The 69,866-nt window shown below is 43.8% G+C and overlaps 4 protein-coding genes across 6 annotated transcripts; 3 read left to right on the forward strand and 1 right to left on the reverse strand.

The window, feature by feature from the left end:
- Positions 1-1,355: 1,355 nt before the first annotated feature.
- On the reverse strand, positions 1,356-11,331 carry GPR161 (G protein-coupled receptor 161). 3 transcript variants are annotated; one of them, XM_054163357.1, is made up of 8 exons: positions 11,154-11,331; positions 10,357-10,390; positions 10,153-10,249; positions 9,644-10,055; positions 8,382-9,106; positions 6,739-6,843; positions 3,488-3,619; positions 1,356-2,265 (listed from the first exon to the last, which is right to left on the reverse strand). In XM_054163357.1, the coding sequence occupies exons 4-8, from the start codon at positions 10,009-10,011 to the stop codon at positions 2,018-2,020; spliced, it is 1,578 nt and encodes a 525-aa protein (XP_054019332.1). In that variant the 5' UTR covers positions 10,012-10,055; positions 10,153-10,249; positions 10,357-10,390; positions 11,154-11,331; the 3' UTR covers positions 1,356-2,017. The 3 variants fall into 3 exon arrangements, with proteins under 3 accessions (XP_054019332.1, XP_054019331.1, XP_054019330.1); XM_054163356.1 differs by having other exon boundaries at positions 10,153-10,253; XM_054163355.1 differs by lacking the exons at positions 10,153-10,249; positions 10,357-10,390; positions 11,154-11,331 and having other exon boundaries at positions 9,644-10,070.
- Positions 11,332-13,542: 2,211 nt separating this feature from the next.
- Positions 13,543-23,685, forward strand: TIPRL (TOR signaling pathway regulator). The gene is made up of 7 exons (XM_054163362.1): positions 13,543-13,774; positions 16,521-16,700; positions 18,066-18,165; positions 19,452-19,583; positions 20,445-20,540; positions 21,230-21,292; positions 23,513-23,685. Exons 1-7 carry the CDS (start codon positions 13,674-13,676, stop codon positions 23,660-23,662), a joined length of 822 nt encoding a protein of 273 aa, XP_054019337.1. The 5' UTR covers positions 13,543-13,673; the 3' UTR covers positions 23,663-23,685.
- A 4,438-nt stretch (positions 23,686-28,123) lies between these two features.
- Positions 28,124-36,168, forward strand: SFT2D2 (SFT2 domain containing 2). Its single transcript, XM_054163363.1, has 8 exons — positions 28,124-28,275; positions 29,031-29,117; positions 29,774-29,859; positions 30,904-30,985; positions 33,563-33,598; positions 33,711-33,769; positions 34,368-34,397; positions 35,157-36,168. The coding sequence occupies exons 1-8, from the start codon at positions 28,213-28,215 to the stop codon at positions 35,194-35,196; spliced, it is 483 nt and encodes a 160-aa protein (XP_054019338.1). The 5' UTR covers positions 28,124-28,212; the 3' UTR covers positions 35,197-36,168.
- Positions 36,169-48,182: 12,014 nt separating this feature from the next.
- On the forward strand, positions 48,183-61,571 carry TBX19 (T-box transcription factor 19). The gene is given in 9 exon segments (XM_054163358.1): positions 48,183-48,276; positions 48,279-48,549; positions 54,757-55,021; positions 56,927-57,061; positions 57,856-57,917; positions 59,010-59,071; positions 59,841-60,029; positions 60,532-60,664; positions 61,309-61,571. Coding segments are annotated over 9 exon segments (1,446 nt in total). The 3' UTR covers positions 61,544-61,571.
- Positions 61,572-69,866: the final 8,295 nt, after the last annotated feature.

A 69,866-nucleotide genomic window follows, 5' to 3' on the forward strand; every position in this document is an offset into this window, starting at 1 on the left:
TAGTGGACTGAAGCTCCGCCTCAAAAGCAGTTTACTCCTCCACCTTTGAGTATGTCACGCACAGTCACAATTTAACAAGTGGACACAATTTTTGCTCAGATGGCAACATCCTGCCCCTGAATTCCAAACTTGGCAGCAAAAACTCATACAAACCACATCTGGGAAAACGTGGAGTCATGGGGGAGCAGGCACAGAATAAACAAATGCAAACCCTTGGTCCTCGAGTCCACTTGCCACTGACACTCACCCACAAGAAATTACCATACTCACTTATGTCTCCCTCTCTGAAACAAGCAGTAAGGCAGGGCTGTAACCCCCCCAAAGTAAGGAAGGGTCCAGCCTAGGCAGGCACAGAACGGTTCCTGAAGCTGGGCGTACTTGTACCATCTACCTCATCCTTCTTTTTGTAACAGACCTTTCCACCTTTGCAATTTGCTCCACTGCCAGCAGCTTGACTTGCCCAGCTCCCCTTCTTTGGCAAGCAGGGCTGATCAACCCTCTCACAAAGGCCTAACAAGGCAATGCCTGTACAGTGCTTAAGAACATGCAAAGTGCAATGTAAGTGCCAAATGTTCTTATTTCAGAGATTAAGGAATTAATACTCCAAGAAATATACACTCTGAGGTAACTATAGCTTAAACACTACATTCCCTCATGAATAAAAACCCCCAAACTCACAGAACTTTTCTCTCTAGAAAAAATGAGCTCTTGAATATAAAGTGGTAATACCTTATTTGTATTTTGTCAAGCTTACCATAGCCATAGAGTGCCCTTTTAGTAAAAACAAAGCTGTGAAGTTCTTAGAGAAACCAAGAACTCTGCACTGATGATTTCCTCAAATACCATCTCTGTGATTATTTCCAGCACAGATCAGCTTCCACTCATTAGATCTAGAGAAGTGGCAGCTCGTAACAGAAGCAATGCACAGTCCATTAACAGATCTAGCATTGTGATAGCTGAACAGCCAGAAATATCAGCAGAACCACAATCTGCATGAGCTCTCTGAAAAGTTCAAGTTTTGCCCTCAGTGAAGGCAGGCACTGGAATAGGTTGCCCAGGGAGGTGGTGGGGTTGCATCTCTGGAAGTGTTCAGGAAATGTGTGGACATGGCACTTGGGGACATGCTATAATGGCCATGGTGGTCTGAGGTTGATGGTTTGGACTTGACGATTTTACATGTCTCTTCCAACCAAAACAATGGTATGATTCTAAGTCCATGCTCCTCATTTGGGAGTCTATGACAGTAAGGCTGTATGGAGTATTCAAAGCAGGAGCTCCTATGAGAGCACTCCAACTATAATCTGATTATCCCAGTGGTCAGAAAAGAATCATAATAATGATTAAACGCTGCACGTACTGTGGCCTTCCAGTGTCTTAAGGGGGCCTACAAAAAAGCTGGTGAGGAACTTTTTAGGGTGTCAGGTAATGATAGGACTAGGGGGAATGGAACAAAACTAGAAATGGGTAGATTCAGACTGGATGTTAGGAACAAGTTCTTCCCCATGAGGGTGGTGAGACACTGGCACAGGTTGCCCAGGGAGGTGGTGGAAGCCCTATCCTTGAAGGTTTTTAAGGCCAGGCTGGATGTGGCTCTGAGCAACCTGATCTAGTTATGAGGTGTCCCTGCCCATGGCAGGGGGGTTGGAACTAGATGATCCTTGAGGTCCCTTCCAACCCTAACAATTCTATGATTTCTCCTTTTTCATCCTGTATCAGCTTTGGCCAATAATGGATTCAAGATTCAACAGACTATTATCTAGTGGATGAAACCAAACTCTGCATTTCTAGGCACTATGTGACAGATTTAAGACATGGCACAAAAGAGTCAATAGCACCCCTAAACAGTAAACTAATACTGCTGTAAAACTCTTAAGTACCAGAATTCAGCTGGGTTTCAAGGGCTGAAGAAAACCACTGAAAACATCCCAACAAGACACCCTGGTTCTGCTGAAACACTAACAGCTGTAGCAGGGCCTGCTTAGTGGTTTCATTTTGTTTTCTTACTCCATCGCTCCTGTCAAATATTCCCTTCATCGATGCTCTGCAAGTGGAGTCTTTGGCTGGCATGGGGCCTGACACCCCGCCGTGTGTTCATAGTGCTTCCTGGCAGAGTCCTCACAGGGAACAGAGCTCCTGGTAAAGCATCTTCCCCAAACAAGCTGATTTTCACATCAGCTTCAATAGCTCTTGCTAAACTGGATGCATAACTGTCCAGAGATTTATGGACTTCAGCTTTCACATGAAGAACAGAATTCTTTGCAGCTTCTAAGACAAAACCACAAACAACACACAGAAAAGTGCAACATATCAGAAAATTAAGTTGATCAGCATGCCTGCACAAATGCTTGAAGGCTAATGTTGAGCCTTTTGTAAAGGTCTGATTATGCTTTCTGCAAGTAACTATCCTACAGTACCCAAGGCTCCTAAACTATTTGTGGTAGCCTTAGGCTACCTCTCTACTCACCAACACATTGTGCAACACAAGTATTTGTCCTTAATTCTTCAATGAAACTGATGAAATAATTTAAAGCCTCAAAAGATTCTGAAAACCCTGAGACATACCAGGGAGAACTGCTAAACCTGTGGCAAACTTTTGCACTAAGATATCCCTCTCTCACTAAAATGTATGAAAAGTAAGATGCTTGCCCTTACATAATAGGAAATGTCTGGTAATGTATTTGTCCAAGGACATAGTCAGCTCATGCTGGGATGAGGGCAAAGCGAATTTTGCCAAGATGTTTGAAGAGAAAATTCCACAGGAGGAGTCTTCTCATCATTTCAGAATCATAAAAATTGCTCAGGTTTTATTATCACTTGATTCTTAAGGGCATTCTGTTCATTTTTGTACTGTCCACAATCATTTGTTTAGTAAATTCCATTGTTACTATCAAGTTTTCTAGTCCACATCAGCTTAAATTATGTGTGGTGGGTTGAAATTCCGCCCCCCATATTTGACAGATGATCCAGCAACACTTTGCTGGCACCTAATCAAGTGAGTTGACCCAAAAAAAGACAAGTGCATCTATTTTCACCTATTTCTTCTGTGAAACCATAAAGTGAAAGTTAAATAAAGAAGTAAACCAAACTGAAATTCTATTCAGACCATTAAGAACTATAAATGGAAGAATTGCAAGTCTGAATGACAAAGTTGAGAGGAGGCAGCAAATGGGAAATTCTGGGATAAAGGAATCAAAGTGTGGGAGCGGGAAAACTTAAAACAGATCACAGCAGCCACCAGATCAGTGGTGTTGAAGACAGAATACTGCTGTAAATCATGAGGCGTACACAGGGAATCACAAGACTTTAACTCTTGTCCTTGTCTGTTGCTGCTTGAGATTGGAAGAAAGACCTGATCTGTTGTACCTGACATGAATGGTCAGGTCTGTCAAGGTGAACAGTGATCAGCTATGTTTCAAGGCAATTCTGAAGGTCCTGGGAGGCATTCTAAGCAGGCTATGTAATTGCTTCTGAGCATTTCCATACTTACCCCTAATCCCACCTTTAATTTGCTCTACTTCATCTTCAAATGTCACCGAACTCCTCCTTCGAGGAGGACAGATGCAATGTGGGGCATGAGTGCCATCTGAGCTATAATCTTCAAGCAGCATTGTATCTGTTCCTGAAACAAAGCAAGAGTTCTCAAGTAAAACAGAGCAGCACTGAGACAGAATATTTGAGTGATGGTAAAAACTTTTCAGTCTATAGTAGTTCCTCCAAAAGATGTTTGAACTCAGCTTTTGTGAATTAATTTCAGCTTGAATTAAACACTGCCCAGAAAAACAATGTGGTCAGAGTTTTCATTGAATTTTCTCATTAGCCATCTAAAACCTCAACCAGCTCTGAAATGCTCAGCTGCAGAGCTTATAATGTCAATGGGACAGCAGACAAAGCAGAAGCCTTACCTTCAGTAAATAAAGGGTGAAGTTGAGGGCAACTTCTCCCCTCTCCTGATGAATATAAGAGGTTAACAATAGCCACCTGACAGACAAAATGTCATGCTTGTAATCAAAATGGAGAATTTTTCTGTACCATTTAGTTTGTCTCCAATAATCTGTTTTGACTTTCTTGAAGGAGGAAAAATCCCTTGCTGGTTAGGAATGACTTATGTCTGATGAGTCTTTTTCTTCCAGTTTAGGAGTCTTTCATTTCACCTCCCTGTGTTTGCTTGGCACCTTTACAGTACGAAATAGATTTTACAAGCATGAGGAAATTCATCCTGATATCTCTTCACACAGAGGACAAGACTGCAGCATAGACCTCCTTTGCAATGCTGGTCTCTGTTGTGCAAGGCAGAAGCATTTTCAGGAGATACCAGAACAGTGATGAGCCAGCAGGCCTCAGGAAAGCTGCTGCTGGAAGATGCAGCATGCACACACTCAATACTGGTCTATTTACTCCTGCAACATGACAAAAAGTCTTCACAGATTTCATAACTCCCCTTAATAGTGGCTTCACATCCTTTCTTCCCAGATCTGTTTTTTGCAGCACCCATTTCACAGAAAGTAAAAGATACTCACCAAGGGTGTACCTCTAGACAACATACTCCTCTGCAGTCTAGTCTTTGCTGACAATTCATTGTGATATAGCAAAGAGATAAACTTTTTGGGGTGATACTTCTGTGTTATGTCATAGAGCTCCCTCCAGCACACACAAAAGAGAATGAGCTCCTGCCCCAGTACACAGTCCCAAATAAACTGCTGATTTTCTGTGTGTTCTGTGGCTCACCTGGGTCTGAGGCTTTCCATGGAGCAGAATTTTAGTGTGTTTTTCCAAATGAGGCTAGCAAAGACAGTATCATCTTATTCCTACAGGATAGAGCTTCTTCCTTAGAATAACTCATCTTAAGATATTATTTCTAGCATTTGGCACTCAGGTCTCTCATTTCATATTTCATGTACAGCTAGCAACACTCAGATGTTTTTCACTCCTACTATGTTATCTTTCATGTTTTTCACAACATGAAAATCCCAGATTCTGATTACCAGGGCATATAAAGATGCAACTGCATCTCCAGCCACAGGATCATGTACTGCATCAGGCAGCACTGAGTAGGGACCAAGACTTCTTTCTGCTCTCTAGCTCCTTGGAACAAAAGCATCCAGTGAAACAGCATTTCACAGTGGATCACCATATATCATTCCCAAGCTATGGACTGTACCCCCTCCATAACAGTTGCACTTCTAACAACATTCAGCGTGCATTGAGTTTGTTTACTTGTCTAAACTGATCAGCACCATTCCTCAAAAGATGGTTAAAACAACATCCTCCTAACTGAGTGAGGTTTACCAGGTTTACACAGGCTGGGGCATGATGAGATTGAGAACAGCCCCGCAGGAAAGGACTTAGGGGCGCTGGTGGATGAGAAGCCGAACATGAGCCAGCAACATGCACTTGCAGCCCAGAAGGGCTTGCATCAAAAGAAGTCTGGCCAGCAGGTCAGGTCAAGAGAGGTGATTCTGCCACTCTCCTCTGCTCTGGTGAGACCTCATCTGGAGTACTGTGTCCAGCTCTGGAGTCCTCAACACAGGAAGGACATGGACCTGCTGAAGCGGATCCAGAGGAAGGCCACAAAGATGATCAGAGGGCTGGAGCACCTCTCCTATGGAGACAGGCTGAGAGGGTTGGGGTTGTTCAGACTGGGGAAGAGAAGGCTCCAAGGAGACCTTACAGCAGCATTTCAGTATCTGAAGGGAGCCTGCAGGAAGGCTGGGGAGGGACTGTTTAGAAGGGCCTGTGGTTACAGGACAAGGGGCAATGGTTTTAAACTAGAGCAGGGTAAATTCAAGTTGGACATTAGAAAGAAGTTCTTCACAATGAGTGCAGGGAAATACTGGGACAGGTTGACTAGAGAGATGGTGGAGGACACATCGCTGGAGACATTCAAGGTCAACACTGATGGGGCCCAGAGCAACTTGGAACTAGTTGGGGGTGGCCCTGCTGACTGCAAGATGATTGAACAAGTCAACCTTTAAGGGTTGCTTCCAATCCAATGCATTCTGTGGTTCTATTCTCTACCATACACAGCTGCAGAATACCTCCAACAGGCATGAAACTACCAGCGTAAAACACCTACCAAAACAAATCCCAGTTCCACAGACTTCCTTTACAGAAGAAACAAGCCTCTAAACACCAAGCAAATGTCAGAACACCACCCTCTGGTGTTTCCAGAACAGAAATACTCTTTAAAATAGCTAGTGCAGTAAAGGAGTGGTAGCTGAACTCAGGGCCAGAAAAATCTAGCTGTAGTTCTGGACAGAAAAGAACTCTTTTTCCCTTTTCCAAACTATTTTCAGTTGAGAGACCTTAAGTATTGACACAGTCTTAAGTAGCTGAAATTATCCTCAGCATGTGTGTTTAGAGTGCAGGATGAACAAGACAAGGTCTCTTAAATAAAACAAGGGAGAAGCGCATTCTTCACAGCACTTGGTTGTTCTGTTCCTGAAAGGGAACAGAGAAAGTCCCTGAAGAATTGCAGTAACTGAAGAAGATGATCACAAAACCATCAAGTCCTGTTCCCAGGACACATTGTCCAGGCAGAGTCATCATTCCTTGGAGCAAACAGTGCTTTGCAAGTAAATATACTGAGAGCAAAGAAAGAAAAATAGCAACTGCAGCAATTTTGTTGTAACAGCTGGAACAGATGCTTCATGTCATCTGTGTGTAAATACAGACTATCCCAGAGAGTTTTGCCAAGTTCAAGTTCTGCCCAAGAAAAGACAGCAAGAGACTTCTACTTACCTGAATCCTGTGAGCAGCTGAATCCTGTGTCTCCTGTGCTGCTGCTGTTTCCTAATGGCCGCCCACCTGCCATGAGGGCCGTGAGATGAGGAGATAGTCCCAAATCTGCACGAGAGTTTTCTCATTACAGAGTGAAGGTTTAAGAGGTCTGCAATACTAAAAACCTCTTCCAGTAATACTCACACTTTTGTCTTATTTCTTATTCTACATATAAATCTGACTTTGCTGATGCAGAGTGCACAGCACCTGGACTTCCCACCTAAGAAATCCAGTCAGCAGCTTTCAGGTATCCTTGAAGTCTTTCCATATGGCAAGTTTCCTCTCTACCTACACTATCTTCCTCCCACTCTTTTTGCAATTGCATCTGTTTTATCAGCCACACAGGCTGAACATAGAGCGCATGCAGACAGATAGGGATATTTGCCAGACACCTTCTAGACAGAGAATAACATGGCAGGCACCAGCAGCTATGACTAGAAGGAAGCTCAAGTGCCAGGCAGCTCATGAGCAAGGCTGGGGCACCAAGGTGCCCAGCTTCTTTCAAATCCCCAAAATAAAAAGGGAAAGGATTCTAGTATTCTAGGTCTTGGGATCACATTCAAGATTTTGTTGTGGGTTTGTTTGGTTGGGTTATTTTGTTATCCCTCCCTACCAGCTTCCAGCTAATACATCTGATAAACTTGAAGCTGTCAGCTTCTTATCACTGGGAAAGATTAATTTCCTGACTTTTCCCTCCCACCTCAGATCCCAATGTATCCATAGCATCTCCTGAATACAGACTTGCCAAAGGGAGGAGAGCTGAGAGAGTTCCTGCAGCTTGTGATGTGGCTGCAACTGTAGAACTCTTTAATTTAGGTGGGAGTCTCTCCCAGTGATCCCAGGTCGTGGAAAAGATAACGGATGCCTTGCTGCTCTCTCCTTCCTTCTGCAGCTTGGACCTTCCTTCTCAATTAAACAATTTGAGTTCCTGCCTCTGCAAGAAATGTCCCAAAGGACCCCATGAAGATGTCCCATTTTTGAATCATGAGAAATCAGAATTTTGTTGCATTGCTACTTAAAAAGAAACCAAACCACCAACCAAACTCCTAGGCAAACTGAAGCGCTCAGCCTGCAACTTGGGAAGCCATCAAATAGTTTTATTCTTTTACAAAGTCTTACTTAGCCTGTAATATTTTTCTTTACAACCACTAAGCTTAAAATCTCAGTTTACAGAAATAATAGTGCAACTTCAGTGAAGCTCAAAGTGTTGCAGCATAAAGCCAGGAATCAAAGAGCAAGTGCTGCAAAGCATACTATTGGTAGGGCTCAAATCTGGGCAACTCAAAACAGTAGGCGGCTTATAAAAGGAAGCACCTGAGAAAGTCATGTGAGTTATAAAAATTATTTATCTTTTTCTATGTCTTCTCTGGCAGAGAAAATTTTACTAGAGTATGAGAAAGAGGTTAACTCCCACCAAAAAAAAGGGTTCTCCTTTCAAGCATGTGTGACAACCTGAACAAAAAACCAGATGAAACCTCCAGGAACATTCCACTTGGGTAAGTCAAAGCCACTGGAACAGTCAGAGCTCTGAAACATATCCAGCACACATTCAGCCTTGCTCTCACAGGTATGAAAGAAGTGTGTCGTGTGGCCATGTGTCTTACCTGTGATCCTGTTGGAAATGCTGAACAACCTCGACGTCCGATGCCGCTGCACAAAGGACTCACGGTAGTACCGATCCCCAAAGCACATTCCTAGTAGTTCCTTGCGCACCGTCTTGTTCCACAGTCCATAAATGAGTGGATGGCAAATGGCACTGGAAAAGGACAACCATGTAGCTAATGTCTCCAAGGCAGGGGAAATACTGTTTTTTCCCCAAAGGGCCTCTGATGTAATTACTACCATGTAAGGTCCCCAGGTAATCACGAAGGCACCGATGACAACTAAAATGGTTATGAAAGCCTTGCACTGGTTGGCTGAGTAGACAACCCCCTGGAAAGCATTCCTTCGGCTGCCAGAAGAGGATGTGGAGGTGCTGGAGTTCTTCCTCCCGTTCCTCTGGGAATCGTCCTCCACAATGACGACGCTGCCACAGTGGATTTTCCGGGCCTTAATCCTTGCCACACGGAATATGAATCCGTAGCAGATCATCATGACCACAAAAGGCAGCAACGCGCACCAGATCTGCCAGAAGGCAGTGTAGCCAACCTCTTTATGCCAGGCTGCCACACACATCCACTTGAATTGGTCAAACTCCAAAGATGACCAGCCAAAAAGAGGAGGAAGGCAGCCAATAAGGGAATGCAGCCACACATACACAAGAGCTACCACTGCTCTGTTGCCTGTTATCTTCATTGGGTAAACCATCGGGTACAGGACAGCATAGTACCTGGTGGAAAAGAAAAGAAAGAGTCAACAGGAGCACTGAAGACAGTAAAGAAAGAATGGATTCAAATGACATTGAAATCTAGTTCTCTCTTCTCCAAACCTTGAAGTGGGCTCAGGGACCTGTTCACAAAAATAATTACATGTAACAATATGTATCATTGCTGGCAGGATTATAAAAGTTGGCTCAAGACTCACATGCAGCTGTTAGATCTGTCCCTACATGTGTGCACGCTTAGGGTATCATCTGGAATTTCACACTATTTGTCTCTCGAGTAGGATGTTATTATACCATCAGTAGCTTCACAAAACTCTAGATGCACGTCTACATACTGCATTACTGATGGTATAATCCTTATCAACATTTCACAGAGGGTTGGAAAAAAGACACTACAATGGAACACAGCATTAACCACTGCAATGCTTCTCAACATTATGAGCAGCCAACCAGGCCCTCTATGGAAAAGTCAACTCTATGAGCAGCCAACAAGTCACTCTATGGAATGCCTCAGCAATAATTCATTAGAGAAGTCCTTCTTACCGGTCTATAGCTATGAGTCCAAGAGTGAGCATGCTGGCTGAGCTGATCAGCATGTACAGCAGGGCAGAGAAATTGCACCAAACAACTCCGAAGATCCATTCCCGCCTGATGGAGCTGGTGACAACAAAGGGTAGCACCAGTACAGACAGTAGAAAGTTTGAGAGGGTCAGGCTGAACACAAACTTGTTGCTCAGTGTGAGAAGGTAAGACTTCCGATAGAGGGTGACAACAATCACCAGGTTGCCCAAACAGATGAAGATAGCAATGACGATTATAGCGATGGACTCGGTGACTCTGACCACCCCGTCTTCCTGCGTGGTGAGGTTCCTCAGGCCCTTCACGTTGCTGAGGGAGGAATTGCTGCTCATGGTCAGAGCGTGCAGAACTGGAGCAGCCAAGACATGCCGAGCAGCTAGAAGCAGAACAACGCTCAGAAACATTCAGGCAAGATTTCTTCAAACTCCCTCCAAATACTTGAGGCCCTTTTGCCTGCATTAATTAAAATTTACCTGTAGGATGCAGGAAACCATTTTAGATGGGGAAGTGACTGCCTGTGGATACACCAAAGAGGTCAGTGACAGAGCCAGGCCTAGAACTGGGAAGAAACTGTCTAAAAGACAAAAAGAGGTGGAAGGGAGAAACAAGGAAGAAAATTAGCACATTTTACCTTGAAATTTTTCTAAGGCTTTTGCTTGTTTATAAGTCGTACTTACCAGCTGTGCATCTCACTCAGTCCTTTCACTTAGGCTGTAAAGAGACAAGAATGTCACTCACAGTCTTTGTTTCTCTCACTGGAAAAAAAAAAAAAGGTGTGGTTTTTTTTTAAGTTCTGCTTGTTTATCCTCACCATTACCTTGTGTTCTGCCTATGCAGCACTTGCTGGTTGTCTGAGGATGTCTGGCTGTTCATACCATGCTGAGTCTTTCTTGATAGTTGCTAAGTAACATTGGAAGACTCAGGAATCATTGCACATACTCTCTTAACATCACTCCTCCATGTTCACAATCACCTTAGCTACAGTGGTGATTCTACTTTACTGTCAATACCCAAAGACTGGGCAACTGGTTCAATGCACAAGAGGTTTGAAAGTTCCTTGCATTAAGCCTCAGTCCACCCTACAGAAATGTTCGAGCACCTTTAACCATTGACTTGTAGTGTTAGCATCTATCCCGATGGTTTAAGAACCATTTACTTTTGACTTCTCAGTTAGTATCCACCCCACAATCTGGTTTTGTGAAACCTCAGTATTTCTCTAAATTCCTTAGCAGCCTTTTCCCTGTTGTCTCTATGAAGCACTCCTATCTACTTCATTCAATCCTTTACCCATCTGCAGACCAACACACTGAAGGAAAAACACCACCAAAAAAGCAAATATGCAAAACAAAATGAGTCTACCAATTAATGTAAAGTTGACATTCTCGTTTCTTGGAAATCAGGGACTCGGGAAAAGTTATCTCAGGTAACTGTGGCTGTGCCCATCCAAAAATCCCCAACGGCCCCGAGTACTCACAGAAATGCCTTAGTCTGTGCATCTGCCGGGGCCTTGGGCAGCAATGTCGGGATGGAGAGCTGTGTTTTTTCCATTTTCATCTGCGCCTGCCTAAGAAGTGTAAAGACATTATTCGGCCTTGCTTTGTAACTTGCCTCCTTTCTAGCGAGGCTGCCGGCCGACTGTTCGCAAAAGTACTTCGCCTCCAGTTTTCCCCAAACACACCCGCCCCGCCGCCCTGAGCGCTGCCGGTGCTTCTGGGCTGCTCCACGTTTGGGGAGGGTGGTTACCCCACGATGGGCGCGGCTGCTCCCAACAGCAGCGACGGCGCGGGTCCATCTGATGTGCCCCGTCCCCTAATGGCCCCGCTGCAGACCGCGGGGAGGAGGAGGCCTCCGGGAGAGCTGTCCCGCCCGGGGCTGGGGGAGCATCCCCTCCCCGTCCGGCTAGGCGTGCCGGCACAAACGCATAAAGCCAGCCAGATAGAGATGCGCCTGACAGGGAGGGGGTCGCCATTTTGCCCCCACGCTCCCTCCGGCAATGAACAAAGGGCAGGGGCAGCGCCTCCCGCTCCCCAGGCATCCCTCACCCTTCCCGGTCCCATCAGCAGCGAGCGGGTCACGCCGCTGCTCCCACCTGTCCCCCGCCCTGCCGTGGCCGCCAGCGCACTCACCGCCTGCCGCCGCCGCTGCAAGAGGTTTCGGGTTACAGCACCCCGAACTCCCTACAGCCACCACCGTCGCCAGCACAGAGGCCCCGAGCCCTGGCCCGACCCTCGCCAGCCATGGCCATGCCCCCTCCCGCCAGCTCGGCCCGCCCCGCCCCGCCTGCTTTTCCCGCCGCGCCCCCTCCTCGGCCTCGCCACCCGCCATTTTCTCTGCGGGCGGGATCCCGCGACGCGAGGGGGGTTTCAGCACAGCCCGGTCCGGGCAGAGTGCTTCGCCATTCGGTCATCGAAGGGAGTCTCGCCGGGACCCGGCTGCAGCGGGACATTGTAGCTAGCCGGAGGACCAGCCCTGAAGCAGAGCCACCTCTCCCTTACAACCGCAGGGCTCCTCACAGCTCTGGTGAAAACGAAGGAATCCAGTTGAGGGGAATCCTGTGTTTTAAGGATCATGCAGGTGAAGTGATTTGCCTCAGCACACAGTGCAAGTCACATCACAGAGGGGCAGGTTCTAATTGCGCTTCTAAAATTATATTAGAAGTAACAGTTTTGGGAAGGATTCGTCCACGCTACCTGAAGCAAAGCACAAGTGGGCACAGTACAAAGAGTGAAGGACAGTAAGATGCCATGATTGCACATGCCCGACCTCCAGCTTCCCCATACCCTGACAAGGCACTTATGGGCAGAGGACTGCTCTTGAGCTTTGCTGCCTTTTTGGTGGCTAATTTGGAAGAGAGTTCTTTGTGACACAGGCATCACATTCCTGGGGCTAGCGTCTTCCCTGGTGCTGTGGCCTGTCCAACAAAAGGAGATAGACTCACATGCTGTGCCCCTGCACCAAAGGAAGTTCCCAGGGAGCTAGAGTGTCCTTTAGATGGCACAGAAAGGCACCACCAGTAACCATCAACGCTGGAACAGCGAATTACATGTAATTCTCAATCCGTTCTGCCCATAGTTTTTCCACAGGATTAAATGTACTGCGCTTACATTGTTTATGTAGACTAAGAAGTATTGAATAGCATTCAAGGGGATATCCAACCAGTGTATGAAATTCCACGTGTATAATACGTGAAATAGCGAAAACGTGTCTTTCCTATCGGAACTAATCACAGCCAGGTAGCACTTGGTGAATCGCCGACTCTGACAAAAGGTCCATCAGAGCTAAAGAGCTCCCTTAACTGCCGTTACCCATCTGTCAGCGGCACCGCCGCAGGCCTGCGCTGGTGCACAGACCTGCCGCTGAGCAAGCTCTGCGCCTGGCCGCCGTGGCACGACCGCAGCCGCCCTGTTGCTCTCGGGCTGGGTTCGGCAAACTACCTTCGGAAATACAGCTGGAAGCACAAGTGACAACCAGCAATACACAAGCTCTGCACTGGATGCTTCGGCCGCTGCAGGCCGGTTCCCCGTGAACAGAGACCCGGGTGAGTTCGCGGCTACTTCGCACCCGGCTGCCCGCAGCGGCGCCGCCGGGCAAAGCGGCCGGAGACAGTGCTCTCCCGCGGCGAGCGGGAAAACGCATGTACCTCCCACCCACGCTCTCACCACGCAGCACAGCAGCTCTAAAGCCGCAGAAAGACCTGGGCGCAGCTAACACCCAATCCTCCAAGGCGAGCAACGGCTACCACCCTGGCGGCTGCGCCTCCCGCCCTCACTGTCCACACCCAAGCCGCCACTTCCGGCCCCGCACAGCTCCCGGGTTGCGCGCGCAGGGGTGTCCCCCGGAAGCGGAAGTGTGCGGCGCTGCTGTTGCCGGCGGCGCTTTTGCTGCTGCTCGGGGTGTACCGGCTCCGGTGGTGTGCTGAAGCGGCGTGGGTTTTGCCGCCGCCCTTTCTGGTCACTCTTGTATTCTCGGCGGGGCCTTGCTCCTCGCCTCCGCTATGCACCCCGTTTTCCAGAGCAGCCGGCGCGACTTCACCTTCGGGCCGTGGAAGCTGAGCGCCGCCCGGACGCACATTATGAAATCGGCGCAGGCCGAGAGGTGGGGCGGGCTTGGGGCTGCCTGGGCTGTGTGGGGGTGTACGGCATGGTACTTCTGCTGCTCTCTGTCCCTCTTCGGTTAGAGTTAGGGCTGAGGCGCGGGGAGGAGCGTCGGCGGGGCTGGGACCTCACTCCTTGACAGCGAGGGGTTTGGGACCCCTTTTTGCTTTGCACAAGAAATAAATAACCTTTTGTGGGCGGGAAAGACGCTGTTTGGTCTGTTACCTTGAGGAGGGTTTTGCTCTCTCTTTCTTCGAGGTTGAGCTTGACTCTGGCTTGAATTTTTTCAGATTTTTTTTGTTCAACGATTGCTAACGGATTTGGAGATCTGTACCTTTGTGAGCTGAACCCTGTTAATTAGAAGCATGTTTTTCTTAATTACTTTGTAATTGCCATTTAAGGTTCTTTTAACTGTGCTTCACAGACTGTCGTAAGCTATTCTAAGGTAGTGGTTTTCATTAAAAATTTATTATTTGCTTTCTTCTGGTACTACTAAAACGCTCCTGTGTCAGCATCGAGTTCATAAGTCAGGTTTACAAATGCGGAGCTGAACAGTTGATCTGTGAGTGGCATCGCTGACCTTAGTGGCAGTTGAACTTGACAGATACTTCCTGCCCCCAGTTTCTTAAATACATACATGTAAATCTTGTTTGTCTTGTTAAGTATATCTTCATTCACGTTGCTTTTAATTTCACTGAGGGTAATTTGTGTGGTAAAGTCCCACGTTATAGTGAGCTGTGTGAAACTTCTGTAAACATCATTATACTGATTTTAATTTTTTAACTGTATCTCTGCCTTATAGTGGGTTAAAACTATGTTCCTTTTCCCATCTTTATCCTATATTCAATGCCTAAAATAATCTTCTCAGATGGCTTTAGACTAATAGGCCCTTTAATTTTTTTAGTTACAGATAAGAAAACTTGAATCATGTGACTTAGTCATTGTAATATAATGAGGATTCAAGATCCAGATGAGCTGTACCAGTGTTCTCCTGGGGAAGGAGGGCTATTGGAGTGTCTCATTTCTATGCCTGTTCTAATAGAAGGACTTTGTAGGGGCTATCTCTTAAAAATGAAGGACTTTATTTTAAGATCAGGAGCATGCTAACTTGCTTCATTATCTGTGATCCAGACAGCAATGTGAACTGCCAGTCTAATAATCAAACTATGTGCTGTACTCATCTTCTGATCTATTCGAGTTTTTTAACTAGCTGTTTTAAAATGCTTGCCTCTGTAATCTTCAGAAATTGCTTTAGCCTGTTTAGATGTTTTTGAGACACACAATTTCTCAGAACATGTTTTAAAAGGCTGAAAAGCAAAGTTGCAGGAGCCACAACACAAGCCTGAAAGAACACAGAAGATTTTGCAAGGTAGGGAAGCTCCAAACTAGCCATTCACCTGTAGGTCTTGGTATCTACAGCATGAAATCCCCCATACAGTTCCTCCATTTCAAACTGGAAAAGTTGAGAGTTATCCACCCAGCTGTAGTGCTTTTGGCCAGCTTCCTTTTTAAATGTATTTCTCTTGGCATTTTGCCTTTTTTTTATTGCTTGGGAAATATTGGTATCTGCAGGAGTTCTGTTTCTGCCAGCCATATCAAAGAAATGCTTTAGTGACCTTAGTGGAAAGGTGAAGGATCAGATATGCCATAGCAAAGAACTTTCTGTGCTGGAGTTGGTCTTTTCAGGCCAATAGACCCACACTTGCTGAAAGGGAAAAGTTCATACCATTATTCTGCCTTCTCTGGCAAAGACAGAGGATTGTATTCTCCAGCTCTATTCAATGCCTCTGTTTCGCTTTGGTTAGCGTAATGTTATTTTGTATGAGAGGTTGCAGAAATAACCACTTTGATACAGGAGTGCTTCATGTCAATGTGAAAGCTGCCATTAGCACATCAGTGTATTTCCTAGAGCTTTATTCTCTCCAGGTGTCATGTATTTATTTTTGGTCTTGATAAGTGAAGTAGGGAGTGGTAGGGAAGAAGAGAAGAATATGAAGCCTTTTGATATATAAGGTTGATAGCTGTATAAAGTGGTGTAATATGTGTGTCTGTGTAGTTATATATAGTGTATGTATATACATATATAAGCTAGTATAGAGCTTGATGTAAAACAAGAGATAGAATGAGTGAGATTTCTTGGAGGGATCATACTTGCTTAGTTCATGCAGTATTTTGTTCAGCTGAGTCTGTGGCCTTCATACTTAAATTTGCGAATGTTGCTACATACTCTCTGTAGTTTAGAGAAAGTAGTAGAGCTCAGTAGTGTCTTCTGTGCTTTTCACATACTCTGCCAGGATTGTTTGCAGGACCTTTTTGTAGCTTTCTAAATTTGAAGGTTTGGGCTACTGACTTTAAGCTTGCTGACAGCAAGGGCTTGTTTCCCAATCTTGTTTTTGGTCACTTGAAGTCATTGTTCATATAACACACAGGGATTTGCTATAATAGGTTGAAAGCTGCTAATTCATGCTTACTAGGTACTTGATTCCTCATGTATCACACTTTTGTTCAAATGTGATGGAGAAGGAATCCTTTAGGAATACTTCAGTGGTGGAAGAGTCAGGTTGAATCAATGAGTCTTCAATTCGTCTCAAATGATTAAACTGAGAAAGCAACAAACCTTTGCAGAGCATGAAGAGGACTGGTTTTCTAAATTACCCTGGTCTAAAGAATACATATTCAAATACAAGGACTGCTTTCACTGAACTGTAGCTGACCTCTCTTCATGGGACTTTTACTTTTCTGTGCAGATTGGCTGATGAATTGCACATGCCTTCCCTGCCAGAGATGATGTTTGGAGACAATATCCTGAGAATACAGCATGATCGCGGTTTTGGAATTGAGTTCAATGCAACAGATGCTTTAAAATGTGTCAATAATTGTCAAGGTATGATCAAAGTGGCTTGTGCAGAGGAGTGGCAAGAGAGCAGGTACAGTATTTTATCACCAAGTGGGCAAGTACTGGTGTGTTGTGTGTGAAAACTGTCATAAAGTGGCTAATAAAGGAACAGAGTATATGGAGCAGGCTGCCCAGAGAGGTGGTGGGGTCTCCATCTCTGGAGACATTCAAAACCTGCCTGGACATGTTCATATGTGACCTTCTCTAAGTGAACCTGCCTTGGCAGGGAGGTTGGACTCGATCTCTAGCGGTCCCTTCCAACCTCTACTGTTCTGTGATCTTGTGATTCTGTGATGTTGCATTTGGTTCTGCCCTAGATACTGTGTGTGATCACAGAAGTCACTTAACTTCTCTTTGCCATGATCATCTTGCCTGTTAAATTGAGTCAACTATATTTTTCAGTAGTCTCTTGGCTTTCTTAAAATAAACTTGTTTAAAATAACAAAGTTTAATGTGGCTTAATGCTGTTTCTGTTTATTCAAACTCATAGAGCCTCAAGCATTGCAAGATTGTGTTGTGTGGCATTTCCAAGTGTTCAAAACTGTAGCCTTAGGAATATAGCAGAACAGTTGTCATGTATCAGAACTAATTGTAGTGCTTAGCATTTACGAAATTAGTTGCAGAGCATCTAGAAATAAAGCACAGAGAGAAATCAAAGCTGTCATGAAAACTGAGTCAAGTAGCAATAATGTGTGTTATCAGCAAGTGGAGTTTTGCTTCCTTAAAAAATTGTCATGAAATAGGAATTCTTCAACAACATGGAACTAAGATCTTTACTTTGTCTCTTAGGACAGAGACGGTATTAGCACAGGAATTCGAGTAACAGTTTTCTAGCTGTGGCAGTTTGGCCCTGGCTGGGGCCTAGATGCCCACCAAAGCTGCTTTATCACTGCCCTTCTTAAATGGACAGGGGAAGGGAAAATACAGCAAAAGCACAGGAGTCAAGATGGAAGCAATTTAATAAGATGGAAAGGCCATGCACAGAAGCAAAAGCAAAGATATTATTCTGTGCTTCCCATCAGCAGGTGATGTTGGGTCACTCCTGGGAAGCAGGGCTCTAATATGCATAGCAGTGACTCTGGTGGACAATGAGACATCAATGAATGTCCCCACACTCTCTTCTTTCACTTAGCTTGTATATCTGAGTTGACATCATATTGCATGGAATACCCCTTTGGCCAGTTTGGGTCAGCTGGCCTGGCTGTGTCACCTCTGTAGGTCTGCCCATGCCTCAGTATACTCTTGGGGCAGAGGAATGTTGGAAAAGCACAGCCTTGGTGCTCAGCAGCAGCCAAAACACTTATGTGTTATCAGCACCCAGCTACAGCACTGCAAAACACAGCACTGGAAAAATGCTCTGGAGAGAATTAACTCCAGCTCTCTTTCACTTCTCCAGGAGTGAAACCGAGCACAGTAAGGAAGTTGTCAAGCCATATGATTGGACTTACACAACAGACTACAAAGGAACTTTGCTGGGAGATACTGCAACATTAAAGGTAACTCTTTTCACCTTGTTAAATGCTGCTTGTATATTCTTTCAAACACAAACCACTTTTTTAAAGCCATCATTTACCTTTGAGTAGGCTTCTGTAAGATCTCACATGCTTTCTAGTTTCAGATGTCTAAGTCTAGTTTGGGTGTTTCAGGTCGCTCAGCATGTTATCCTAATCAAATCATGTCTTGCATTTTAATAACAGACTGGGGTCTTTGAAACGTTTTAGGATAATGTAAGAGAGTGTCATTGTGTCCCTTAGTGAGGACCTTCTTGGAGACTAAAGCAGGTGGGAACCTTCAGCACTTGCTGCTTGTCCCTCTGAAGTCCTGGGCTCCTCATACACAACAGAACTATCACCTGTGTAATTCTCTAGTACCTTTACTCTCTGTTGTTTGCCCGTTTGACTAAGGAAATGTGTAGATCTGGCTACTTGCAGTGGCTGGTCATTTTTCTGCAACAGTTACTTCTTGAGCAACCTGGTCTAGTGGAAGTTATGCCTGTGTCAAAGGGGGTGGAGCTAGATGATCTTTAAGGTCCCTTCCAACCCAAACCATTCTATGATTCATATTTAAATTTACAGTCCCTCCCTTGTATTTATTTACTTTAAAATAAGACTGAAATTCCCAGCTTTTCTTTACTCTAGGAGATTGCCTGCTAGTAAGCAGACAGTCTGTATTCATTCCCTAGGATGTGTTACCTATAGATCGCTTGGGTTACTCTGAAATTAAAAGGGCATGGAAATAAGCCATGTCTTATTTACCCATAGTCTATAGGCAGAAGTATGTGAGTGTCTGTGGAGACCAAAAGATGGAAAACATACATGTACATGATTTCTGTGAAAGCAATTTATTGGAATCCTGTTCAGGGGCTGTACTAGGCTAGAGATACTGAATGCATGGAATCCTGCTTATAACCCAAAACTTCTCATTTGTCTGTTAAACATGAAGCATCTTCAAATGCTTTGAAATACAGAAAGTGAGTGCAATTGTTTGCAGCTGGAAACCCTACTGAGCACATACCCAGAGGGAAGTTTATTTGGATTTTTCCACTCCTGGTTGTTGCTTTTTGCTTTGATTCCTGTTTCCTCTTGGAAGGTTTGGGTTTAATTTTAACTACTTTTTTTTTTTCCCCCCTTAAGAATCTGGGATGTTTTCAGCTTACTGCCCTGAAAGCTTTCTCATTTCTAAAACTAGCAGTTGTGGGGTTTAAAAATCAGGATGAACTTCATGTAACTTGGCAACAAATTAATACACTAACTGTTGTTAATCTTTTTTTGGTTTTTTTTAGGTTGTTCCTACAACAGAACACATAAATACAGAGAAATTGAAAGCCAGGGAACAAATTATGTTTTTTGAAGAAGTACTTCTATTTGAAGATGAACTTCATGATCATGGAGTATCAAGTTTGAGTGTAAAAATAGTGAGTAGTGAGAGGTGTATACAAGATGTTCAGTGACTCAGTTGGGTAATGTATGTAAAATGCCATCACTTTCTGCAGTGTCCTCCTTCTGGGATTTAAAGTTTTCTATGTTTAGCTCATATCTGGAGCTAAACTATGGCAGTTGCTTTGCCTCCTGATGACCCCTTCCCAGCAGAGATGAGGGACTGGGGAAAAAAAGAGAGGAGATCTGTGTGTTGAAATGAAAACAGATTTAATGAAACAGCCATACCTATACCAATGCCAATATGAAGTATACAAAATTGTACTCAGCCCAGCAAATACACAATGGTCACAATAAATGGGAAAGCAGTTCCCTCAGAATGGTAAATGAGCCCCTCCAGTGATGAGGAAAAGCAGGAAGAGGAAGAGACAAAGCAGGAGACTCTCTGGTCCCCAGCAAACTTCCCCCTTTATACTGATCATGATGGTCACAGTCTGGGATACACCTGTGAGCCATCTGCTGTGGCTGATTGGAAATAGCTAATGTCCTGCAGCCTGTGGCTGGCCTAGGATTCTGCCCCAGCAAAACCAGGACAAAAGTTTTAAATGCTGGTGTTTTTTATCCTCTCTCTCAGAAATGCAGTTATTCTGGCATCTATGTTGTCTTGAAATCCTTGCCAGTTGCTTCAAGGAACAATCTTTTCCCTCATTCTGCATCCTGACTAAGAATCTTGTGAGATGCTGTCTGCCCTGCTGTCCAGTGATAACTGCAGCACATCAACAGCCCAAATTTTGACTTTATTACTGAAAGTTCCCTCATACTGTCCTTTGTAGTAAATGTTGAATGTAGGTAAATGCCTACTTCAAGTAATGCTGAATGGAACATCTTTATTTCTGCAGAGAGTTATGCCTTCCAGCTTTTTTGTGCTGTTGAGGTTTTTCTTGCGAGTTGATGGGGTACTTATCAGGATGAATGATACAAGGCTTCACCATGAGGTAAACTTCTATTTACCATTAGAATGTTTGACAGATGTTCCCTTGCCATGTTACTTTCAGAGAAGACCTACTCTCATTCCTGTAATTTAATGCTGATGTCTGGGGGCATAGAGGTTACCTGAGCTGAACTTTCAGATGTATTTTATTGTGGTGGTGCTGAAATAGCAACCAAGTGCTGAATGCCATGGGGTAGGTATTGTATGAGCAGAGTAGGTCACACCTTGTGAAGTAGTAATTTAAATACTTTTAAGAAGTACAGGAGGAAAAATAGGGGACCATAAACAGTGTGGTACTGTTCTTGTCTCCAGGTAAAGTTTTTTTGGCTTGTCTATTATGTGACTGCAAGCTTGACTTGCAAAGAAATGTCCATGCTACAGTGAGTTCCAGGAGTTGTAGTTTGCTTATTCTGTCTAGGTTTTTTCACATTGTAGGAGTTCTGAGGAAAGATTCAGTCATAAAATAGTATTTATTTTCATACATGTGCTCAGGTGATTCTTGGGAAGGAAAACATTGTTAAACATCTTTCTCTGGCCTCGTGAATTTGAACATACGTTTCTGCTCCCAGGTGAAAATCTGTGGTCAACCAAATTCAGATGCTTACTAAATTCATTATATTAAAAGTGCTCATTTTGCACTGGTAATAGATGATAATTTCTTAATTAATTTTGGCTGGTTTTTTTCTTCCTTAGGCTGACAAGGCCTACATGTTGCGAGAGTACACATCCAGAGAAAGCACAATATCAAGTTTAAAGGTACTGTGTTTTCTGTTTGCTTCTTAAAATTGTTTTATGGTCAGCATAGAAACCACTGTCTCCAAGGCATTCTTTGCTAGGGTTGGAACTGATACAGAGGAGAAAGTTTTCTACGTATGCAGCATTTAGTTTTGTGATTTCAGGGAAGGTTTGCATTTGTAAATACTCGGATCACGTGGCAGGCTATGGGAATTATGTTACTTTTTCTACTTTGAGTTTTTGTAAAGAATTATTGATTTTTTTCCCCATTCATTTTTTTTGTTCATCCACAAAATCAGGTACAGTCTGTGTGCTATGTGCCAACCAACCATTTCAGGGCTGGTGGTATGCTTACAAGTAGTATTAGTGGTTAAGTAAGGGTGGGTTTGGTTATAGGCTCAATTCCTTTTTTCTCAAGTAAATTTAATAGCCCACCTTAAAACTGTAGTAATGGTTCAGCATAATTTGTGGTGCATTTGGAGTTGCACTTGCTGATTTTTATTCTTGACCCAGCACCTTATCTTAGGTATTCTTGTTAATTTCTTTCTCCCTTGTTTTTCTTCCACCTGTAAAAAGTGATTGTGTCACTAACCTTCTGAGGGAATGTTATTGCAAAATGCCTCTCTTTTTGAGTAAAGGGGCACTGTATCATTTCTAAACAATATGTGATTCCCTATAAGCAGGACTAAATCCAGACATGAACTTTGTGATACTTTTTTGAGTTTTCACATACAAATCTGTGATCTAGGTTTTAATTCACTTTGTGTTTAGAAATGATCATCTGCACTGTTAACTAATTTTTACTGCCTCTTCTTTTAGAGAGGAAATGCATATGGAACAGGTTCCCAAGGGAGGTGGCTGAATCCCCATCCCTGGAAGTGTTTAAAAGACACAGAAATGTGCTGAGGGACATGGTTTAGCACCAGACTTTGTAGAGTTAGATAATGGTTGGATGCAATGATAGAATAGAAAGAATAGAATAAACCAGGTTCAAGATCATCGTGTCCAACCTATCACCCAACACCACCTAATCAACTAAACCATGCAACCAAGCACCCTATCAAGTCTCCTCCTGAACACCTCCAGTGATGGTGTCTCCACCACCTCCTCGGATAGCCCATTCCAATGGGCAATCATTCTCTCTGTGTAGAACTTCTTCCTAACCTCCAGCCTAAACCTCCCCTGGTGCAGCTTGAGACTGTGTCCTCTTGTTCTGGTGCTGGTTGCCTGGGAGAAGAGACCAGCCCCTGCCTGTCCACAACCTCCCTTCAGGTAGTTGTAGAGAGCAATAAGGTCACCCCTGAGCCTCCTCCAGGCTAAACAGCCCCAGCTCCCTCAGCCTCTCCTCATAGGGCTTGTGTTCCAAACCCCTCTTAAAGGTCTTTTCCAACTTAAGTGATTCTGTGGCATTTCAGTTTCCTAGATCAGCTTGCACCTCTAAAGCAAAACTGATTCCTGCTTCCCTTAGGTTTGAAATAATTCAAAACAGAAGTATGATTTCTTGTGTATTAAGGGTAGCCAAAATGCAAGCTGCATTTGAATAGCTCTGGATGCATTTCTTAAAGTACATTAGAAAGTTTGAAGATGGTTTGCTTAGTAGAGGTATTTCTAATTTTTGTCCCCAAATATATGTGATGAAGTTAAGCTGTCCACATAAATCTCCAGAGAAAGGTATTAATTAACTACCTAACTTATTAAAATATGATATTGAAATCCTATGAGCTTCAGTATTTCATTTAAATGTCTGTGGTGAGTTTCATAAAACTAAGATGTATGTTGAGGTATATCAGTTATCAATAGCCAAATCTGAGCTATTCCAATGAATAAATTGCAGTGGGTAGAAGACGTTAAAGCATAGGATCCCTTGTGGGGCCAACCTGCTCTCATCTAGAACTAGAACCTCAACAAGACTGTTTATGTTCAAATGATAAATACTCTTGTCTGTTTGTTTGTTTTGTTTTTAATTCTAGCTGTTCATGAATGTCTCTGACTTTCTTGCATTCTTATCTGCTGCTTAAAAATATTAAATACCTTTCCTTATCCTATCTTTTACACACAAGGAGTAAAAGACTGTAGGTGCATTTGAAGTGATAAGGCAAATTTTAGTAATCTCTTCAGTTGCTTAAATCAGGTAAATTCTAGATTAATTAACTGTAAAAGTCTGGACTCTGAATGCCTTGGTTTTGGTTGGTTTTCCTTCCTTTCATTCACTTGCTTATCATAACATTTTTTGCTTCTTAGCACGTTCCACCTTCCCTGTTCACGGAGCCTAATGAGATCTCTCAGTATCTGCCCATAAAGGAGACAATCTGTGAAAAACTAGAATTCCCAGAGAAGCTGGAGCCTAAACCAGAAGCACCACTGGAAGACATGTGTGTTAAGTCTAAATAAATATGACTTTATATGGACTGGAAGTCAACTGGAGATAATGTGATCATGTAACCATTGCCGTGGGGGGGGTGGTGGTTTCACTACTAGTGGAATAAGAATTTGGCTATTTTTTCTGTAGCCCTGAGAGAAAACATTTCAAGCAAGTTTTGCTAATGATGGTTTTTGTTGTGGTGGTGGGGTTTTGGTTGTTTTTCTTTTTTTTTTTTGTAACCCTCTACCAGGAGTTAATGATAGATTGATGGTGAGTTGAAGTTTTCAATGGCTTTGGAGAAAGACTCTTATGATTAAGAGTCTAGGTTCTGTTCAGTTCACTGGTTAGGCAGGAGTATTGTCTGGATGCTCCACCACAAACACTTCTATGAAGATTTTGTTGAAGATTCTGTTATTGCTGCTTCAGATTTTATTGAGAAATCATCCACAGTGAAAAAGCCAAAACCAAACAAACAAATAAAAAAACCACACACACAAAACCCCAAAACAAAAGCAAACCTCTGCATCTATTTTGAGCTGTCATTCCCAAACCACATGTTTTGCTTGGGTTCCCTTACTGCGAGCTGATGGCTTACAAAGTTACTTTTTGGAGTCTGAGAGACTCTAATTTAAGAATGTTGATTTCATCTGAGGGTAGTTTTAAGGAGGGGGAAAAAAAATGTAGTTTGACACTATATAAAGGTAAAATTACCTTGTTTGTGAAACTTAACTCCAGAACAGGAGAAAAACTGGAGGTTAACAAAGACACACGTTAGTAAGTCAAATGCTAGTTTAATCTCATGGCAGCCAAATTTCTCTAGGTAGTTCTGGAGACTGTTCCTGGGGGTCTGTTTGCTGCTACAGTTACATAGCATATTGGAAATGCATTGTACTGTATTGGTCTTTTGTGGGACATACTGGATGGTGCCTGCATGGGATGGTTAGATGGTTGTACTGCCTTGATACTCAAACTGCTAGGCTTAGGGCTGAGAAATAGAGGGGTGTTTAGTCTGTACTCCATAAAGGATGTGTTATCTGCAGTTTGAGAAACAAGATATATAGCCTTAAAAGGATGCAAAGATCTATTACAGATAAATCATTTTGGTTTATTTTTAAAATTCTGTAAGTTCTGATATTAATAGAAGTGTGATCACATGTATAGTCATGGTTTTAACTCAACACTTTGCAAATCAAACTTTAAATATTTGTATTGCTTTTGGAAGTCCTAAATTATGTTCATAGCTTGGCCTAAGAATGAGGGAGCTAAACAGGCTTAGAGTCTAAGTTTACTGCTCACACTCAAGTGAAGTGCAAGAAGCAAATGACTGTAGCAGAAAGCAGGCCTTGTGGTTTAATGTGGTGGGAAATAAGAATATGTACATATCCTGATCTATTTGGATTCTTGCTTTAAAATCTTCATGTTCTACACTGCGTGGCTTAAAAGGAGCAACCCACCTCAAAGCCTGGTATTTAACCAGGTCTTTTGAGAAACTGTTTTCACTTAGAAGAAGAACATGAAGCTTTTAGGGGAGAGGGGGAAAAAAAAAGAAGCCTACTGCCATCTAAGTTTTTTGTTAATAAAAAATAAACAACAATAAACAGCTCACTTTATTTCACTTTTATTTGTGCCAGCCTGGTCTACTGAATCAATCGTAAGTTTGAAAGGTAGGAACTAATTGCAGTTTTTCCAGTGTCATTGATTTACTCTAACCACTTCTCTGTGCCCTGTATGTAAAAATGAGAGTTAATACATGCCTGCCTCACTGAGCATCTGTGAGGATTGCTTTGTAAAAAAGTTATGATCAGATTTATTTACTTTTTTCCCCTATCAGCCCTATCTTTGGAATCCTTTGAAAGGGTTAGTGTGCAAAGTCTTCTGATCCACATGGAAAAATCAGTGAAGAGAACTGAAATTAGACAGTTTCTGAAAGAAATTGTTCTCAGCTGGACATGATCCAGGTGAGTGAATTTATGGCCACTTCCAAACAGATGTGAGGTCCTCTATGCTCCTGATTACAGTCCTAAACTCTGCTGGCTTTTTTTCATCTCCCTGCACTTGTTTCCTGAAGATTTTAGTGTCAGGATAAAGAAGGGGCTGCAAAGGAATACAGCATAGAAGTGATCTAAATTAATTTGGTAATAGAAGATTATTTAGGTCCAGTCCAGTGATAGAGGGATATGGGGAGAGAGTGTGAATGAAGGGAACAACAGAGAGATTTTGGTGGCAGAAGTAAATCATTGTGCTTCTTTAAGCATATATTGTTTTACATGTCTTAAAGGTTTCTAAAAACACAATTTAAAGCTGGTAGTGACTGAGAGGAGAACTGATGTAGTGCTAGCATGAAGGAAACTATATCTGCATTCATTAATTAAAATTGTGATTCAGGTTTGGCCAGTGATGCTAACTAACACTGAGCTCTATGGGCTAAAGTATAGTGGGGATTGACCCACAGAATCAACACCTAGCATTGCAAAGGGTGTTCTGCATGTTTAGCTTATACTGTGTATTTTTATCTTATCCATCATACATACCAATTTGTAACCTGTTGATACAGTTGTCTTGAATGGACTTGGATCTTGACTATATAGGTATGTGATACCCATCTCTTGGGTGCTGTGCATTTAAGTAGAACACATGTGTTGGGGAAATCACAACATGGTTAGAAATTCACAGTTACTACAAAGTAAAACTTGGGGCACTTTGTGACTCTCTTCAGCCACACAGATTATCCAAGAGCAGCAGTATAAACTGGTGTACCACAAGTTCTCTAGTCCAAATTTTCCACAGAAAAGTACCACTTTGGGTACATCGTTTTAGGGGGAGGGAGTGGGGTGATTCTCCAGATGTTTTGTGGCAAGTTTAACATGTGGCAATTTATATTTTTTTTTCCCTTGTATCTCACTAAATGAAATGTACCTACAGTTGTTTTTATCTGAGAAAAATAAACTGAAATAACTATTTGTGATGCTGAATTCTGCACGCTAGTTAAGATGTTGTGTCCATGTTCTTTTGCCTGTCATCAGCCCCCTCTGCCTAGTTATGAAAATAAGGTGAGACTGTTTCAGAACAAAGGAAGAGTTGCAGTAGTGCTAGCAAAATGAAGTCTATATTGCTGTGGCTGTTAGCCTCACTATTGCCAAGTAACAGATTCAAAAGTAGGGAGAGGAGTTAGGGTACAAGTAAGGAAACAAGACTCGCAGTGGATATGGGCTCTTACTATCTCAGGCAATGGTTTTAAACTAGAGCAGGGTTGCACCAAGAGAAGCATGGCCAGCAGGTCGAGGGAGGTGATTCTCCCCCTCTGCACTGCTCTTGTGAGACACCACCAGGAGAACTGTGTCCAGTTCTGGAGCCCCAATTACAAGGAGGATATGGACATGCTAGAACGTGACCAGAAAAGGGCCATGAGGATGATCAGAGGGCTGGAGCAGCTGCCCTGTGAAGACAGGCACAGAGAGCTGGGGTTGTTCAATCTGGAGAAGAGAAGGCTCTGAGGAGACCTGACTGTGGCCTTCCAGTATCTGAAGGGGGCCTACAAGAAAGCTCGTGAGGGATTTTTTCAGGATGTCAGGTAGTTACAGGACTAGGGGCAATGGATCCAAGCTAGAGGAGGGGAGATTGAGATTAGATGTTAGGAAGATGTTCTTCCCCAAGAGGGCGGTGAGACACTTGAACAGGTTGCCCAGAGAGGTGGTAAAAACTTCCAGGGATGGGGCTTCTAAGGGCAGGCTGGATGTGGCTCTGGACAACTTGATCTAGTGTGAGGTGTCCCTGCCCATGGCAGGGGAGTTGGAACTGTATGATCCTTGAGGTCCCTTCCAATCCTATGATTCTGTGTCCCTGCTCATTGCAAAGCTGTTGGACCAGATGACCTTTGAGGGTCCCTTACAACACAATGCATTCCATGATTCATTTCTATGATTTGAAGTCTTGAAAGCATTGGGCCAGTTTAGGTGTCAGCTACTGTATGCTTGGAGGAGTAAGGAACGTCTGACTCTTAGGAAAAGTGTTTGCTGTCTCATAAACAACCCAGACCAAATTATAAATTACTATGAAGAAAATGTGTCTGCCACATGAACCTGGGACTCGGTGCTAGGCTGGTCTTTCTTAATCTCACTGATCGGGAAGTTTTGCAGCACTGAGGTTTGTGCACTTGCTTCCGGAGAGCTGCCAGGGGAGGGCCGAAGCGTCCGGGTTGGGAGCACAGCTCCAGTGTACACCATTTCCAGAGCCTTTCTTCCGCTCAGCGCCTGTCAGCCGACCCCCTGTGACGGTGGGGCACCACCTCAGCAGTCGGAGGAGCCCGGGCAAGCAGTGGCTCCCGGACATTCACCGTCTTTTCGTCACTCGCAGAGACCCAGGGGCGGCTGGCGTCCGCCCCTTACGGCCGGATGCGGTCTCGCCTCCCCGTCCCGGCGAACTACATCCCCCGGCAGCCTCCGCGCCGCCGGCCTTCCCCTACCTGGCTAGCGCAGGTGTCCGCGGCGGCGCGGTGCTTTCTGGAGCTGGGAGTCCCTGAGGAGAGGGAAGGCGGTCGGGTCGTGAGCGGGACAGGGCTGTTCGGGCCGAGGCAGGCGGCATGGACAAGCTCAAGCGGGTGTTGAGTGGCCAAGACACGGAGGAGCCAAGCGGCCTGTCCGAGGTAGCGCTCCGCTGCCCGGCACCTGCCTCCCCGCCGGCGGGGCGTCCGCGCCTGTGTGTGAGGGGAGCTGCGCGCCGGGACCCGGGCGACGGGAGCGCAGCCGTGAGGGGAGCGGCACCCGGGGCCATCCCTCGGCGCGGGGCGGCTGTCGGCGGGACCGGCCTGTGCCTTCTCGGCCGGGTGTTGGGCCTCCGGCTCCCTCGGGGCGGAGCCGGTCTCTTAAGCTTTCGCTTTGCACTTAGGAATCCTTGTGTTTTATCCGGGAGTCGGGTTGCGCTGCCTGGGAACGGGGCCCTGGCTCCTGGGTTTTGTGAGGGGGAATGGCTCGGTCTCGCAAATGAACCCGGGCCGGCCGGGAGCAGGCAGACTGGTAACGGCGAGCTCTGAAGTAACGCGGGGGAACGGGAGCGTACCCCTGCCCTTGTTTGGTGTAGGCAGAGAACCAAACCAGCCCCACAAATGCCGCCCCTCTCGGCCAGTTTGCTTGGAGAGCCGGTGGAATAGCGAAAGGGAAGAAGTTTCCTTCTGGTGTGGGCGGGAGGCAGTGCTCCGTCCTTGGGCACTGCCCGGCCGGCTCCCAACAGGGCTGCGCTGTGGCAGCGTCTGCGCTTCCTTCCCAGGGACGACTGAGAGGGAGCTTCAAACTGAGGCTCCCTTTGAGCTAGAAGGGCACAGTTTAACATCTTGGAGGAACTTTGCCGAGGCTTTATCAGTACATAGAATCTTGCACTCTTTATTTTTCTCCTCGTTTCTAGGTTATTGAAGGAACTTCGTTAAGTTGGGGCACCAGAGTGAAAGGCTTCATTGCTTGTTTTGCAATGGGATGCTTGTTCTCCATCTTGGTAAGTGCTTTTTTTTGCCAGAGCTCCCCGATACTTGAGTTTTAGGAGCCCAAATAATTGCATCCTTGCAGTATGCTGTTGCTGCTCTCTACAACTCCCTGAAAGCAGGTTATAGTGAGGTGGGGGCTGGCCCTTTCTTTCTGGTAACAAGTGATAAGTTGAGAGTAAATGGCCTCAAGTTGCACCAGGAGAGGTTTTGATTGGATATTAGGGAAAATATGTTCACCAAAAGGGTCACTGGGCACTGGAGCAGGCTGCACAGGGAGGTGGTGGAGTCACCATCCCTGGGGATGTTTGGATGAGGAGCTTAGAGACATGGTCCAAGAGTTGTGTACAGGGAGATGTTAGGTTATGGTTAGACTCCATGATCTTAAGGTAGTTTCCAATCAGGCAATTCTATAATTCTGTGATTCTGTAGTTTTTATTGAGTCTCTGGGGAGACATCTGACTCAGGTCCAGTTAGATCCAGTTCACCAACTCGTAATGAGAATGCTAATAAATACAATTTAGTGTGTGTCTCATACTCAGTTTGAGTTCTAAAGTTTTCCTAAGGCTTCTTCTGTGCTGTGATGCTTTTTGGGTATACTTCTTTTACAACTTAAAACCAATACTAATTTATTTCTTTTCCCTTCCTCTGGCTAAATGTTCCTATTTAGGGTAGCTGTCTGCTGTGGGTACCAGTGAAAGGACTGACACTCTTTGCAGTGTTCTATACACTGGGCAACATTGCATCAATTGGAAGGTAACAATGTTTATCTATGAGTTTGCTAATAAAGATGAGAAACAAAAGCAGAAAGATAGCTGAAGGCACATAAGTGCAAGCAGCTGTGTCTGAAGATTTGCTGATGTAAATCATTCTCTTGTTGCTGAATTTCAAGGTACAGCATTTCCCCAGTAGTGACCTGAATGGTAAAGAAAATGTTTATTTTGTTTATTGTTGTTAGCAATGCAATTGAGGGAAAAGAAGAATCAAGCTCATGCTTTGATCATTGAGTTGCTTTGATTTTTGTTGATATTTTTCCCCCCTCAGGATAAAAAAATAATTCTTTGCCATTCAGTATTTGCTAATGTTCTGTGTGTTTTGGTGAATATATTTGGCACAGTCTGTCTGTTTAATAAACCTTCGTGGCTGTTGAGGTTCCTGAAGCATAGTCTCCCTGACTTTGTGACAAACTCAACCTTCTGTGATTGAGGAAGCCGAACATGGTGTTAGAAAGCACAAAAAAATAAATTGGAAATAAAACATTAAGGTGGTAGAATACTTAATAGAGTACATGAGGCAGAACTATGAGCTTATATAAAACTTTCACCATGTATCATTTGTGCAGTATCACTCACCAGGGCTCTACATGAGGGTTGCAGGTCTGGTAAGGTCTCAGAGTCTGAAACTAGTCCTTTATGTAGAAGAATTGAGCTGGATTACCCTGCAATCCATGCAGAGCCTCTGGTGTTATTGAAGAGCAGGTTGAAAAAGCATCTGGCAGGAATTACCTATTTGGAGCCAACCTTGTCTTATGCAGCTGGCTAGATCTTTCTGCTCTGCCTAGGTTAATTATAACTGAACAAAATAATTGAATGAATACCTTAAACAAAAGCAGGGATGGATTTTTGTCTCATTGTGTATCCTGTTTCTTTTGTTACACAGCACTGATTGCTGGAACACTATGTACTGGTGTCCCGTATGACAGCAGATGATTTAATATGACTACTCCCCTTAAGTAGGAATCTTGCCTAGTTTCTTTTCTGCCTTTCTACCACTATATTAATTTTGGTTTGTTTTTCCCAGCACTCTCTTTCTGATGGGACCAATGAAACAGTTGAAGAGGATGTTTGAGCCTACACGTTTAATTGCTACTACTGTTATGCTAGTGAGTATCAAAGGAATCTCTTTTAATTTATGCTAACCTGTGAAGTATTTTAACTTTAAAGTCCTTTCATATACATTAACCTAACTACACCTCAGGATGTGTTTGTGGGCTGCTGTTTGGTTTGTGTTTGTTGTTTGTTTGGTTGGTTGGGGTTTTTTTAATCAAACATCCTGCACACCTGCTGTTGTGGAAAAGTATGTGTAGCACCAGAAAACCACCTTCTTCTTATGAAAGACTGAGCTGAAGGCAGGTTGTTACACTGAATGAGCTCTAAAGGTCTGTGGTCAGCCTGTGTGAACCCCATGCACATGCCTGCCTTTTCGATGTGCTTGAGGTCCCAACTTGCTAGGCATCCTATTTTGCATAATTTTGTCTTTTTGTGTTCTGTCTGATTTGCTTTAAAGAGCTCTACAGGTGTTTCTGCCTTGATAAAAATCATCATTTCCTGACAACAGAGGAATTCCTATGCCTTGGTCATCTTGCATTAAAAATGCAGAATTCATTCCACTTAGCTGATTGCTTCAGGTCTTGAAACTTGTGCAGCAGTGAAACTGCAAATTCAACATTCGGCTCAAGTCAGCTCTTGGAATGATTTTTGTCTTCGGAAGATGGGAATCGTGCCCAACTTTCTGCTGAGGGTGTGTGTGTGACAATGTGCTGTTTTGTCACCAACTTCCCCCCTTTCTCTTGGAGAATTTAAAATTTGGAAGGTGGTTTAACAGAATCATAGAATAGTAGGGGTTGAAGAGATTCCCTGAGATAATTGAGTCCAACCCCATGCAAAGGAGGACCACTTAGGGCAGGTCACACAGGAACGTGTCCAGGCGGGCTTTGATGACCTTTAGAGAAGGAGACCTCACAACCTCTCTGGGCAGCCTGTTCCAGTGCTCCATCACCCTCACAGTAAAAAAAGTTAACTTTCATGAAAATGCCCTCAATTTCAGTAGGAATGTCTGCAGAGCATTCACTTGGCATCAGCTCTGCCTCTTTAAACATCCAGAGAGGCTGCAGGCAACTGATGGAGCTTGAGAAACTGACTGTGTATGCTCCCAGATGAACAACAGCCTACTGCATGGTGTGTTTCTTTTGTATGTACTTAGGATGCCTGGAGTCAGGAGAATGCTTGGAATGTTGTTCACTGGAATAAACCCAGTTGTTAAATGAATGATGTAGCATTGAGCCCAATATACAAATCACCACCTTTAAAGCTAATGAAAGAACTACATTTAACGTCTATAATCATGGTTGAGGCAAGTGTATGGTTTATTTGGCAATGCATGTGTTACTGTCTTGAATATGCAGGACTAAACAGATTTATTTTTTCACTCAAGCAGAAGAATGCTCATTGTAATCTGTAGTAGCACGTGGTATCCTTATCAAATGGTTGGTAGATGTTGATGAAGGGAGATCAAGCATCAGCATCTGCCATTGCTAAATGAGCTGTTGTGTCTTAAACTGAAAATGAAAACTTGAACTAAAAGGAGGGCTAAAACAGAAAATGATCCAGAATGGCAAACTATCCCCAAAGACTTCCACTGTGTGTTTACTACAGTTAAACTCTGAAAGAAGTGCCTCCTTGACTGGCTGTGCTGGACTTGGTATTAAACCAAGGAGAGCTACTAAACAATAACTGAAAGTTCTTGGAAGTATATTGTAGCTTTAATTGGTAAAAGTTAAGTAATGACATAAGTCCCATAGTAACCTTGAGAGTCAACAGGAAGTGTGACTTGTAGAGAAGCATGAAAACTAGAGTCATAATGGAAAAGCCTTACCTACACAAAACTGAAGTGTGGTGCCTACCTGTGACACCAGGAAGTGTGTGGGGTGGAGTTGGAACCTGCTGATGTTGCAAAAGAGCTCTAGTTTTTGCAGCCATAAAATGAATTTGATTTGCAGTATAAGAAGGAGGTGCTGGAGTGGGTACAGAGAAGGGCAGTGAAGCTAATGAAGAGTTTGGAGAGCATGTTTTATGATGAGAGCTGGAGGGAGCTGGGATTGTTTAGCCTGAAGAAGAGGAGACTGAGAGACCTTACTGCTCTCTACAGCTCCCTAAGAGGAGATTGTAGTGAAGCCAGTGTTGTCCTCTTTTCCCAAGTGACTGAAGACAGAACAAGAGGTAATGGCTTCAAGCTGCACCAGGGAAGGTTTAGATTGGGTATGACTTTCTTTAATGAAAGAGTGGTGGGTCATTGGAGCCAGCTGCCCTGAGAGGTGGTGGAGTCACCACCCCTGGAGGTGTTCAAAAGATGAGTAGATGTGGCACTACAGGTTATGGTCTGATAGTGATGGAGGTGTTGGGTAGAAGGTTGGACTTTGATGATCTTAGAGGTCTTTTCCAACATTAATGATTCTGTGATTTTCTGGAGACAGCAGGCTGCTATCTCCTCATTAATTCACATTAGCAACATAATAGCAAGAACATTTTGAGAAAGGAGGGAACTCTTGTGCTGAATTGGGTAAAACTCTGAAGTGATGTAATCTGTTTCTGTCTCTGGGAAGGAGCCCACTTTGGTGTTCAGTATCTATAAAAACTGGAGTTGTTTCTATGTTTAATAGAAATTGTTTGTTTTCTTCTAGTTGTGTCTCATACTAACACTGTGTTCGGCTTTCTGGGTGAGTATGAGTCCTATATGTGTATGTACCTCAAGTATGTTTTAAAAATAAGATTCTTACACTGTTGCCTCATCTGCTGTTTCTCCCTCCCTCCTCTTCTCCCCTCCTTCAGTGGCATAAGAAAGGACTCACCCTCCTTTTCTGCATCTTGCAGTTTTTTGCCTTGGCATGGTAAGTGATTTCTTCCCCCCACACTCAATTAGTCATTGTACCTAATGTCAGTAGCTTGAGTTGAGTGGATTTTGACTTTGCATGAGTTAGAGGAAAGCAAAATCTTTTTACCTCCTCGTTCCCCAAGCTGTAAAGCAACGCGTCAAGGAGGAGCTGACTTCTGATGCTTGATCTTTCACACCATTTCAGAGGCTTTGGAGATGGAACTCAGTGCTCTGTTTCTGGAGGAAGTTCCTTTGAACATATTTAATTTCTATGAACTTGAAGTAAAACTGGCCTTTTCCAATTCCAACCCCCCTCCTTTTTCCCTCCCCTGTATTTGTTAGTCACTGTCTGGTATTTCTTTGTTCGCACTCATCTTGAGTCTGCTTGTTGAAGGACACATACATGCCAATGAAATTAACGTGCCAGTGGTCTTCACATTAACCTAGGCTCTGTGTAATGTCACAGAAGTAGTACAGAAACTGATGCAGACATCTAGCCAGCCCTCAAACTCAAAGCTTCATTTTGGTTGTCTGTGTCACTGTTACCTGTTTAAAGCATTGTTTGTGAGTCTTAATCTGACATGAAGAATAACTTTAGAAATCTTTTTTCTCAGGTACAGCATTTCCTTCATACCATTTGCAAGGTAAGCTTCCCTTCTCCTTCACCTTTTGGCATCTTGAGGTTTAATGATACAGAAGATTAATATCTAGAAGTGTTGTGATGTATGGCTTTAGATGTTTTTCCATGCTGGTATTTAGCAGGAGGAAATACATGCAGTTAAACCTGAAAATTAATCTAAGCATTTTCTCTAGTGGGAGAAGACAATTATTACAGAGAGGGCTTCCTATAAAAATGTATGTGCTGACCACATACTAAACTTAAGGTTTCCCTTTGGAATGCCAAAATGTTGACCCAAAATGCTACTAGACAAGTGTTCTGTGTTCCCCCTGCCACCCCGTTCTCCCCCATGAGCACTATTTTATATTTGAGCACACAGTTCTCTGTCTTGCTCCATCACAGAATCAATAAGGTTGGAAATGACCTGAGAGATCATCAAGTCCAACCTGTCACCCAACACCTCACGACTAACTAAACCATGGCTTCAAGTGCCACATCCAATCCCTCTATGAACACCTCCCAGCCTTCTTCAGTGCATCACCTCAGAACTGGCTTACCGGGATCATTTCCATCCCTGCTGGGCAGGTGGGCATTGGGAAGACCACTTGCTTCTAATGCATTCATGTAGAGGTGCAAATTATGGCAGCACATGTATTAATATTCATGGCCAGCTGATCTTGAAAGTCCTCAGTGCCAGTGTGTCAGCAGCATAGAATGAGGCTCATTAGGCAGCACGACTGAGGTGACTCATTTTGTTTTCTTTTTTTCTTTCTCCTGCCTGTAGGGATGCTGTGAAGAAATGTGTTGCTGTTTGTCTAACCTAACAGGAGTACTGGATGCTTCACAAAGTTCTTGGAAGTGTAGTAGAACTGTGTTATGATCACTGTGTATTTATTTTCCTAATTCTGTCTTAAACATGTGCCTTTCAGCTTGTTATTAGAAGCCCCTTGTGTTAAATCCAGTGTATGCAGTTGCTTAATTGTGTAAGCAATGGTGTCTGTAGGAAAGGGTGCTTGTGATGAAATGAAGTTCAGTCTGGCAGAACTAAGTAGACAGAGATCCAGAATTCATTAGGATAATTCTTATGTAAAATCATGTATTTGGGTGGTTTTGCCAAAGTGACAAAGTAATACAAGAAGTCTGTAAAATGGAGACCTCAGCTGATGGGACCATGCCAGTCTAGAGGATTTCTTTTTTGAGGAAAGGAAGTCAGTTGCCAGCTGATTTCTTCCTGACAGCTTGTTGGGTTTTTTAAAATAGCCTTATATCACTTAATCTTTGCACTGTTTGCCTTAGGTAATGGAATACTTGCATTCTTCCTTTTCCTTCTAAAAAAATTAATTCTAAATGGGAAAAAAACAACCCAACTGGTTTAGAACAAGTATGAAATGTTTACATCTTTAATGAAGTACATCATTTTCAGTTTAGACTGATGGGGTTTCCTTTAAAATAAGTAAAAGGGACATTTTCATCTGTGAAAGCCTGCAAAATAAGGTCCACAAGATCTTTCAGCTGCCAGGAACCTGAATTCTTTGCCTTGCCCACAGCTAATGGCAATGCATAGAAGGAAGGAAACTGGAAATCTCCATGTGAAGCAAGGTGCCTCTTTTCTCCCCCAGCTGTGGCATAGGAGCAGTGCAAAGCTGAGGGCATGAGAAGTAAGCAAAGAGAGAACTGATTTATGTCCTTACTCAGAGGACAAACTGTTGATAAGCTGAAAGCAGGCTATTGTTTAAGCAGTCTGGGCCAGGGAGAAGACATTTTCTTCTGAACTTGTAAATAAATTAAAATTCCAACCTTTTTTTTTTTTTTTGTAAGTGGGCTCCTAAAGCTCCCTTTCATTGCTCCTGAAGCTCTTGGGCTACTGAACTTCATCGACTTGGAGCAGAGAGTTACCATTCTCTATTGCCTTTTTTAGCAAAGCAACCATGTAGCTATCGAGCTGCTAGCTCCAAACAAATGCTGAGCAGTCAGTTTCTAAATTCCAAGGCCACTCTGCATTCTCTTTATCTTCTGGGCTGGGTGTAATCATTTACTCCCACAACATGGCAGTGATCAGTTGTTTAATATCTGAGCACAGATTCCTGCTTCTGCTGTGCAAGATACTGTTTAATTTTCACCCTTCCCCTTACCAAACTGCCTTGTTGGAGTCAGGGTCTATGAAGATGATTACCCAGTGGGCTTTGAGCTGAAGCCTCTCTTCTTCCCTCTACCAAGAGTTCAGTCATTTAATAGCATTGTGTTTGCATGGCAAGCACATCCCTGACTTGTACCACAAATATTGTAATGCAGAAAAAGCCTAGATTTATGTGGCAGTAATAATGCCAAATAATTCTGTGGCTTCTAGAAGGTTACTAGAAATTGAGATCATTCCAAAGCCTTAAGCCTAAGTGTCCTTCTGATAATTTATAAAGCACAGTACCATCCTGCTGGTAGGATCCTCTCAAAATAATACTCCCTTTTGTAGGGTGGTATAAAAGGGCAATTTTAACAGGCTCTCTGGGAATTCCAGCTGTGTAGAGTTACTGCTACAAAGGCAGTTGAATGCAAAGTGCCAGCCTGAAAACATGGCACTGATAGTGGGATGAATCAGGTACACAGGATGATGTTTGAGTTCTATGTTTTGGTGCTCCTCCCCTCCTCAGGATTTGGATGTTAATGTTGAAATAACAAGACTGACTATTAGTTGTCTTGAAGGAGGAATTAGTTAAATGCCTAAGAGAGAGTGGGAATTAAAGAATACTGATACCTCTTTTCCCTGACTGATCTCAGACAAGTATCTAAACTGATGTGTATCTTCTTTTTGTCTTGGGGACTAGGTTCAAAACCTAATTTACATCTGTCAGAGGACCCATATTAGTCTTTTATTAGGACTTTCATAATGTTTACAGAATTCCCTTGTATAAGGGCAACTGAAATGCAACCCTGATGCCTTTTACATTCCAATATTTCTTTAGTTTTCACATCTCTGGCTGTTCCTGGACAATACTGCAAGTATAGTGTATTTTTCTTCCCCCTCTCCTGGAAAGTTATGTTAACTCTGATCATCATTCTGGGCTCAGCAGCAGTCAACATAATGGAATTTCACTTCTAGGGTTCTTTCTTGGAATACTTCAGATTAGGAGAAGTAAAAGCCCATTGCCTACTCCTGGAGTCAGTTGTGCAGGATTGTGGTATCATGACTCTCTAGCAGTTCCTCTAGAAGAACATTGGAAATGGATATCCTGAATAGCAGCTTTTCAACTTGCATATTAGCTAGCTGACTGTTGTGAGCACAACCACTTAGAGGTAGGAAATTTAGGAAACTACCAATACATAGCAGGTAAACTTGAATGGATGCTGTAATTCAGCCTCACAGCCTTTTATTCAATAAGAAAGCAGAACAAGTGTTTGACAGCACAGAAGGCTAAGCAATTGTAACCTTAAAGGAACAGAACCCAAGGAGAGATGGCAAAGACATAAGGATCACCAGAGTGGCCTTTGGTGTTTTCTTTTCCTGTGGAGGTCAGGCAGTAGAAGGGACTCGCTGTATTCTTGCCAATACATGAAACCTACTCAGGGTTTGTTATTTCCTTTACAAGCAGCTTTGATTTAAAGTAACTCTTCCTTATCAGAACAAAACTCTTCAGATTCGTGCTCATTTCTAAGTGTTTGTGTTCAGTTTATTGCCAAGTTTAGCAGCAAAACATTTTTCCACTTCTTTTTTTTAAATACTTTATATGTTTTTAACTAATCAGAGAGTAAACCACAGTGTGACTATTCCTTTGTGACCATTTTCAATCTGAATTACCTTACAGCATTGTTTTTAATTTCTTTTTTTATCATTAAAACTACTTTGTGTTAAATTGTGATAGCATCCTTTGGTTATCCACTTGGCAGGAAGGATGATGGGCAATTCTGAAGCCCTCTCCTGGCTTTTAATGTCCTTGAAGGCAGGAATGGTTTATATGCACTCTACTGCAAACAGAGACATTTGTGGTTTAAATCACAGAACTCCTTCCTTGCTGAGTTGCCTACAGCACTTAACTGAAGGCTGACTTTCCTTAAGAAGCTTGCATGGTGGTCACCTCTGTGGGATTTGGTGTTCTGTCAGGAAGTGGTTTTTGCCTAGTTTTGCTGTTGGTCAAGGTGCCTATCCACTTGTTTGGCATTTTGCAGTATGCAGATAATAGAACCTTAACCAAGCAGCCTTAGCATACAGTTCCAGCATGAAATACGTGTATCTCGGATCAGCCAATGTTCCAGATACAGTAGAAATGGAAATGGAGAGTGTAGAAGTCATCTGTTCCCAGAGTACAGTGATTCTATATTTAAAATGTGGGATTTTTTCCCCCCTGTTATCTCAGAGGTTTGGCTGTGTTTTATGTGATCAAGTTTGTTGTGAATACTGGTACTACCTGGGATGCTTCTACAGGGAAGATACAATTTCATCTTGTTTAGTAGTAAGATTGTTCATGAGCTTCTACAGAAACCAAGGAAGAAATGTAGGCATCAATATGACATTATTTCAAGCAATCATGGGTATTTTGTTTCTTTTTAAAAACTGAAAAAAAGGTGTTAGAGTTTATCTTTGAATACTTTACTATGCAAGCCTGGGGGAAGGCTTCTGTCTAGGGGCAGGATGAGAGGTTTGAATTAATTGTAACCTGGGAGTATATTGCAGCTGGTGCACGATGGATTTGGAGGCTTGTAGCACCAAGTTGCTGACCTTCAGTCTGAAAATCCTGTCCTCGTAGCTGCCTTCTGGAGCAGTGTGGACCATTGAAGCTCATCCCATTTTCCTCTGTGCTAAGATATTGAAAGAGCCTCTGAGTTTTTGGCAAGAAGTGGTTCTTGCTTAGTTTCGGTACTTAATCTTGTTGATGAAAGTGAGATCGCTAGTGCTGTTTTAGATGCTCAGAGCTGAGGAGGAGGATGTTTAAACACACATCTGTCTTAAATACTGATGTTTACAACCCTAGCAAATCCTGCCTGGGGAGGACAAAGTGCAGAAATGGTATATTTTTCTTAAGACCACGTGCCTCACTGTAATGCGACAAGGCTAAATGTTCTTTAACAGCTGTGGGATTGTTTTGTGAAATAACCCCCAAACTCTCAGAAATACTTTGCAATGTTTTATACTGTTACTGGTTCTCTTTGCTCTTGTGCTTTTCCTGTGTGTTTAAACTGTTTGATTTCTACTTTGATAAACACCTTTTCTTTCCTAACTTAAAATTTTCACTGTAATGAAGCAAAATCTTGACTCATAAGTGCTGGGAGTTCTTTCCTTCAATAAAGTTATCATTGCATTGAATGAACTACTGTTATGGTTAATGTGATTGGTGTTTTTAATGATGCTGATTCTCCAGATGATGTTGTAGTCACTGTGTGCTGGTTCCTTGTTTTGTTTGTTTGAAAAAATAGGAAAAAGTGATTGTCTTGTGCTTGCCTCCTTTGCTGTGCACACAACAGGTACTGCTGATGGAAGTTTCTGTGTCACCACTGTTGTGCAGCTGCTTCACTCAGCATGTATCCAGCTCAATCAGATTCTTCTTGGCATAGCTACATGCACCTAGACAACAGCTGGTAAAACTGGAGTTGTTAGGGTGGGGATAATATTTTTTTATTGCTTATTTATCTTAAGATCTTATTTATCTTTTTTTATCCTAGATGTGCCAGTGAGCTATTGGCTTAGACCAAGCTACAGAGCAAATAATTCCTTGTGCTGTTCTTTCATCAAAGATGAGAGTTATGAAGCAGCTTGCCTCTGACTCTTCTTTGTAGAATAAATCCAGTGTACATCAATATGCAGTGTAAGTAACAAGACAGTGACTTATGGAATCATAGAATTGTTTTGGTTAGAAAAGACCTCTAAGATCATAGAGGCCAGCTGTCAACCTGACACCACCATGGCTGTTAACCACATCCTGGAGTGCCATCTTCACATGTTTCTTAAACACCAGGGACAGTAACTGCACGACCTCCCTGGTCAGCTTCTTCCAATGCCTGAGCACTCCTTTAAAGAAAATTTTCCTAACAGCCAATTTAAACCTCCCCTGGCACAATTTCAGGCCATTTCCTCTTGTTCTGTCACCTGATACTAGGGAGAAGAGACCAACCCTCACCTCACTCCAGTCTCCTTTCAGGTAGGTGTAGATAGCAATGAGATCACCCCTCAGCCTCCTCCAGAATAAACAATCCCACTTCCCTCAGCTACTCCTCTTAATACTTGTTCTCCAGACCCTTCACCACCTTCGAGGCCTGTCTCTGGATATGCTGCAGTGCCTCAATGTGCTTCTTGGCATGAGGTACCCAAAACTGAATACAGTATTCAAGGTGTAGCCTCACCAGTGATGACTACAGAACAGGGCACAATCACTTCCCTGGATCCTGCTGACCACATTATTCTTGATCCAGGCCAGAATGCTGTCAGCCTTTGCCACCTGAGCACACTGCTGGCTTATGAATGCATGTTAAAAGTAGTTAGAGGCAATTAGTTTGTTGGGATTTTTTTTTGGGTTTTGGTTTAACTTTCAGAAAGCACATCCACTTAAGTTTGTGCCTAGTATGCATCCAAACACTTGTTGTGGTTTTAATATTCCTAGGCAGTGGAACAGGGCTGTGCATTAAACTTTCTTCTGATTGGCAGAGCAAACCAAAGCAGGTACTTTGATTCTTTGCAAGGCTGGTAGTGAGATTTTTGTGCTGTGGTAGACTTACAATTTTAGTGACTTTTCTTGTTCTTCTAAGCAAGCTCTGTCTCCAAGCTGACTGGACTGAAATTTCTGTCCTACAGGAAACTCCAAAGAACCAGTAGCTTATCTGCCTGCAATATAGAAACCTAGGGGTTTGCATTTTATCTTTCTTTTTATTAAGGGTTAGAGCTTCCAAAGGACTGCCAGGACAGTTTGGTTTATCTATTTCATATCAAGACAGCTGTGAATCTGAGTCTTAAACAGGTAGTCAATCCTTTCCATATTGAATAGCTTAGAGCTATTTTGCTTGCCTCTTTGAAACTCCTGCATAACACAAATCTGTTGAACTTTGCCACATTGGAGGAGACTTGATAGGGTGCTTGGTTGCATGGTTTAGTTGATTAGGTGGGTTGGATAATAGGTTGGACACAATGATCTTGAAGGTCTCTTCCAACCTGGTCTGGTCTAGTCTAGTCTATTCTAGTGCTGAGGTCAATATCTGAGTAGTATTTATGGGAAAGCGTATTCTGTGGATGACTTTGCTCCTTAGAAATACTCTGAAAGGGTTTATCAGTTGTGCTACAGCATCTGGTCTTCAAAACTCATTTATAAATACTAGGGCAGAGCCATCAGCACCACCTCCAACTTCTGTGACAAAACTTGTAAAGTTTCTGTACTCATTATGTCTGCCCCTTTCCCTTCTCCCACAAGGTCGGGTTTGCAAGAGAGGGATGCAAGAAGCTCAAAGTTTGAGGTGGATGGTTATTTCCTTCTCTTACTTGAACCTTTCCTATTGAGCTAAGTATTGGCTGCAGTGTCAGTGAGGGTACAGACTTGTTAACTGCCCAGCTATGAAGAGCTGGAGATACTTAGAGGGAACAAAATCCTCCATTTTGTCATTTTTCTGAACAAAGCTGACTAATTAAGCATGGAATAGCAGATCTAAGCTGCCAATCTTTGGGATTGATATTTTAAGTTAGCCAATTTAAAACCCTTTTAAGTTTTTCTTGGGCTCCCTTGTGGCATCTCCAGGAGAGGTTATTCCTGAGAGTTTGTGCTTTAAAATCTCTGGAGAAGCAATTGTGGAGTAACACTGGTGTAGTGGAAAAATGGTATACTGAAAGTATCATCAGCTGGCCAACATGATTTCACCACAGGTCTGGGCAGCTATCACTTCCAAGTGTGTAGAGTGAAATTATTTGATCAGGGGCAGGTACTCCTGTGTTTTCTAGTTGTGTCTAACAGGATGTCAAGCTCATCACTTTGAATCAAATGCTTCAACTGAGCAACTTGTTAACTCTTTGCTTAGCCTGGAGAAAAGGAGGCTCAGGGGAGACCTTATTGCTCTCTACAGCTACCTGAAGGGAGGTTGTGGACAGGCAGGGGCTGGTCTCTTCTCCCAGGCAACCAGCACCAGAACAAGAGGACACAGTCTCAAGCTGCACCAGGGGAGGTTTAGGCTGGAGGTTAGGAAGAAGTTCTACACAGAGAGAATGATTGCCCATTGGAATGGACTGCCCAAGGAGGTGGTGGAGTTACCATCGCTGGAGGTGTTGAGGAGGAGACTTGATAGGGTGCTTGGTTGCATGGTTTAGTTGATTAGGTGGTGTTGGATGATAGGTTGGACACGATGATCTTGAAGGTCTCTTCCAACCTGGTTTATTCTATTCTATTCATTAACAACAGCAACAAAAAAGCTTTGACTTACACATCCAAGACAAAAGTGCATTTTTAGTTTCCCCAATCTAAACACCAAACCTGTTACCTTTTTTTTTTTTTTTCAAATGAGATGCTGTAAATACAGTTTGCAAGTTTGTTTATAGTCTTTTAAGGTCTTTATTAGTTTCTGATCTTAAAAATGGGGACAAAGGCTCTAGGCATGTCTGGAGGCAGGTCTGAAGATATTCAAGTAGGAAAAACAAATTAGGGAAAAGTGTAGTTACTGTTTGAAACCAACTTCAGTTTATCACAGCATAGCTACATCAGGAGTATTAAAAATAAATTAAAACATTTTAAAAAGAAGAAAGGTTCTTTAAAGCCTTCTGGCCTCAGAATTTATCTCAGTTTTAATCTCAATTACAACAACAGGTGAGGAGGGTACTACCTGAGCAAGCTGCCTGCCTCACTGCCAAAAACATACCTGGTGGAAGTTATTGAAACTATCCCCTCACCCCCTGACATTAATGAAAAGGCTAATCTTCTCTAAGTCTCTTCTAACCTAGCAATCTCTTGAGGGGATGGATCCATGATTAAAAATCAGAGGGAAGGCAGCTGTCTTTTTATCCTCTCTTAATTATTCTGTGGTAGTTGATAGGTGTTGATTTCCTGGGAGTGTCATGGTGATGGAGGTTACATTTCCCTGTGTTGTTGGGACTAAATGTTCAGAGGGGGGTTACTTGTTTGGATGGTTTAGTGAAAGCTTTGGAGATGGAAAGAGTGAGTCTTGTTCTCTGTGATCTCATCTGCTCATGAAGGGATGCCTTTTATTTGGAAACATGCACCTAAAGGCCAATACCAGCTATCCAATGTCAAGGCAAGGAAGGCCTCTTTAATTACCTTCTTTCTTTGTTGTTTTTTTTCCCCTTCTTTTTTTAATCTTTCTCCTGTACCTCACCAGCTGGTGGCTAGGGTGGGTTTAGAACAAGTTTAATCAAAAAGTCAAAAATATCATTTTGCTTTTTCTGCTGTAGCTTGGTGAATAAACCCCAGTAAGTTCTGCAGGATTGAGAGGGGTGATTCTGCTGCTTTACTCTTTTCTTGTAAGACCTCACCTGGAGTACCATGTCCAGCTCTGGTGCCCTCAATGCGAGAAGGACATGGACCTGATGAACCTGGTACAGAGGAGGGCCATGAAAATGGTGAGGGGGCTGAAGCACCTCTCCTACAACAACAGGCTGAGTGAGCTGGGATTGCTCAGACTGGGGAAGAGAATGCTCTGGGGAGACCTAATAGTGGTCTTCCAGTACCTGAAAGGGGGCCTACAGGAAGGATGGAAAGGGCCTGTGGTGATAGGATGAGGGGCAATGGCTTTAAATTAGAGCTTGGTAGTGCCCAGCTCTCCGGTCTGGGTTTCAAGGAGTGATTACAACATTGTACATTTTGTATGACACTTCTGCGCCCTCCAATGCCCCTACTGATTTGCTTGCTTAGTTAAACTAGTGCAAGAGGGGTAGTAGTCTTCTGTCCTCTGTCCCATTTGCAGTGGCAATAATTGTCAGTGCTCTTGTTAACGGTGTTACTTTGTAATGCGAGCTACCTTTCTTCTTCAGAGAGCGTCAACCTCCAGCCCAAGACATAATGCCCCTGCCATCTGAGAATGGGTTATTCTTGGTGCCTTGGCAATACTTATGTCCAGTGACATTAATCTGTTTGTGCCTCAGTTTCAGTATCTGTAAACTTGGAAAAATTAAGCTTGCAAGAAAGTGGGAGAGAGAAGGCTTGCTTTAGAAGTACTCAAAAGTTAGGTCAACAGAGGGACATAAGAAGGTGTCTCTTACTTCTCCTAAACCAGGATAAACATCCAAAGTAGATATTTCTACTCTTAGTATTTGTTACAGAGAAAAAGTTAACAGTAAGCAAATAACTTTGAATCTGTCTCTTTGGTTTCTTCTGCAGCCCTCTCCCATGACAGCTGCATGAAGCAAAGGCAATGTACAATGTGACAAAGCCTGATGCATGGGATGGGTCTGGATGTGTAAAATCTCAGGCCCAAGCACATTCAGCTGGTTGCCTGCACACGTGCAAACTCATTATTTCTCTGGCTAATTCTTCTTGGTTGGAAAGATCTGTCAGTGGTGAGCTGTGCCTTCTGGATATGTTGCTATACACATCATCAGTTGCTCATAGTCTGAAATCTTACAGCTGAAACACTCTTCCCCACACTGATATTAGCAGTTGGGCTATTCCCTCTATCCAACCCCAGGTAACTAATCTCATTTTAGGAGGTGTTGTGGTTGCAGTCAACATGAGCTATGGTAATACAGCTATAAAATTAAAATTCAAACTTTATGAAAGTCAGGTATTTTAAGAGACTAGATTTGTGGGTGGTTTTTTTCCTCTGGGAGACAAGACTTTCAAACATCAGGCACCCTGTGTGAGTAATAACCGTAAGTGCCCAAGTGTGACTTACTTTTAGTATCTGAAAGTGCATTTTATTATCGTGCAGGATGAAAATTTTAGTATGGGACTCCAAAGCAGATCCCTTTGTGCTTCTCCCTTAGGCACACTAGCTGTAAAACATCTAGTCTTGGTGAAAAACTTGCTTCCCAGCCCATTACTGGAATGGGTCCATTATCATCTCCATATATCCTTCCACCTCCACATCTGTGTCCCTGGAGTGCTTTGGGCAAGAAATGCACTCAGGGCAGAACCTCCCTTTCTTTGCTTGGTGGCTGCCTCCACTTCCAATTCATTTTTGCTTACCGCTTTATACATGCTTTTGGTTTCATTTAAGATCTGATCATCTTGAGAAAGAAGATTTGATCTGATTTTTGGAGGCTCTAATCTAATATCACACTGCTCGATGTGCTGTGGCAGACGTGGGCTATTATGACTTCTGAAATTCAAGCTGCTTCCTTTTTATTTGTCTGTAGATACAGCTGAGTGTAATTGCTGACATATTACCAGTTTTGTGAGGTGCTGCCTGCATTTGCCTTGACTTTGAATCTCCTGGTTTCTGAGCAGCTAATTCTCAAAACACTAAAAAACCCTACCAAAACACCAAAGTAATACAGATGTATGTGGTTTACAGTTGTCTGAAAACCTGAAATTACACAGCAAGTTCAACCAGAGCTTCAACCAGCTCTGATTTCTGTATTTATTTGCATTTACAATATAATGAAACTAAAATCTGGCAAAGTTTCCTGTGCATTTGCTATGACATTTGATCACATGCAAGGGAAAATGACAGTTGTGGCTTCTCTCTCATGTTTCAGCAATGGAAAAGGAGAACCCAGACATAAACATATTCCTTATTACACAAACATACTACCTGAGATGCAATTACTTTTTCCAAATGCAAAGTGGCAGGGCTCCAAGTTCCTAAAAACCCTCTAGATTTTAAAATACATTCTTCAGTCATTCTAAAGGGAAAGTGGAATGGATATTAAATTGCTGTTTGACACTTCTAGGGTAACTCACAAGGCTCATGGAGTAATGTAGGTAATTTCATTATGAGTTGACAATTAAAAGGTACATAAAAGCTGATAAGAAGAGAGGGAAGATGTGTTAGAGTGTGAAGTTTGAAAGTAGCATGATTGGAATTACCCAGATGTAAAAAATATCTCAGACCTGCCTGGCTTGCACCTTCCAGTGGTGCTGAGATTACTGGGAATAAAGGGTTCTCGCCTAACATCTCCCACCCAGCAGAACATCACATTGCTGTGTCCAGCTCTGGGTCCCTCAGTTTAGGAAAGATGTTGAGTTGCTGGAACGTGTCCAGAGAAGGGCAACAAAGCTGGGGAGGGGTTTGGAGCACAGCCCTGTGAGGAGAGGCTGAGGGAGCTGGGGTTGTTTAGCCTGGAGAAGAGGAGGCTCAGGGGAGATCTTCTTGCCATCTACAACTACCTAAAGGGTCATAGTAGCTAGGTGGAGATTGATCTCTTCTCCCAGGCAACCTGTGACAGAACAAGAGTACACAGTCTCAAGCTGTACCAGGGGAGGTTTAGGCTGGATGTTAGGAAGAAATTCTTCACAGAAAGAGAGATTTGCCATTGGAATGTGCTGCCCAGGGAGGTGGTAGAGTCACGGTCACTGGAAGTGTTTAAAATAAGACTGGGTGAGGCACTTAGTGTCATGGTTTAGTTGATTAGATGGTGTTGGGTGGTAGATTGGACTTGATGATCTTCAAGGTATTTTCCAACTTGGTTAATGCTGTATTCTGTTTAAGGGATTGGTAGGACCAGTTGCCAAACAAGGTTCCATGCAACACAGGTAAGACAAACAAGCTCTGCCCCTTACTGCTTAGGTAAATTTTTGACTGCAGGGTCTGTTGAGCCTTGTCAAATGATGGGTTTAACTTGAATCCTGTTTTACAAAGTTTACCAGACTCTTCCTTGTCTCTGTAAGTCACACTGGTGATTTATAAATTGGTGATTTGTATTAAGAAAATCAAGTTCTCAATAAGTAGTTACAAAGTGCATGTCTCTAAAAATTATTTCCAACAGGATGTTCTCATAATCAAGCCACTGACTATGTCATGCCTGATAGACCAGAAGTTTCAGACTATCACAGCTTAGATGCATCAGGAGAAATAAGGCACTCAAATGCCTTGTTTTGTGTGAAAGTCCAGTGTTCACCAGCCAGTGGTATTCATGTAGCCTCCACTCAACCCTTTGTCATGGAACCAAACTCAGGTCTGTCATATGCTGAGTGCCAAAGTTGTTGGAGTCCTTGATCAAATGGTGGCTTTTTTGTGGGTTACATGCAGTTGGAGTAGGCTTGTCAGAGAAGGTCTTAGTCTGAGGCAAGAGGAAAAGCCTGCTTTAAGGATGCTGAGGGAACTTTTGTATGAGGTGGGCCTTGAAAACGTCAGCAATGCCAGCCAGTTATGCTCACACCCAGAACCAGATGCATGGGGGTTATCCCTGGGAATGCAGCCAGAGGGAAGTTCAGCTCTTTGTAATGAGCATGGGCTATGTGCATGACAGTGGGACCAAGGAAAGGACACAGTGGGCATCAATGGTGGAGCGTAGGGGTGCTACCTTTTTCTTCTGCATTGAAACCCCAGCATGGAAGGGTCTGTTACTATTGCGTTTTGATTTAGAAGCATAGGGGAACGAGGTTAATGCATTTATTCAACATGCCTGGTGGAAATATTTTAAGACTACCTTCTCTGTGTAACTATCTTGACTGTTAGGAGCTCCTTCTGCTAGAGCCCGCATCAGCATGAACGCAATTTCCATGCATTGTTTCAGTCTGGAAATGAAACAATTTTCATTAATGGAAACCCGGTTCTCAAGCAGAACAATTAGACCCACTTCAGGTTGAAAAAAAAAGATAAAAGCATGCTAATTTGGATGGAGGACTCTTCTTTCAAGGCAGCCAATTGAGTCATCAGCCTGCCACCCACCTGACCGTCTGACAGGTAATTAGGAGATAGTCCTCTTTTTGTGTGGAGTGTGTGCGTAAACCTCCACATGCTGGTGTCACTGCCCATTGGGACTTCCAGGGGAGAGAGGTAGGCAGTAGCGAGAGAGAGGGGAGCACGCTTGTCAGAAGGTGCCCAAGGAACCCACTCGGGTTTTCTCTCTCGCTCGTTATTTTTGTCTTTTAACAGCTACCTGAAGTTTCTGGGTGTGAAGTCATCATGGCAGACCTGGGCTGCAAAAAACCCAGTGACTGCACTGTCTCCAGGCTGCTCAGCGTGGTGGAGAGTGAACTCCGGGCTGGGAGAGACAAAGGCGACCCCACAGAGAAGCAGCTCCAGGTTGTCCTAGAGGATGCGACGCTCTGGCAGAGATTCAGGGAAGTCACTAATGAGATGATTGTGACCAAGAATGGCAGGTGAGTGATCCACTCAGCACTGTGGGGTAAGTGTAGGTGACAACTTAGGGGGGTTATGTGATTTAAGAATAAACTGTGCATACAGACCGGAAAGAACTGTGATGAGCACATTAACAGTTTTATGCCTACAGCCGTGCAGCCCCCTAAACCCAGACAGGGGTGTCCCTGCCTCTTTTTGGTCACTGCTAAATGATTCCTGCCACCCTTTATTCCTGTTTGTGAAATATACAAAATACATACAGAAAAATACATTGACTGACTTAAGGTTGCACGAAAAGGGAACTTTTGCAAGGGAATAGATGGTACCTCTCAAATCCTTTTGCATGACTTCTTGCACTAGTAATCATCAGCCTTTACTAGCAAACTGCTTACCTGTAGACCTCAAATTACTGTACAGAAGCAGATTGGTGTTGTTATCCCCAGCTGCAGTTCCTATCACTCTGTCTCCTGGGGTTCTAACAGCTTGTGTGAACAATCTGTACTCGAAAGAGGTACAATAAAGCTGTGCCATATATGGCGTGTATGTGCAGCCCATATTGTATGGTCCCACACTGGTACTGCTCTATAGCTGTTGCTGATGCCCTAAGAAACAAGTGCAGAATATTGGTTAACACACACAGTTTTAGAAAGACAAAATATTGTGATGGAAAAGCATCACACATCTTACTGTTTGGAGAACACAGAAAGGTGTGGGGAAAGAGTGCAAAACCTGGAGAGGAGGATTCTGAATGTGAATCAGACACTGGCTTGTAGGAGACTTTCCACAGAGGTTCTGCTCTGAACTGGGCTGACAGCAGAGTCTAGTTGATAAATGAGAGGCAGCTGCTAAAATAAGGGTCACTGGTATAGTGGTACTAAGGTTTTTATTTCACATACCCTCCCTCTTCCCCCCCAAAAAAAAAAAAACGGTGGAGGATAGTACCGGTGACTGTATCTTGACAAGGGACACAGGTGAAAACTGTTACAAGGAGAAAATCTAGTCTGTTGGCTCAGCAAGGTTTTTCTGATGAGACAACAGCTGCCTTCCCCAAATTTCAGCTCTTGCTGTAACACTGCCTATTGCCCTTCTGATTCCTCCCAACAACCTACAGGGATAGAAATCTTCGGAGGTTCTCTTCGCACTGAGAAGCTGCTTTTGCTTCATTTGAATTGCTTTAAAAACTGCTGTTAGGCTGCAGCAAACATCTGAGTGGACTTTTGTTTAGTGTGTGGTAGATTAAACTGACTCCTTAGCAGTGTAAGTGACCAAAAATGAGGTAAAAGAGGTTCGCCTCAAAGTAATTAAATTAGTGCAAAGAGTTGCACGTTACCAACAGGGATTTTTTTTTCAGTTTCTTTCAGCTAAAATAAATCTTCACTGCATGGTAGTGCTAGTTCTCTCTGAAATGTCCAGGTGAGTGCACAGATTAAATCCTTTTATGATGATAAGGGAATCTTTCATAATTCAAATATGTCCAGTTACTCTTTCATTCTATAAGCTGCCTTATTTTTCTTTATTCTAACTACACCTCTTCCTAAAGCCAGTGAGAGCTCCATAATTTCTGCAGGGCAGGGATGTGTTAATTAGGATCGAACTACAGCCATCTCAAAACATAAAAATTATGAAAAGTATGACACACTGTCATCTTCATAAATCCTTTCAAAATCTGACTGTGGCATCAGGAACTATAAAAGGGATGTCTTGCATTTCTGAAAGTGTCTTCCATAACAAACACATCAGCACACCAAAAAAAGGAAATGCAGACAGTGGCCTGCAGCAAAGAGCAACTCCATGCTATTCAAAATGAGACAAACCTGAAAGTTTCCTTTGAGTGCTGAATCTTTTTCAAGGTTGATATTGTTTAGTAATTATATCCAGGGGGATTCTCAATAGCAAAGAAAAATATTGATCTAATACTGCTGCTGCTTAAATCTGCAGAACTAACTCAAGTCATTCTATCTGAAGGGTGTATGAATGCTTTTGAAAACAGTTCTACAATGAACAAGAAGAGCCAGTCTGAACTTCTGCATGTGGAAGCTATGACAGCTTGTGCTGACAAGCTGTTAAGCAAAACTCAGAAATTAAACCAGAACCTGATGCAGGAGAATCCCAGGGAATGAAAGGCTTCTTGATTAGTGCTTCTCAAGTGTCAGATTCTAGCATGCAGAATTCTATCTGCTGTAACTGAGTTATCTCTAATTGGTACCCAGAGTCCAAAATGTTGTAATTAGATGAGCTAACTTCACTGTTAATACAGAGGTACCTCTCTCTTGCTGCGTTGTACTTCATTACTATAATCCCCTTCCATAGCCATGTGCCTAGGTACACAGGGAAGGTAGATGTATTCGTAGATTCTTGGGATAGTTTGGGTTGGAAGTGACCTTGAAGATCATCTTGTTCTAACACCCCTGCCATGGGCAGGGACACCTTCCACTAGACCAGACTGCTGAAAGCCTCATCCAGCGTGGCCTTGGACACCTCCAGGGAGGGGGCATCCACAGCCTCCCTGGGCAACCTGTTCCAGTGTATCACCACCCTCACTGTAAAGAATTTTTTCCTAATATCCAGTCTAAATCTACCCTCCTCAAGCTTCAATCCATTCCCTCTTGTTATATCACAAGGCCTTGTGAAAAGTCCCTCTCCAGCTTTCTTGTAGACCCCTTTCAGGTACTGGAAGGCTGCTATGAGGTCACTCTGGAGCATTTTCTTCTCCAGGTTGAACAGACCCAACTCTCATAGCCTGTCCCCTTAGGGGAGGTGCTGTAATCTTCTGATCATCTTTGTGGATCTCCTCCGGACCTGTTCCAGCAGTTCAGTGTCCTTGTAATGGGAGCTTCAGAGCTGGACACAGTACTCCAGGTGGAATCTCACATGAGCAGAGTAAATGGGGAGAATCACCTCCTTTGTCCTGCTGGTCACACTTCTTTTCTGAACAGGATAGACATCAGTCAATCCAAACCACATGCTGTATCACAAAATACATCGTGATGGGTGCAGCTGATGTGGCAGGAATCAGTCTCCTATCTTATTCAGACTTAACTGTATTCAGTTGGCATTTCAATGTCAAACACTGTTTTCTGACTGAGCAGGTTTACTCTCTCAGTGTTTGTACACTAGTAGCTATGCACTATCCTAAAAATTTGCACTTCTGGAGGCAGGAAGATGCCACTGTTTCCCTCTGCACTTGAGAATATTAATCCACAGTGGATTAATGCAGGTAAGCATGTCTAGGAGAAGCCCTTTTCAGGCTGAAGTGCTAAAGCAACTTTACCTGTTACTACACATTCAAGTTTGATATCAAACATCTTCCTACTCAAGTTCTGTTCTGTGGAGTAATTGTAGCAGATCTGCTCTAAATAAATTGAAGAGGCTGAAGTGCTCTGCTATTGCAGAAATGGAGGTCACATGTGGCCTGTTGGATCATTGAAACAAACATTTGGACTGAAACATTTGGAGAGATCATTATTTGCCATGCTAAAAGACTGGGAAATGTGATTTTAATAGTAAAGCCATCAGCAGAACAAGTGATGTATTAAGTTTTCTGTCATCAAAATCTGTACAGTAAAGACATTCTGGTCCAATTGAGGTGAGGATTAAATGTGTGTGAAGCAAATTAACACATGGAAGTGCTATAATCTCTGTGGTACAGGAGGTTAGAGTTGTTCTTCTTCAGGAGAAGTTTAGACTGCATATGAGGAAAAAATTCTTTCCTGCAAGAGTGGTCAGGCATTGGAACAGACTGCACAGGGAGGTGGTAGAGTCACCATCTCTGGAGGTGTTCGAGAAGAGTGTAGATGTGGCACTTCAGGACATAGCTTAGCATAGCACATGGTAGTTGGGTTACAGTTGGACTTTATGATTTTGAAGGTCTTTTCCAACCTTAATAATTCTATAATTTTGGCATTAGTCTATAGGTCTTTTGGGGACAAACTCAAGCCTTTCAAGTAGAAAGTGAGAAATGTCTGGGGGCAGAGAAATTAATCTGTGTGTAATGCAAATAGTTCTGAGAAATCCAGTGAGGTTAAGTTTTCATGTGGATGAATTTTCCCTTCCGTTTCAGTTTCAGCTAAGGGTGTTACTTTGAAACTGACTTTAGGAATTCTGGGAAGTGCAGGGAGCAACACATCCATACTTTTTATAACATCCCAGATTGATAGGGCCAGGCTGGATGTAGCTCTGGGCAACCTGATCTAGTGGAAAGTGTCCCTGCCCATGGCAGGGGTGTTGGAACTAGATGATCCTTGAGGTCTCTTCCAACCCTGACAATTCTGTGATAGCTGGTGCATCCTGATCAGAAAGACACCTTAAATGTAGCATCAGAATCTTTGGCTAAGTTTCTAGTTAGTTTGAAAAATCATGGTTCATTCTATCTTTCTTAGTGTTGCACTGCTCCTGCATCACCAAGTGTTTATATTAGATGAAAAAAATCTCAAGTTTCTCAAATCCTTTCATTTCCTGTCAGCAGAAGGTGCTGAATGCATACATCAAGAACTATATAGAGATGCCCAGAAAGGTAGGTGGTGAGTGGGATGTCACAGGAGATTGTTAGCAACCCACACTGGGGTATGGTTTCAGCTGGAGCCCTAATTCTAGACTTTCAGGCACTAAGATGCCAAATCAAAGCTGTGTGGTATAGTTCACAGGTACTGGGACAGTCAGAAAACTGCTGAAAGTCTAGCTGTGAGCTGCTGCTAATCTCAGAATAAAAAATTGAAAGGGGATAGAGAAAAGTTGGCATTGGACCCTTAGGCACAAAAGGAGCATTTCCCCAAAACTAAACAAAGGCAGTATTTCAGTTTTAAATGCACTGGGAAGATGATAGAAGGCTGAATGACAGATGTGGTTGTGGCTCCATCCTTGGAGACATTCAACACCTGATGTGGCCCTGGGCAGCCTGATTTAGTTGGAGGTGTCCCTGCTCACTGCAGGGGGGTTGGACAAGATCACCTTTGAGGGTCCCTTCCAACCCAATGCAATCTGTGAATCTGCGAATGTTTAGAGCTTAGTAAAAGGCAACACCGCATCTAAGGTGGAACTGAAAGCAGAAGAGCCTGATCAAGTCGTTGGGGTCAGAGAATATGGAAGAATGGGACCAAATTAGTGGAAGAACTGACAAGTGCAAGGAGAACAGCAAGTTTAACCAGACTTCTCAAACTGGAGATTTATGTAATAGTAGTGGGACAGTATGTGAATACTTGCACTTATAAAAGGGAGGACAGACATTTCAGCTAACTGCAGACATTTAAATTTATCCCTGTACTAAGAATTCAGGATGCATTTTGAAAGAAAGAGTATTGAAAAACGTGGAAGGCAATGGAAAATGAGATTAAAAGGCATTTTATTAGATTTAAGTAATGCCAGACTAGCCTGACACAACCCTGAGAAAGTCAAGAAGTGTTTTTAGACAAGGAAACTATAGGAGAGTTATGAAGGCCTTTAGAATAGCACTACCTGGAAACCATTACACAAGTGAGAGATGTTTGGGATGAACACAAGAACCAGAGGAAATGAGAGAGAGAGACAAGTCATTAACTTTGCTCACAAAGATTATGGAATATGACCATCCCTTCAAAGGAAGGGAGAAAAACTTGTTGTGCAGAGTAGTGTAGTCAGTAAATCTAATCTGATGAATACCTGGCTGGGATTATGTCCTGATTGCTGGAGACTGCAGGATGGTTGCAGAGAATATATCCACAGTCAGAAAATGTGGGACTTGGCCACTGGACAGACTGCAGGTTAATTTCAGCACTAAAGAAATGCACTTAGAGTCACAGCATTGTAGAATGGTGGACCTCTGGAGATCACTTTGTAATGGAGTTCTGCAGTTACAGCAAAGGATCTGTGGTTCAATTCCACCTTCTCAGGCATTTTCAACTCTGTCCTGTTTATTGTCCCATACCTAAGGATGTATTTAGCATGTGCAGACCCTATGGCTTCTACTGATGCTACACACAGTTCACAATGTTTGTAACTCCTGGTACAGTCAAGACTTTAATGCCTTGCTTTAGAGATAACATTTGTCTGTTTGTCCCCCCTCAGTGACTGAAATGAAATAAAATAAAATGAAGGATTAAGATTTAAGAGCCATCTTCAGCTGGATGGAGGGATGAGTAGAGGATGGGGTTTAGATTGACCTTATCCATGAGCATCTGTTCATAAACATACTGAGGAGAGGTATTTCAAAACCAGCTTGCAAGGGTGTCTCCCTGTTTTTGTTTCTCGGCCAGGCGGATGTTCCCTGTGTTGAAGATCAGTGTGTCGGGCTTGGACCCCAATGCCATGTACTCCTTCCTCTTGGACTTTGCCCCCACTGACGGCCACCGCTGGAAGTACGTCAATGGAGAATGGGTGCCAGCTGGGAAACCAGAGCCACCCAACCACAGCTGTGTCTACATCCACCCAGACTCTCCCAACTTTGGGGCCCATTGGATGAAAGCTGCCATTTCCTTCAGCAAAGTCAAACTTACCAACAAGCTCAATGGGAGTGGGCAGGTATGGTCTGATGTTTCCCCATACACCTCTTGGCTTCAATTGCAAGCCCCTACCAATCAAGAAATATCAAGGGTGCATTTATGTAATTATAGAGGCCCTTTCAGGCCTCTTCACCCACAGATGCCAATTATTCTCCGGAGGCCAAATGTAAACAGGAATAAACAGGCCTTAATTGGCGCTTTCAGATTTTAATGGACTTCTTGATGTTAAGAGAGACAGAGTGCTGTGGTTTACTTAATCATCAGGGGGCTTTTCAGAGTTGGTCTTGTGTGCTGGGGATTTTTACATAGGACTTCAGAGCAGGGGGAAAAAATGGTCACGGGTATTAGGTTTTTGTTGTGTTCCCCCATGTTGTTTGGTGTAAGTGGAATGTTGGCAGGAGTCAGATAGCAGAATAAAAGGCTGCTCCTAAATGAAATAATTACTATGTCTGCTTCTGCATCATGATAATTATCAATATTCTATTGAATCAGCTTTGGCCTTTGGAAAGAAACCACATGTACCAGGAATAAGTGACTTTCTCTTTGAACCCCTTAAAAATGCAAACAGGAAAATTAGTTTTGTTTTGTCTTTTATTTTTGATGATGCATCTAAAGGCAAAATGTTGCAGAAGACCTTCTGTTCAATTGCTTGTTTTGTACAAAACTCCTACATTGGATGATGCTTGTCAGCCCAGAATCAGTTTCTTTCATGTAAATATTATACATTCACTGTTTGTTGTTCCCATTAGGTTTGTGAGGTACCTCAATCAGCCTAGCACCCTAACTAGGTAGGACATCATCTCAGTTTTTGTTTTCCATTCAGTTTTTTCCAGAGAACATAAAGATGATCTGGTTTTCCTTAAGTCACACCTGAAATCAGCACACAAGATTTATGGTAGAGCATAGAGCGGGATTTGAATTTGCAGATTCTTGTCCCCCATCCATGACCTCAGAAAAGTCTGCATGGGGATAAAAAATCTATAGGAAAGCAACTTGGAGGATCAAAGAGAGCCTGGGAAACAACAGGGAACACAATGTATACATACACACACATGGTGGAGAGGGAACAAACAGAAAGCAGGAGAGGAAAAGTTAAATGAGAGACGGAACTGAAACAGAAGTCACTAAATAAAGAGCAACTGAAGATTTCCTTGATTTCTTCTTTTTTGTTTTTAAATCTTGACAACAGTCTCAAGGTAAACCACATCCCTGCTCTGTGTTTCAGCTTCCTTCTCTGTGGTGTTATTAGAAAGTAACAGCTGACTGGAAGTGCTTTATGGTAATGGTGGCATTCTTTCCTATATATGTATATATACACACACACACACACAGAGGTAAGCATACAGCAGTTTCCAAAGTACTGTTTGTTTGTCTGAAACTACCCTTTTCTGGCAGTAGAGAGAATTAAGCCATAAAATAAGCTTCTTGAAGAAGGTGTGTTGTGGAACCAATGCTATTCACAGCTTTTGGTGCTGAATTAGACATTTACCAAGCCTCATTTGGATACACTTCAGAAAGGTGACTAGGTGACTTCTTCAACTTCCTCCTAGCCCTAATGTCTGTGATGATGATTCTGAATCTTTCAGATAGTGGAAGCAGGACAGGGATCGCCCCTTTATTCTTTTAACAGCCCTTCACTGCAGTGGAAACTTAATGGTTTGAATGCCATAGCTGCTGATATGAATATTCACTTAATTAAGCTCTATCAAAACTTTTAAGTCCAAGTCCTGTGAAGTCTAATTTCTTTTCTTTTTTGTTTTGGCTTTGTGGTTCATCAGAAGGGAGGAAGGCAACCATCCTGCTCTCAGAAATCACTGACTGGTGAGGGTTCATCAGTGACATCTGTTATAGAGCCAGAGTGAGAGAGCAGCAGTGGGATAGCAGACTGGCATTGGGATCTGTCTCTGTGTTTTGTTTTCTGCAGATAATGTTGAACTCCCTCCATAAATATGAACCCCAGGTACACATAGTTCGTGTAGGAGGTCCCCACAGGATGGTGATGAACTGCTCCTTCCCTGAGACACAGTTCATAGCTGTGACTGCCTATCAAAATGAAGAGGTAGGCAGATTCCACACTGATGTTCTTGGTCATCATTGATGAAATATATTAAAAGCTTATTAGCTACAAGGTTGGCATGGACAAGGCTGATCCTTGTTTCCCCACTGGTCCCACACAGTGCAGTGCTCCATCCAGTCTAATACTCTGCCTTCTTTCTGCAGTAGAACATTGTCCAACATAGCATCTGGCTGCAGTACTAAGCTAAGTTTAATATCCTGCTGTGGCTATTCCAGACCAGTCCATCTGTCCTGACATCCCAACCCCTTTCTGCAAAAACTCCCTGCAGTCAAGTCCAACATTTTGCTCCAGGAATGACTGATATTTACACTGATAACTCTGTCTCTCCCCATTCCTTATGATACATGCAATTGTAGAACAGCTCAACATTCCTTGAGAAAATTTCTTCCCAACCCCAAAACTGTTATCAAGGGATGTGTTGGATTGTGATATTTGCTAGCTCATGTGTCACGTCCCCTTAGCTAGTGTTGCTGCAGATTTGATTCATACTTGGTAGAAGTTCAGTGTTGAAATCCTTATGAAAAGGTCCACCATCACAGGATTTGCTAGGCTGTACTATTACATTAGGCAACTGGTCTGCTTGTGGCACTGATCCATACACAGCACTCTGCAGTGAGCAAAGCACTCTCTTAACCAGCCCTGGAAACATCATGCACGGGGATATATTTTCTTAGGCTAACCAAGCCAGCTCCATTTAGCTTACTCTGGAAGATGTTTTGTCAAGTTTCTATTCCAAATGGCTTTCACTAACATGCCTTGTTTTCTGCAAACTCAAGATAACAGCTCTCAAAATCAAGTATAATCCCTTTGCAAAAGCCTTCCTGGATGCAAAAGAAAGGTGAGTCAATTTTTGTTTTTCTCCAGTAGTGTTTTGATACACTGAGTTATATCATTTATCTTTCACATTGTGATACCATAGTTTTAACTGTCAATCTTGTTTCTGCTGAGTTCCAGAGTCACTCCGCTGATATTAGTGGGAAGACTCTTTATGTAATTATTACAATAAGGTCTGAATTGGGTGAACATCCTCTTGGAGATCTTAGGGTTAGCACTGTCTGAACAAGAAGCCTGGAATGATATGATATGAACTTCCCCAGGGAAGTCCCATACTCTGCATGTTCTCTACATGGTACTTACAGTGAATCCCATAAATTGATAGCTTAGGGAGAAAAATAGTTAACTGCAGATATTGAAAAGCATAACTAAGGTGAAATTGCACTGTCACTGTAATGTAATTGAACTGCTGTTATTTAATGTGTGTGATTAGGTATGATGTATTTGTTAAAAGGAACCTGTAGGTGATAACTATGGAAGATGGTAGAGATGCTTCCATCAGAAACAAATTGTGGTTTATATTTCAAAGTTTTACTTCCATTGTCCATGCTAATGCAGTGAGGCAGCCAAATGATTCATTCCAGGTCACAATTGCTAATAAATTTTGCATGGACCTGCTATGTCTTCTAACATGTCAAGTCTCCTACATGCCTACAGGTGGATCTGTGTTTTGTTCCATTCCTCTCGCCACTTAAGAAGTTGTGGTGACTCAGTGTCAGGATTTCTAGCCATGGGAAGAAAAGGATGCCTTTGGCTTGTCTGGCTGGGAGGGCAAGGAGAGCCCTGCCTTATTCTGAGTAGGGGATCCAGACTGAGGGTTGTTGGTGGAAGCAGGAACAGTGCCCACAGATAGAATTCTGGGTTCAGCTCTCATATTTGCCATGAAGTTAGCATTTTTATGTATGCCATGAAACATAAGTTCCTGTTTCCTTTGTGGCAGACTGGAGAAAAGTCCACTGCCTAACAAGTGGTAAAAGATGGATTTCCCTCTTTTTTACCTTACTTTCCCTCCTTTTAAAAGCAAATAGTTCTGGTTTTAACTTTCTTTTGTCATTTCTCAATGAGAAGTTTTGCCACTCAGTATTTTGCTTTTCAGAAACCATCCCAAGGATGCTCCAGAAACAGTCTCTGAAGGTCAACATATGACATATTCTCACTGTAAGGTTTTTATTCATGTTGGCTGGATGTTTTGTGTGATATGATAGGTGCTGAGACAATGGGTCCTGTTTAACTGAATCATATCAGTCACTCACTGAGCCCTGAACTGTGTTCAGGGGGAAAAAAAAAAAGAAAAGGAGTGAAGAAATGTCACAGTAGGAAATAGCAAGAGGGATCATTTTCCTCATGATCCCCCTTTTCAGTATTAAAAGAAATATAGAATCAAGATGATGTATGACATTTTTAGGGCTTTCTCCCCCCTTTCTTTTCCTGTGTTTTAAATGTGGATGTTTTTGTCAGCTATAAAATTGCCTTTTATTGGTGAACAGGTAGAAAAAAAAGAGGAGGATCAGAGGTTGTGATTAGAATCATAGAATCATTTTAATTGGGAAAGACCTTTAAGATCATCAACTCCAACTGTTATCTAACTCTATCAGGTCTGGTGCTAAATTGTTTTCATGATTATTTTAATGATAATGACTGTTGTAATGATAGTTTTCTACCATTTGTTCTTTGATATTTGTGACTTTTTCTGTCAGTTATTTTCAGATCTTGTTTTTTTTAGAGCTGGTGGGGGTTTTGTTTTGTTCTGGGTTTTTTTAGGGGTGGTTGGTTTTGTGTTGTTTTTCAGTTGTTCCATAAACCAGTATCTTGGAATCTGCTCAGTGTTTCTGAGGCACAGCTGATTCTGCAAGAAGGCTGGTTACTTTCTTTATTGTACTCCAGAGATTCATGCAATAATAGTTTTCTTCTCTCTTTTCTCTCCAAGTGGGTGGCTGGTTGATATCCAACCCAGATACAATGTGTCCATCAGGAAGTTCTAATTATCAGTACACGGGACCTTTGCCTCTGCCAGCTCCACACACTCCTCATAGCTGTGAGCGATATTCAGCACTGCGAGGGCATCGAGCTGCTCCCTACCCACCTCCCTACGTGCAGAGAAATCACTCACCTACAGGTACAGCTGTAACACTCCTTTGCTTCCAGGAAGAACACCCTCTGCCTGCCTGACCCTTGCTAGAGGTTAGCATGAGCATTAGAACAAGCAAGAGCTGAGGCTAGGAAATGGCATGATAAGCCCCTGTAACAAACTGCATTGAACCCTGTATGCACAGGGTATATTTAAGGCATCCAAACAACAGGTACAAAGAGCTGGGTGCACTGAGAGTGAATAATCTTGCTTAAAATACAGCTCCAAATTATACAAGAAGAGCATTGCAAGCCTTCTTTAAATGTCACATGGTGAAGCACTCTCGAGTCAAAGCAGCCTTTAGGAACATGGCATTGCCAGAATGTCTTCTGAGTCCCTTTTACCCTCTAGATCTGGATGCAGAGTGGCAGAAATTGACTCTACCTTGAACAAGATTGCTTCTTCAGGCCTACTGGTGTTCTGCTGACTTAGGACAGTATCTCTGCAACAGTCTCTAAGGATTTCTTTTTTGCTTTTTTTGCCCTCAAAGTTAATTTGCTGGAGAGCTCCAGCAATAATCTTCAGGTATTCTCAGGACATGACGGCTGGACTTTGCCATCCTCTCCACATGCTAATTTGCTCTCAGTGCCACATGCCAAGGGATCTGCCAGCCCTGGGCCCAGGTAAGGTTATGGGGAAACTGCTAGTATTAGGAGTGAGGCTTGTAGAACTGCCCTGGTGATTCACACTTTCTTCCAAGTGTTAATTGGTGCCCAGGATTCGAAACAGGTCCCAAGTGCTCAAGTTGAGATTCCTGGACAGATCTTTATAACTTATCTCCCACTCGGAAACCAATGTGAGCTTTATTTTTCCTTTGCACTGGTGAAAACCAGGACCTTGGAACAGCCACATAAAACTCTGGTATCTATAATCTGTGAGCAATTTAAAGCCACATTATTTCTTCTCTAGATACTTCTCACTATTCTCCTGCACAAAATGAGGACACTTCTCCTATGCAGGGATGTAACAATCTGATTCATGCTCAGTTAAGAAAATACTGTTAATAGAGTAGTAAACAATACTAGGTATGGTTGGAATTTAGACCTAGAGAGTCAATTAATTATCAAGTATTTCCCTTTCTTTTCCAAAAATAAATGCACACATTTCTTCTTTAATTTAGCTCCCAGAAAAATCACCTGTAATTCTTTAAATTTAGGTAGCTACCTTTTAGCAGTTAACACACTTGGCTTTACTGTGGTGAGTTTTGTGCTGGAGAAGATGCTTTGAAATAGAACATTCAATATGTACTGCCTTTTTTTTCTTCCAGCCACTACCCTTGCCTGTGGACAGTGAGCAACAGTTCTGTCAATGTTGCCAACCCAGGAAGCGAGGTGAACAGCAGCCCTTCAAGCATGTTTCTAAGGGGCAATGTCCCCTTACCCGCTGCATCATCAGTCCAAATGCCTCGGCAGGGAATGGTGTCCAGCAGCATGGAAACACAAGGGGAAGCCTCTCTAGGCAGGCTAGCCGACTCTGCGTGGACATCCTCACACTCCTTTTAATAGACCAGCGGCTCAGGAGGGAAGCTTAGCCAAACAAGACTGACACTGTTGTAGGAAAACCATTCCCTAGAATTAGAACCATAGAACCATTGGGGTTGGAAGAAGCTCCTGAGATCATCAAGTCTAACCATTCACCTAGAGCTCACAATCCCACCACTACTGCTAAGCCACTACCACCACTAAACCACATCCCCCAGCACCACATCCACACATCTTTCAAACGTCTCCAGGGATGGTGACTCCTCCACCTTCCTGGGCAGCCTATTCCAATGCTTGATAACCCTTTCTGTGAAGAAATTTTTCCTACATCCAACCTGAGCATCCCTTGGCACAGCTTGAGGCCGTTTCCTCTTGTCCTGTCACTTGTTGCATGTGAGAAGAGACTGACAGCCACCTTGCTCCTGTCTCCTTTAAGGCATTTGTAGAGGGAAATAATGTCTCCCATCAGCTTCCTCTTAAGATGTTCCTCATAAGACTTGTGTTCAAGGCCCTTCACAAGCTCAGTTGTTCTTCTCTGGACATGCACCTCAATGTCCTTATTGTAGTGAGGGGCCCAAAACTGAACACAATACTCAAGGCGTGACCTCACCAGTGCTGAGTGCAGAGGGAAAGATTTGCAGCTCAGAGCAGGGATGTGTATACAGAAACCCAACTTCATCAAATATTGCTTTCCTTCATTAACCTCCACTGTGCCAGACAAGCCAAAACTCATAATGCAAAGACAGGAAATGTTGTGGGAACTGGCTTACTACTGTAACCTTTATGTGTCAGGATTATTTTCAGAGTCAATCTTTGTAATTAGTTTTGATTCTTTGTCACATAAAAAATGGTGAGAGACATGGGACTGAGTGAAGCAGATATGGCAGTTGGATATTGCTTATCATTTTAAAAGTCCTTTCTGTAACTAGAAGCAGAGTTTGGGAGAAATTGAGAGCAAGTTCCCTAGCTGGTAATTTGAAGGGACAGTGCTGCTTTGAAGACTTTCTGAATCTGTCACATGAAGGTTTCCACAGTACTTAAAACAAAGCCTTTCAGGGAATGAAATTAGTCTGGCACCTTAATGCCACTTGGAGGTGGTATTCTCTGTCTCCTCCAGCTCCTGTTTGCTGTCCATGTGCTATAGGGATATCAGATCTGCATGAGCTGAGAAAGTGGCTCCCTTGTGGCAGCAGGGTGAAGGGCATGTAGTTTAGCATCTATAGTCTGATGTGACAGTCTTTGAAATGAAAAGTTCCAATGGCCTTGGTATGTGCTATTTTTGAAAGGGTGGAGGGAAAAGAAGATAGAAAATATACTCATCTTGCATTTGCACTTTGCTTCAGGTACAGGGTACAAATAAAATATGAATACATGATGTATTATCTCTTCAGTGCCTTTCCAAGGTGTAAACACACATACAGTTTTTTTTCACCCAAACAGGCTCTGAGCAATTTAAAGCAGGTCTGACAGAAGGAAATTGACAGGACAGGAGTTTTCTATTCCTTTGCTAGTGACTGGCTGTATGCTCTTCAGCATGGTATTGCATGCCTTTGTACCTGTTTCCCCAATCACCTTTTGTATCTTTCAGCTTCCTTTTTCAGGCTTCAGCTTTTCCTATCCTGTGTGAGTATACAGCATCTAGCATAGTGGAGGCCTGATCCTGTCTGGGATTTCTAACCACTAGTGTGTTATAGTTAATAACAGTTGTCCCTCAATCTTCCTTGTCTTCGTATACCTGCTGCTCCCTGTACCTCCTCAGGCAATCTCTATCACCTTCTTGGAGAAGAGTGCTACCAGTTGATCTCTGTAGGGGGAAATCAAACAATGCAAGCTAACTCATGTACTACTACAATTAATTACCCAGCAGCAATTAATTTTTCTTTACAGTCATGAGCATTGATAGAGGCTGGATAGATAACCCTCAAAGAGGAATTCCTCAGCATAGGTATGGAAGAGAGATTCTCCAAAGCTCCTGTGAGCTGGTGTCTCTACAGAGGTGTTTCTGCTTCTGTCAGATACAGTGATATGAACTCTGTGAATATTCATCTATTGCATACAGGCTCTGGGGGCAGCATCTTGGTTTGGGTAAATATTAAGGGAAACAGCAAGGAAAATGTTTTCATCCAGACCATCAAATGTGCATCTGTCTGGTGAACTCAGCAAGCTCCTGTTTCATATTCTATTACCTTGGCCCTGAACCATGCCCTTAAAAGTGCTCTTAGTGTTATGAATCTTCATGACTTTCCAGATCTAGCCTTTCAGATTTGCTGCAGGCAAGACACTGTGCTAAGATGCACTCAGTGGCACTGTTAGTTTTACTGATTTGTCCTAATGTCCCCTAAAAGCAAAGTAATGAATTTGCTTGGGATGTGCATTTTATTGATAGAGGCATTGGTCAGACAGGAGCTGACAGAGTGTAAAAAAACTCTGTGGCCTGATAGCAATCTAATCCTTGTCAGTTCTGACTGTAAGTTCACATTTCCACATTCTGTCAAAAGCTTGGTGATGAGTTTCTCAATGTTATGTTTCTCTGCCTTGCAGACAGAAATACAAGTAGATGTTTCTGTCAAAAATAGCTCTGCTTTACAGATGTGGTTTATTAACTAACTTATACTACCCTCTTCTGGCTGTTCAGTTCCCCACATACACACCACAAGCTGAATCAATACCTGATGACTTAAACAGGCAAGTGGTGACTTCTCCATGTACCAGCACTTCCTTCGTGGTTAATGAGTTGGCTAATTGCTGAGTTTTCCTATGTACTGCATTACAGTAACAGAAGGGTGATTATAAGGTGTTACACAAACTGTGCTTTCATTTCACAAATAAACAATCTAGGAGGAAATACAGTTAGCTTTCCTGAGAGCATCACAGGATTGAAAGGACAAAACAACAACAAAGGTTCAAAATGAACAGGCAAAGTAATTTCTTGTTACTGTAAGAGCAACCATGATGCATGTCACAGGAGGCAAAAAGTTCTGAGATCTTTGAAACAAGCTAAGTTTTGTCATTGATGGATAATCTGGTTTAGCCAGACCCTGAGAAATGACATGAAGAGATAAAAATACCTCAGGTATGCTCACTACCTTGACATTTTGGTACTTTGGTTTGGAATCTACAGTACCCTTGTTCTCCAACAGACTTCTGCTTGCCACTAAAAACAATGCAGTAATTTCTGACAATATTTCATGGGTTGCTATAAGCAGTACCTGAAATTGCAGCAAGAGAAGAAAGCGCGCGCGCACACACACACACGTATTTATGCATTTTGACAAAGTCACGTCTTCATTTTGTGGGAACAAAATACATTAACAAGACTGAAAGCACTACTTTGAGGTCTCTGGGGTAAATGTACTACTCAGCAAATATACTGCCCAGTATCAGTGACAGTTCATATTTTTTACTTAACAAGATTATGAAGTCTCTTGGCCCACAAAATACAGCAGGTTTTGTCCTGACTGAAAAGCCACCCTGGATACAGGGACTGCAAGGCAGGCCTATGGGGCTCGTTAGCACACAGCAAGCACTTGTGGGTCCATACCTCCAGAGAAGCCTTCATGCAGTTAGAGGGAGGAACCATTTTTTCCTCCAGTTTCTGCAGAGCTTTAACAATGTGCCCAGCTACTAATTGTGAGGTTGACAGGTGGTTCGTGTGACCTCATATATTTAAATAAAAAAATGGAAAAGGTGAGGGGGAAGTGGGAGGGGTTAGCAAAAGCAGAAGGATTGAAAAGAAACCCTTTCAGAGAACCTGCTTTGCTTCCAATGCTGTAGTCTCTACCCCATGGTCTGCAGCTGTAACAGAACACATGAGGCCATCTAGACCCTGGTGTCCCTACCCCAGGGAGCAGCAGTAGCCTGCTGGGTCAGGACAAACATTGTCCTTGGTGGCAGCTTTCCTCTAATGTCTTTTGTGGACTTTGATGGCCATTGAATCACAGAATGGGAGGGTTTGAAAGGGACCTCTTAGAGGTTCAGTCCAACCTTCTTGCCAATGCAGAATCACTTAGGGCACGTCACACAGGAATATGTCCAGGAGGGTTTGGAAACTCTCCAGAGTAGCCTCCACAACCTCTCTGGAAGCCTATTGCAGGACTCTGGCACCCTCACAGCACAGAAGTTTGTCCTCATGTTGAGGTGCAACTTCCTGCGTTCCAGTTTGTGCCTGTTGTCCCTTGTCTTACCTCTAGGAACCACTGAAAAGAGACTGGCCCTGTCTTCTTGGCACCCACTCTCAAGGTATTTATAAACATTGGCCAATCCCCTCTTAGTATTCTCCAGGCTAAACAGCCCCAGGTCTCTCAGCCTTGCCTCATAAGACAGGTGTTCCAGTTCATTAATTATCTCTGTAGCCATCTGTTGGACTCTCTCCAGTACTTCCTTGCCTCTCCTGAACTGTGGAGCTCAGAACTGGACAGAGTACTCCAGATGTGGCCTCACTAGAGCTTCACTAGAGGACTGGAGCTTCTCCTCAGCTTGCCTGGCACTGCCAGGCCATGGCACCTCTCCTGCTTGAGCAGCGCCATTTTGTGGCTGTGGGCAGTGGCAGCTCTCCTGCTCGAGCAGCGCCATTTTGTGGCTGTGGGCAGTGGTGCCTCTCCTGCTCGAGCAGCGCCATTTTGTGGCTGTAGGCCATGACACCTCTCCTGCTCGAGCAGCGCCATTTTGTGGCTGTGGGCAGTGGTGCCCCTCCTGCTCCAGCAGCGCCATTTTGTGGCTGTGGGCAGTGGTGCCTCTCCTGCTCCAGCAGCGCCATTTTGTGGCTGCGGGCAGTGGTGCCTCTCCTGCTCGAGCAGCGCCATTTTGTGGCTGCAGGCAGTGGTACCTCTCCTGCTCGAGCAGCGCCATTTTGTGGCTGTGGGCAGTGGTGCCTCTCCTGCTCGAGCAGCGCCATTTTGTGGCTGTGGGCAGTGGTGCCTCTCCTGCTTGAGCAGCGCCATTTTGTGGCTGCAGGCCATGACACCTCTCCTGCTCGAGCAGCGCCATTTTGTGGCTGTGGGCAGTGGCAGCTCTCCTGCTCGAGCAGCGCCATTTTGTGGCTGTAGGCCATGACACCTCTCCTGCTCCAGCAGCGCCATTTTGTGGCTGCGGGCAGTGGTGCCTCTCCTGCTCGAGCAGCGCCATTTTGTGGCTGTAGGCCATGACACCTCTCCTGCTCCAGCAGCGCCATTTTGTGGCTGTGGGCAGTGGTGCCTCTCCTGCTCGAGCAGCGCCATTTTGTGGCTGCGGGCAGTGGCAGCTCTCCTGCTCCAGCAGCGCCATTTTGTGGCTGTGGGCAGTGGTGCCTCTCCTGCTCCAGCAGCGCCATTTTGTGGCTGCGGGCAGTGGCAGCTCTCCTGCTCGAGCAGCGCCATTTTGTGGCTGTAGGCCATGACACCTCTCCTGCTCCAGCAGCGCCATTTTGTGGCTGCGGGCAGTGGCAGCTCTCCTGCTCGAGCAGCGCCATTTTGTGGCTGTGGGCAGTGGTGCCTCTCCTGCTCAAGCAGCGCCATTTTGTGGCTGTGGGCAGTGGTGCCTCTCCTGCTCCAGCAGCGCCATTTTGTGGCTGCGGGCAGTGGCAGCTCTCCTGCTCGAGCAGCGCCATTTTGTGGCTGCAGGCCATGACACCTTTCCTGCTCCAGCAGCGCCATTTTGTGGCTGCGGGCAGTGGCAGCTCTCCTGCTCGAGCAGCGCCATTTTGTGGCTGTAGGCCATGACACCTCTCCTGCTCCAGCAGCGCCATTTTGTGGCTGCGGGCAGTGGCAGCTCTCCTGCTCCAGCAGCGCCATTTTGTGGCTGCGGGCAGTGGCAGCTCTCCTGCTCGAGCAGCGCCATTTTGTGGCTGTGGGCAGTGGTGCCTCTCCTGCTCAAGCAGCGCCATTTTGTGGCTGTGGGCAGTGGTGCCTCTCCTGCTCCAGCAGCGCCATTTTGTGGCTGCGGGCAGTGGCAGCTCTCCTGCTCCAGCAGCACCATTTTGTGGCTGCGGGCAGTGGCAGCCCTCCTGCTCGAGCAGCGCCATTTTGTGGCTGCGGGCAGTGGTGCCTCTCCTGCTCCAGCAGCGCCATTTTGTGGCTGCGGGCAGTGGCAGCTCTCCTGCTCGAGCAGCGCCATTTTGTGGCTGCGGGCAGTGGCAGCTCTCCTGCTCCAGCAGCGCCATTTTGTGGCTGCGGGCAGTGGCAGCTCTCCTGCTCCAGCAGCGCCATTTTGTGGCTGCGGGCAGTGGTGCCTCTCCTGCTCCAGCAGCGCCATTTTGTGGCTGCGGGCAGTGGTGCCTCTCCTGCTCCAGCAGCGCCATTTTGTGGCTGTAGGCCATGACACCTCTCCTGCTCCAGCAGCGCCATTTTGTGGCTGCGGGCAGTGGTGCCCCTCCTGCTCCAGCAGCGCCATTTTGTGGCTGTGGGCAGTGGTGCCTCTCCTGCTCCAGCAGCGCCATTTTGTGGCTGCGGGCAGTGGTGCCTCTCCTGCTCCAGCAGCGCCATTTTGTGGCTGCGGGCAGTGGCAGCTCTCCTGCTCCAGCAGCGCCATTTTGTGGCTGCGGGCAGTGGCAGCTCTCCTGCTCCAGCAGCACCATTTTGTGGCTGCGGGCAGTGGCAGCCCTCCTGCTCGAGCAGCGCCATTTTGTGGCTGCGGGCAGTGGTGCCTCTCCTGCTCCAGCAGCGCCATTTTGTGGCTGCGGGCAGTGGCTGCCTCAGCTCACACCATGGGCACTACCTAACATTCAGGGCCAGTGGCTGGGCTGCCACTGTGGAATGGTCAACAGCTCTTCTCCAGAATGGTCTTGGATGAGCACACAGAGCTACAGCGGGCCACATGGGCCCCAGGCCCAGTCTAAGGTGGGTGCCTTTCGTCTTGGGCTTTTCCCTCAGGGTTGATTTTCCTGGCACTGGGGCAGCTGTTCTCCCAGGTGCCTGTGTCCCTCAGAGGGTGGCCCACAGCTCCCTAGGCAGCCATTTTAAGCCTGCTGGGATGGCTGGTGCCTGTTGAGCTCTGTGTGGTGTGGCAGGTATGGGCGAGCAGCCCAGGAGGCCCCATCCCCCAGAGCCACACCTCCTGTGCTTTGCTCTGTCCTTGTTGGGTCTGCTTCCAGGACAGGTTGTTACAGCCCTCACCTCTCACCAGAGGCACCTGCATGAACACCAACAGAGAGGCTGGACAGCTTCAAATGTTCCCAGCCACCACTGTTGAGTTTTAATGGAGTGTCCCTCCATTTTCTGACAGGCAGAAAACCAGAGAGGAGATAAACACCAGCATCCTGAGATGCAGGGGAACATGAGGTAAGCTGAAGGCAGCTCACATGCTGGGACATGTTGTTACAGGTACAAACTGTTTTCCTTTAGGCAAGCTGACTGTGTACTAGCTGATGGTATAGCCCACAGCTTGGATAAAAGCCTGGGCCATCCTTGACTCTCTCACTGCCTTGGCCTTTGCTTGTCCACTGTTTGTGTTAGGTGCTCTTCCTCACAGCTCCTCACGGTCTGCTGGTGGCAGTACTCATTCTACACCCAGCCAGCTGTGGCATGAGACTGGGCTGGGCACTCTGTGTGCAGTACATCTGGTGTTCAGGGATAAAGGCGGTATCTGCTCCACAAACCCAGCTCTTTATGAAGTAACTGTGTAACCTGACAGACTGAAGGGCAGGACTCACTCTACTAGGGATCAAGGAACCAAGTTGTTCTGGGGCAGACTTTCAGGTAACCATGGAATTCCACTGTGCCACTGTAATGGGTTTCACCAGCTGGGCAACTTTCTTTCAAACCCTAAAGTCTCAAGACTAATCAATTTTAGCCACAGGGCAAGCTGTCCACATGTGTGTGCTGGTAGATATTCCAATCCTTCCCACAAAAGTAACTGACAGGCAGGAAGTTGGCCACGTTCTTCATCTGATGTCTTTACATGTCCTCAGGTCCTTGCTGTCCCCTGCTATAAAAATTCCTCTCTGCACAATCAACTTCTGCACCATATGTTGGTCCATTAAACCAATTCTGTCCTGAAAGTCAAATGTCCAAAATTTAGACAAGCAGTGACACATTGTTGTTGATCTATTCTGTCAGCATGCAATAAAATGCTTTGCCTACATTTATTTAAATCTTTGGCTTGACTTGCCTGGAGCAGATTTTCTCTTTTACATTGTTTAGAATAAGAAATGTAGTTCCTGGAGCCTTTAAATGTTTTCAATGATTTCTGTATTAGAAGGGCTGATATAAATAGATGATCAAATTAGGAATGCACAATTGGCAGGAAGCTCCTGGGAGCGTGCTCTGTTCCCCTGCCATTGGAGGGAAAGCATCACTCATCTGAACTGATCAGCATTTCATGGAATATTGATTGAGGCTTAGGACCCAGTGGTCCAGTGAGAAGGCTGCCA

The sequence above is a fragment of the Dryobates pubescens genome, chromosome 8 (assembly GCF_014839835.1).
Source record: "Dryobates pubescens isolate bDryPub1 chromosome 8, bDryPub1.pri, whole genome shotgun sequence".
Classification (NCBI taxonomy): domain Eukaryota; kingdom Metazoa; phylum Chordata; class Aves; order Piciformes; family Picidae; genus Dryobates; species Dryobates pubescens.

Excerpts from the sequence above, each read along its gene's own strand:
- GPR161 (XM_054163357.1), bottom strand. The coding sequence starts at position 10,011 with ATGAGCAGCAATTCCTCCCTCAGCAACGTGAAGGGCCTGAGGAACCTC. Across the intron at positions 6,844-8,381 it reads CATTTCCAACAGGATCACAG|ATTTGGGACTATCTCCTCAT; the intron begins GTAAGACACATG and ends ACTCTCGTGCAG. Across the intron at positions 3,620-6,738 it reads CAGCTGCTCACAGGATTCAG|GAACAGATACAATGCTGCTT; the intron begins GTAAGTAGAAGT and ends GCTTTGTTTCAG.
- SFT2D2 (XM_054163363.1), top strand. The coding sequence starts at position 28,213 with ATGGACAAGCTCAAGCGGGTGTTGAGTGGCCAAGACACGGAGGAGCCA. Across the intron at positions 29,118-29,773 it reads GATGCTTGTTCTCCATCTTG|GGTAGCTGTCTGCTGTGGGT; the intron begins GTAAGTGCTTTT and ends GTTCCTATTTAG. Across the intron at positions 30,986-33,562 it reads TTGCTACTACTGTTATGCTA|TTGTGTCTCATACTAACACT; the intron begins GTGAGTATCAAA and ends GTTTTCTTCTAG.
- TIPRL (XM_054163362.1), top strand. The coding sequence starts at position 13,674 with ATGCACCCCGTTTTCCAGAGCAGCCGGCGCGACTTCACCTTCGGGCCG. Across the intron at positions 18,166-19,451 it reads GAGATACTGCAACATTAAAG|GTTGTTCCTACAACAGAACA; the intron begins GTAACTCTTTTC and ends GGTTTTTTTTAG. Across the intron at positions 19,584-20,444 it reads CAAGTTTGAGTGTAAAAATA|AGAGTTATGCCTTCCAGCTT; the intron begins GTGAGTAGTGAG and ends TTATTTCTGCAG.